The 60,948-nt window shown below is 42.4% G+C and overlaps 3 protein-coding genes across 9 annotated transcripts; 2 read left to right on the plus strand and 1 right to left on the minus strand.

The window, feature by feature from the left end:
* Nucleotides 1–10,738: 10,738 nt before the first annotated feature.
* On the plus strand, nt 10,739–35,429 carry HCFC1 (host cell factor C1). 5 transcript variants are annotated; one of them, XM_087886565.1, is made up of 26 exons: nt 10,739–12,001; nt 14,804–14,952; nt 15,037–15,197; nt 15,463–15,671; nt 15,854–15,938; nt 16,020–16,126; nt 16,223–16,402; nt 17,208–17,627; nt 18,580–18,740; nt 18,890–19,087; nt 19,813–20,043; nt 20,325–20,429; nt 22,060–22,279; nt 22,435–22,577; nt 22,661–22,799; nt 23,221–23,441; nt 25,171–26,944; nt 28,562–28,731; nt 29,503–30,040; nt 30,479–30,895; nt 31,388–31,506; nt 31,591–31,728; nt 31,875–32,060; nt 32,219–32,516; nt 33,255–33,318; nt 33,992–35,429. In XM_087886565.1, the coding sequence occupies exons 1-26, from the start codon at nt 11,788–11,790 to the stop codon at nt 34,029–34,031; spliced, it is 6,687 nt and encodes a 2,228-aa protein (XP_087742691.1). In that variant the 5' UTR covers nt 10,739–11,787; the 3' UTR covers nt 34,032–35,429. The 5 variants fall into 5 exon arrangements, with proteins under 5 accessions (XP_087742691.1, XP_034290117.3, XP_087742693.1 ...); XM_034434226.3 differs by having other exon boundaries at nt 19,816–20,043; XM_087886567.1 differs by having other exon boundaries at nt 11,030–11,220; nt 19,816–20,043.
* Nucleotides 33,436–52,754, minus strand: LOC117675515 (ras-related protein Rab-7a-like). Of its 3 annotated transcripts, none has more exons than XM_034434229.3 (6): nt 52,703–52,754; nt 44,662–44,727; nt 39,804–39,930; nt 36,592–36,810; nt 36,207–36,332; nt 33,436–35,884 (listed from the first exon to the last, which is right to left on the minus strand). In XM_034434229.3, exons 1-6 carry the CDS (start codon nt 52,705–52,707, stop codon nt 35,801–35,803), a joined length of 627 nt encoding a protein of 208 aa, XP_034290120.2. In that variant the 5' UTR covers nt 52,708–52,754; the 3' UTR covers nt 33,436–35,800. The 3 variants fall into 3 exon arrangements, with proteins under 3 accessions (XP_034290120.2, XP_034290121.2, XP_087742695.1); XM_034434230.3 differs by lacking the exon at nt 52,703–52,754 and adding an exon at nt 44,936–45,064; XM_087886569.1 differs by lacking the exons at nt 44,662–44,727; nt 52,703–52,754 and adding an exon at nt 44,770–44,793 and having other exon boundaries at nt 35,540–35,884.
* On the plus strand, nt 47,413–60,546 carry RENBP (renin binding protein). Its single transcript, XM_034434228.2, has 10 exons — nt 47,413–48,309; nt 49,208–49,283; nt 50,215–50,290; nt 52,225–52,397; nt 53,180–53,404; nt 53,493–53,574; nt 54,679–54,854; nt 54,960–55,091; nt 58,114–58,204; nt 59,979–60,546. The coding sequence occupies exons 1-10, from the start codon at nt 48,206–48,208 to the stop codon at nt 60,062–60,064; spliced, it is 1,221 nt and encodes a 406-aa protein (XP_034290119.2). The 5' UTR covers nt 47,413–48,205; the 3' UTR covers nt 60,065–60,546.
* The last annotated feature ends 402 nt before the right edge of the window (nt 60,547–60,948 follow it).

Consider the following 60,948-nt stretch of genomic DNA (forward strand, 5'->3'; position numbering starts at 1 on the left):
ATAAATTTGGAGCCTTGTATGGAGCAGTCGAGAGTTTGCACTTGGTTTTGACATTGGCTTTCCAATGACGAAGCCAAAATAGCCTCCGAAGTGTGACCGAAGAGGCGAGGGCCCGAGAGGCAAATTTCACCGAGTTCAAGGAAGCATCAGCAGAATATTCTGAGGCTGCGACAATCTTGTTAATATCTTGATGTAACTGGGTTTCCTCAGGGGGAAGCCATTCCTGCAATTGTCGCAGCCATATCAGTGATGCCCGGTTGAAAAATGAGATGGCCGTCGCAGTCCTGATCGCCCAGGCCACCGCCTGATGGGATTTACGAAATGCGAGCTCCACACTCCGTTCTTTGGATCTGAGACCATCTAAGGGGTCTGATGAGATGACCGACGAGGAAGCAAGATTGGCTACCAGAGGATCAACAGCCGAGAATTCAAGGAGTGCCTCCAGCTCCAGAGCCGTGCAATACAGCTTCTTATCCTGATTGCTGGGTGTGGTTAAAGACCCCGGTTGACCCCACGGGAATTGGAAAACATCCGAAAAGAGTTGTGGACACGGAATGAAGTCCTTTTCTTGTTTAGCCACCTTGAACAAGGTATCATGGGGGCCAGTTTCCGCCTGAGAAGAGGGAGCTTGGTCACTGGCCACTCCAAGATTAGTAGCCAAACGCACCTTGTGCAGGAGTGATTTGAAGAGGGCAGGCCTAAACAGTCCAGTAAACGCCGGGGAGTCAGGGAGCAAGCCCTTGTCCTCCGAAAACTCCAGGTCTTCCGTGTCAGCCTCAGCATGGTCAGAATCCTCTCAAGTGTCTGAATCCCCCCGCTGTGGTGAACGAGGTTGACGAGTGGACTGACAGGGGACCGCCTCCTGCACAGCCAATGGAGACTGCGTCTGGGTGGCCTGTTGTAAGCCCGCCGCCAGAATTGTAGACAAAGCCATCGAGAGGAGAGACTGGAAATTGAGCGGTACAGCTGGTGAAGGAGACTCCGCTGCCGGGAGCCCCGCAGCAGTTGGTGTGAAAGTGGCTTCTGGTGAAACCTGACGGGCATCTGAAGGGGTTCCAGGCCAACCTGTGATACATCAGGCATGGAACGAGAGACCATGAATGATGTGGTGGCCAGCAACTGGATGGAATGGGCAATGCCCTCTGCAGACGTGCCCGCCTGCACCACTTCTGCCATAGGAGCGGAGGTGCCCAGGTCCACTAAGGCCGAGGTTGCCTGCCGGGTCTTATTACACTGTTTCTCTAGGGCCGTGATGGCGAACCTATGGCACGGGTGCCACAGGTGGCACGCGGAACCATATTGGTGGGCACGCGAGTGTTGCCCTAGCTCAGCTCCAGCGTGCACCACCCAATTGATTTTCAGGCCTTCCAGTCCCACCGGAAGTCGGGAAACTGACTGTTTCTGGCCTCTGGAAGGCCTCCGGGGGGATGGGGAAGGCTGTTTTTGCCCTCCCCAGGCTCCTAGAAAGCCTCTGGAGCCTGGGGAGGGGAAAAAACCGGGCCTACTGGGCCCACCGGGCCATCGTGTGCCAAAAGCAGGGAGAAGTATGGAGGGGTCACGTGCACATGCACGGGAGGGTGGGGCGCATTGAATTATGTATGTGGGCACACACACACACGACCCCTCCCCGCGACCCCCACTTTTGGCACGCAACGGCAAAAAGGTTAGCCATCACTGCTCTAGGGCTTTGTGGCGCCTCAACGCATCTTTGTCAATTGTGGATGTTGTCTTCGCCTTATGGGACTTGTGAGTGGACAAAGCCGACCATATCCCAGCCGCCTTCTTGTGAGATTTTGCGGGCCTGGGCGGAGCGATCTCCTGCTCCAAATCAGATGAGAGAGGAGACTCAGCCATCCTAAAAACGTGGTCCTGCTGTGTCCAGGTAACCGCGTGAAACAATAGAAATCTTGACTGAAAGGCACCTAATGGCCGACAGCGGAGCCTCAAGTTTCACAGGGTTCAAAGGGTGGTAATAAATCACCGCTGTGTCCCCCCACAGACTGTTGCGGAAATCGTAGTCCGCTGGGGCCAACGGTGCCAGACTCCTGCAGGGCCCCAATACGCCACCTCCAGGAACCTGCTTACAAACACTGACTGGACAAGTAGCGCCAAATAGTTCAGGGCCGCAAAGTTGGTCGCCAAGGGGTCCTGAAATGTCAGTCCAATAATGGCGCCAAATATCAAAATGGCAGGTGCTATGTCGTCACTGTCAAAATGGTGGCGGCGGTCGTCACTGGTGACAAAACGGCCCTTGCGCTCCACACGGATGCCAAAAGGGGCTATCCAGACTTGGAATGACTGCCCCAAAACTGATCCTACCACCCAGCAGGTCCGCCGTCCGGTGAGGCTCACAATCGAGTCTGCTGACCTTCCACAGCGCCACGCTGTGAAGAGATTACAGAGTGTGCACGGGGCTGTGCAAACGCTCTGAAGCCACCGCTACCAGAGAGCCACAATAGAAAGGATGGTGGTGGGGTTTACGACAGCGAGCCGCCCAAACACACAGGCGGCTGAAAGTCAAGCCGAATCTGCCCCACAGGGTCGGAATTCGGCAGCTGTGCAGAGCGCAAAGCGCTGAGGCAAGGGACGGCCCAGAGCCCCAGACGCGTCACCAAGCCTTGCAGCTGACTAAAGAATCCCAACTTCAGCTCTCCACCGAAGGAAAATTCTAATCAAAAAGAACGAAACAACCTAATCGTTCTAACTGGAGAAAATTACTTGCACGAAAAGAAAAAGGACACCTCAGTCTTTCAGCAACTTCAGTGAAAGTCTGGGGAATCATGGGACAAGTGGGCGTGGCCAGAGCATGGAGAGAGAGCAAAAAGATTTAATATTTCACTCAGTTGCTGTCAAACATGAGGAAGAACCCAGCTATGGAGTGTAGCCGCAGTGCTCAGGAAAATGGTTCATGCAATCTTCTTGAGTCCATGTATTGTATACCTTTTCTCTAAGCTGAAGGGAGTATCCATTTATATGCCTGCAACCACTGTTTATTCAAAAAGGGGTGGCATAATCACCCAGGGAATTTCATGGGTCAGGAATATTGATTTTCTTGATCTTTGTCTGAAATTTATGGATGTCCCAATATTGCTCAGCTACAGCATCCAGCTTTTTCATTTTTATGTCGTAGCTCAATACCATTACATAATGCCCCATTCCTACATTTTACTGCATTAATTATCTGAAAGCAAATCCAGGTGTTACCTTAAATATGTTCTCAAATATATACTTATTGGTAATGACTTAAGAGCAGCGTCCCCAACCTTTTTGGCAGCACGAACCGGTGGTGGTGGGGAAGGGGGGGGATTGGTTTGTACGCTCAACCTACTCCAGTACATGTGCAAATGAAGCTTCATGCGCTTGCCCATCACTTGCATGGCCTGCTTCCCAACAGGCCACAGCCCTGTAGTGGTCCACAGCTCAGAAATTGGGAACCCCTGACTTAGAGGAAGGAGGTATTTTGTGATAGAAATCAATAGACAAATACCATTTTTGTCTAAAATATTATTCATTAAAAATGTAATTCATTTAAAAATTACCGGTATGTGAAATTCAGAGCAGAATGGATGAATTGCTAAGGAGCAAGTAGAAGCACCCACTTAAAGTGATGAGACATTAGCAACTAATTTTCCATTAAAAGGTGAATGAACCCTGATTATCAATAAGGTGGCAAATATCACAGCAAGATTGCCTTCAGATTATTAGTTCCTTTTTACTCAGCTTGGAAAATGACATTGGAAGCAAAATTATAAAATAATGATGCATCTAAAACAGCCCTGAATTCTTTGGGTTTCCCCAAAGCTAAAAAAAATTGCCCAAAAGCAATTAACATATTGATTTGCAGAGAGAGAATGCTGGGAGCATCCCTTCTCCTGACAGTGTGAACATCAATATAATGTCCCTCCCTAAATAAACTTGTTTACACCAGCGTAATTCAACACTATTTTCATCCTCTCATTGAAAGGAAGATACCAACAAATTCACTTCAAAGAGAGGCTTTGTCCCTGCCATTCCAGAGCAGTTGAAATCACAGATCATGTGTTCCTGTACTGCTAACGTTATGATGAAATTCATCACCTGTATTTCATTTCATTTCATTTGAAAATTTTTATATTATTTTACATTATTTACCAAGATATAAAAGAAAAACGTACTCTGATCTAAAACAATAACTTGGTATATTTTTATTTTTGCCTTTATCTTGGTAAAGTAATATTATGATTTAGTGATTATAACACTTAAATTCTTAGCACTTTAATACTTGCATTTTATTCCTAAATTTTAGTTTATCCTAATTTAATCAGAAGTTTTCATATAGTTCCATTTGAGGTCAGTAAACGCTATTACAAAAGTATATACTATTCTGGTTAGTGAACACAATAAAGATGTTCTGTTCTTTTTCATCAATTGTAATTTTTGAGACATGGATGTCTCTTCATAACCAACCTGCTTTCCCCTACCTACCCAACATAAACAACACTCAAGAGTTAGAGAATGATTGAACAAAGGTTCAAAACATTTGACAGTGGAGGGACAATGCAAGATAAAATTGGCAGAAGGAGGTATAGGAAAAGTAGAATAAGTCATGGACTTCTAAGAGAAGATCATCCTTGCACAATCAACCTTGATTTGAATGAATACTACTGAGGCTGTGTTTGCGTAACACACTTATTCATAATTCACTGAATGATTTACTGACTCACCCAAGTACCCAGGTTTGTACACCATACTGAAACATAGATGAATCATGCTATTGTAATTTGTTTCATGTATACCATGATCTATAAACTAGGCAAATATATAATAACCTTGTGTATTATTGCAAACCCACTCTGTGACAATAAATCACACTATCCTTAGGGGGATGTAAAAAGAGAGACCAAGCAATATATTACTATGGTGAGAAAGTTAACCATAGTATTGCATGTATCTATAGGAATCAATGTCTTCATAAGGACAACTACATAACATATAGAAACTTCCAAGATTAAATTATGACTATTACACATTTTCTAAATTGCAATCCAAAAATGTATATTTCAAATATGGTATTTACATGAATATTGCACATTTGTATGGAAAATTAAAAATGCGGGGGGAATCAAAGTGCTTTGAGGAGCCAATTTAAAGTTAAAAATGAATTAGTAAAAGAATTCCAAAGTATTTTGCAAAAAAAATGATTACATCAGAGGTGGTATTCAGCAGGTTCTGGCCAGTTCTGGAGAACCGGTAGTGGAAATTTTGAGTAGTTCAGAGAACCGGTAAATACCACCTCTGACTAGCCCCACCCCCATCTATTGAGTCCCAGCTGATCAGGAGGAAATGGGGATTTTGCAGTAACTTTCCCCTGGAGTCGGGAGGGAATGGAGATTTTACAATATCCTTCCCCTGCCACGCCCACCAAGCCACGCCCACAGAACCAGTAGTAAAAAAATTTGAATCCCACCACTGGATTACATGTTTTAATTTTTAAAACATTTCACTATTTATTATATATGAACCAGCCAATAGTTGGCGCTCTCTGGGAAATGTATAATAAAACACAGTAAAATGCAATTTAAATAAAAACATAAAATGAACTATAAACATCACATAAACTAGACAGCTATTATTCAAAAACTAAAACAATATCCAGATCCCATCAGCCAAAGAATGTCGGATGGTGGGGCCTAGAAAACGGGCTTTTTCCACAGTGGCCCCTGCTTTGTGGAACATCCTCCCTTTGAATGGCTCTGACAGTTTTTGTAAGCCCCTAAAAACCTGGCTATTCCTGAGCCTGGGGTGCTGAATGTGTCAAGGGCCCTGTTTCCCGGCTGCATTGCTAACTGGTCAAATATCTCAGGTGTTATGTATGTTTATTTTAAATGTTTTTGTTTATTTATTGTTTTCAGATTTTAGTGGCTTAATTGTATTTTTTTGAATTGCAAACTGCCTAGAGTCATTGATTGGCTGGCTATAGGAAATGAATTAATGAGAATTGAGATACATTCTCAATTCTGAAACAATTAAAAAGCTAGGAAGATTCAAAGGTTTTCACCTGGCACCAAAATGATGACCCCCATAATAAGGCAGTTCCTATTCCATAGCTAGGTCTGAAACGGAAAGGGATCTGGAAAATCAGCTTCATTCAAGAAAGCCTGGAATTGATTTGCCATAGCCTATTTAGGCTCCTTGAATTACCATTAGAACTTCCAGTTCTTCCAAACCTCCATTTCACCTTTCTAATGTCAATTAGTGCTTTGTCTTGTCTTTCCCCTACCAATATAACCTGTGATTTCAGACCTGCTGGAGCCCTACTTTACAGGACTGTAACCTTAATCTTTCCATTTCTATTCATGGCTTTTTCTAGCCTATACGTCTCAAACAAGGAATGGTTGCCATTTATTTTAATACTTCAATATCTGACTCCTATATATTAGAAAAAAAACCAATCACAATTATTGTCCCAGTAATGCTAAACTGTATATTAAATTATCTTCAGTGGATTTGTATTTTGCAAAGCAGATCTGTTGCCAGTTTCTAAAATCTTGTTGCTCATGGGATATAAATATTTTTTTTAAATGCTCTGGTTAAGGAAATAAAGCCTTGTACAGGGAAATTAATCTCAAAATATTCTCAGGTAAAGTACACACTTGAAAGTGATGTGACAAAAAATGATAATAAAATTTGGCAGACCACAAGGCAAAAGTACAATTACTTCATACCTAATAAACTATTTATACATATGTACCCTTTTTCAGTGGCATCATGGGTGTGTAAGAACTATTTTCTTCTGCAACATATCAGGGATCAAAAGCCCATGATATTTCAGCTGAAGAAAAAAAAATAGTTCCTCTGTTTTCACTAAAATATATCACATATCCATAGAAAAATCTCAGCAAAATTTCAGTGCAGCTAGAGCACTAAGGCCACCCAACTAAAATACCTTGGGGAATTGACAAAGTATCAAGTATATATAATTAAAATGCAATCACCCTAACTCCAGGCCTAGGAGCACAGTCAGGTCTTAAGGGACTTCCGGAAAATTGTTGATTGATTACTTTTATATGACACCCAACTCCCAGTGACTAGGATAGAAATTTTCTCCAAAGAGAAGAAGGCACACTTTCATAATCCCACAAGATGACAGCATTTAATTGAAGAGACCTGGAGCAGACACCTAGCCTGCCTGAGCATACCAGGTGGCCAAAAACAACTGGAGATAATCCCTCAAATTGCCATGAAGCGGTCTCTAGATAATGACTAACACTTTGAATAGCACCTAATTTTGGAACCAAAATCAGTTATATACTGTGGCATTTTTCCTATAAGAAATGGATAAGCAATACAACTCATGTTAAAGTAATGACACATAGCATAACTTGATGTGAAAACAGCAATGTATTGGCCTACACTACAGTAATGGATGAGTGCCTACAGCAATCTGCAATAGTTTCTCCCTGCAGTTTTCATGCTAGATGTCACATACTTAGCAGTCACCCATACCTTCAGATGGGTGCTTTTCAAATTTGAAGAGGAAACCCAAAAAAGCATAATATTTAAAAGGGGGAAAACAAATATTTCAGTATGGAGAAAAGAAGAAAGGCAAATTATCTGAGAAATTCTTGTGTTGGCATTATGTTTTTATTTAGACATTATACTGTGCATAAGCATAAACCATGATAAAATATTAGTGCAGGCATAAAGCAGGAAAAGAAAATATGGCCAACCAGGTTAAAGGGAATTGCATTAATCAAAACATGTTTAACAAAGCTGTATTGGGCCATCCGACTTGGTTTCCTAATCTTTTCAAAGGTACAATTTGCAATCTTCTGTCACAATCTCTTTATAAAACAGAAACACAAATAGAAAAAATGTGACAATAAAAGCAACCAAAGGTATAAAAAGCTTTTGCATGATGGTGGGGTTGAAATGAATCAATTTTGAAATCTTTATAATTTAGCCCAATCCTTGTTCCCATGTGCTTTTTCTGTTGTTTAAAATTATTTTTAAAAATATGTTATATTCTGAATCTTAGTGTTGATCTTTCATTTTGGACAATTATATGACTGCAGCTGACCACACCAGCATGACCACACAGCACCACTGAAGCTGCCAAAATTTTGCCAAATTTCAATCCCACAAGTGTCATGGGTCCCAGATTTTGGGTGCATTCTGTAAATTAGCCAATTTGAGGTACACTGATTAAAAAATTTGCCCAATGAAAATTTAAAAAAAAATCAAACAAGAGAGCTTTAGTAGTAGTATATACTAAAGAAAGATACTCTGTATGGATGGGGGGGGAGGGGAAATTGCAAATGAAAGAGAAAAAAAAAACACATACAAAGACTTATTATTATGGAAGAAAAACTCCTGAATTCAATTTACAAAGCAAAATAACTATTTATTTTGAACTCATAAGGTATGGGTCCCTATTTCTCTCCAGGTATTGTACCTTCTGATCATAAATATATATTGATTTGGTACTTATACCTTCAGCAAAAAAAAAAAAAAAATAGCAAAACTTCATGATCTTGCTTCATCTGTTTACAGTACATAAATCACTTATTTTCAATTTTAGAGATTTCGCACTATCTTCCCTTCCCGTGAATGCTAGGTAGGAATTTAACTTACCCTTGCGAAAAGCACAGGTCTGTTGCAATTTATTACCGATGTACAGAACAGAAAAACAAGTTGGGGAGATATAAATATATAAATATATAAAACCGAAAAAGCCCCTACCTTTGGGAAACTAAGTGTTGAATGATGAGAAACAATGGTGAAAAATAAAACAGGAGACTATTCAAAATACGGGTATTTTTCCTCGATCTACAAAGGCAGCAGTATGTCTAAATTACTGTTCCACGCCAAAATCCTACAGTACTATATAAGTGTCAATATGCAAAGCTTGCAACTCTGAATTGACTTGACTTAGACAAAAGCCCCATTGAACTTACTTCCGAGTAACCATGCAGAGGACTAGGCTGATACTTATGGGGCAAGTTTAACTGGTTTCAGCGCAACGTAACCCTCTGCAGGTAGACTCCAAAATGAATCCTTCGGGATTCACGGGGGTTTATTGTTAGGCCAACGTGTGCAGAGCCGAAGACAATTGCAAGTCAGGAAGCAAGCGATACAGGCAAAGAAAGACCGCTTTCTTATCGCGGGCGGCCAGACCCAACACATCCGGGTCTTCCCAGATGCAGCCGGGAAGGGCCTATCAGCGAGAGGTTTCTGCGCCTGCGCATTGAGACCGGCGAGTCCCAGAGAGACAGTTCTAGAGTAGTTGCTAAAATCATGTTATTTTAATGTCTGTATGTTCTAGAAATAGCATCTTTCTCCATTCAAGAGAAATTCGCCAGCGATAATTTAAATAAATCTCCTAACGGATCCGTGTTTTGGTAACTGAACATCTGTACCGCCAACTTGAGTAAACCAATCCTTGCAGCTCCTTCGATCAACGGTTTTGGTTATGCTGAAAAACCGGCATCACGACAGCCCGCTTGTTATTTATTCCCAATGCGTCATTGTCAGTTCCTGTCTTCAACATCCGGGTAATTGAGCCCGTTAGCGCCATCTTGATTCCCGATACATACAGCGTTCGCCATCTTGGTTGCTTTTTCGGTCACGCCACCCGCTAGAGATTTCAACTAGCGCCATTTTGGGGCTGTATAGCAATTCGCATATAGGGCAAGCGATTGTGCATTTCTATTATCCGGTGATTTAATAAAATTTGGTTTAATCGGGAAAATACACCAGGAACGTAACACGGAAGTCTTGATTTTAACGAAGCCGTTTTTTGCCGAGAGTTCGGCACATCCGGGTATTTATGAGGCAGCCATCTTGAATGCGTATATGTCCGCACCATCCGGGAATATAAGAATCGCCATATTGAATCTCTCATAACACAGGGCGGCGACATACGGGCATTGGAGAAGGACGCCATTTTAATGCTCGAAAGGGAGGGAAAAACATCCGGGAACTTAATGGGACATTTGTGTGGGTTTTTTTTTAAATTTTGGGATAGTAATAGCAAAGGGGAGGATCCAAAATGGCAGCTTCCAGTAAAGCATGAAACCTGAATTTTATCATCATTCCCAATATTATACAAAACTGCCTAATTCCGAATCGTGTTATTTAATTCCTTGAAATTCGGGATAAGTTTCAGGACCAGAAATATTTATAGAAATCAAGATCGCTTTTGCGGAAAATAAGATGCAGGTGCATTACTGAGTATGAGTGGGTCATGGGTACCGTCTTAACCGCTGGATGACACGCGAACATCCAATAAATATTATTCACGTGCATCCACGAAACGAACGCAGCGTCAATTTTTATCCCCAAAGATGGCGGCGCCCATAAGCGTTGCTATGCAGTGAAGCACTTGCTGAGAGGTGGAGGCCTATCGCACCTCCCCAAAGCACTCGTGGCCGGTACTAGCGGCGAGGCCGATTATTGGTGGAGCAGATTTTTTTAAAATGCAAGAGGGGCGGAGTTTTGTATTCAAAATGGCAACACACACATAACATTCGGAGAGTTTACACAGCTTACAGCCGGAAAAGACGCTGACAATCGTGTTGAGCTTCGAATAATAACAATAATAATAAAAAGTGCGGTGAAACTGGCCCAGAATTTCCCCTCCGTACGCATCGCAAAAGGAAAAGGGAGACTTGGCGGTCCCCCAACATGGCGGTGCCCAGCAGCCCTGCCCACCGAAAATGGCGGCGCCCTAGTGGGAGGGGTTCCGTACAGAGGCCTCGTTTTGGCTCCGCCTTCAGGCGCTGCCGAGGAAGAGAGACTCCTCACAGGCGCAAGATGGCGGCTCCCAGGGCGGCGTGAAGGCGCCTGGAGCCCGTACCTTGCCCATCGGTGCCGTACAGCGGGGCTGGATCGAGCTGCCCGTTGCGCTTGGAAGCCGGAGGGAGAGCGCCCTGGCTTAGAATTCCGGGCTGGGGAGTAGGCAGGATCAGCGGGGAAGACGCGCCGGGTGGGGGGACGAGGGGGAGGCGGCTTCTCCCTCTCTGCGGCCGCCATTTTCCGTCCGGGCAACACAAGATGGCGGCTCCCAGGGCCCGGCTCTGAGCGGGGGCCGGAGGGGGGCGGCAGAGGGGCCCTGTTACGAGGGGGGAGGAGTAACTGCCCCACGCGGGGTAATTCCCTCGCAGGGGGAATTGGTGTTGGTTTTGAAAAGGCAGGAGGCAATTGGGGTAATTTTGTATTAGCCCCTCTCTTATTGCAAGGGTGGGTGTCTGCTCCATAGAGATTTCTGTATTCCGGTCGGGAGGGGGGGGAGAATTACGGTCACCGAAACTCATTGTCGGAAAGGGAGCCTTAGGAGTTTTCCAGCAACGGGGTATGCCTCTAAGCTGTGACCGCCTCACGAAATAAAAAGGGCAGCTACTTGTCCCGCCAAGAGTTTTTTTGGGGGGAGGGGAGGGGAGGGGAGGATTTTAATTTTTTTTTACTTTTCTTTTTCACAACTACTCCGAATTAGTTTGTTTGCAGCAAAAGGAGGTGACTGTGACCCGGTGCCCGCGGTGAGGGGGTGTCTCGGTAGTTAGAAGAATCGTGGGCGTCTTGCCTCACTGTGGAGGACTGCTTTGCTCTTGTCCTCTGAAGAAAGTAAATCTGGTGTTGCTTCCACGAACAGCCTTACCTCGAAAGAGGTAGAGTGCATGTGGCTTGGGGGGATCTTTTTTGAACCACCGCTTGGGAAGCAGAAACTGATAAGGAAGCCCTTACAACTCTGCTGTTTTAGAGGACTGATTGCTAGAAAAGACACTTACGGAGAGTTAGGAGGTGCTTTCTATGGCCTCTCCTGTTGTCCCTAGTGGGGGCTCCCCAACAGGTGGTGGGGCCACTGCAGGGCTGCTGCAGCCCCGCTGGAAACGTGTGATTGGGTGGTCAGGCCCTGTGCCTCGGCCCCGACATGGACACAGAGCTGTGGCAATCAAAGAGCTGATTGTGGTCTTCGGAGGGGGCAATGAGGGCATCGTGGATGAGTTGCATGTCTATAATACAGGTAAGGGGGGGCCTGAACGGGCAAAAGTATTTAGGGTAGGACTAGGGCATTACCCCATTTGTGTCCATTGGGCAAAGATTGTCTATAATTGGTCCCAGAGTGATTTAGTTCTCCCATGAACATATGATCTCCCAATATCTCTTGTATAGGAAAAAAAAGTATCTGCAACTACTGTTGTATATTAGCAAGTTTCTATAAGACTCATTACATCTGTTTAACTGCTTTCATTTTTCTCAAAGTGATTGGTGTATGGAAACATAAGTGATAAGAGGAGAGAACTGTAAAGATGAAACAATGGTAAAGTCTTGTTTCTCTTGAATTTTCTTCAGCCTTCTCAATGTGATAACTGGCATGTGCCTTGAAACAGTTTCCATTAGATGGAGTCCAGCACCTTCACTTTGGAGACTTTTTCCGATTTACATGTTTGTGCTTGGCTTGTGTAGGAATTGATTTATCTTTGCAGAAAGGACATAAAAGCAATGTTTTTTTGTGGAATGCCCATCAGACTAGCAGCAGCGTACCTCAGGATTATTTTGTCAAAACCGTAGGAGTTCAAATCATCAGTCCCACAACAATGTGGGAGGTGGAGGAATGAATAGTTGGCAAAAAGAGAAAGATCTCTGCCAGCTTGATAGCGGGAAAAAAAATATATAGAGAACTATCCATCAATGAAGCCTGTGAACCAGTTTTGAACATAGCGCAGGGTGCTTTAAGGACACAAAGTTCTTGCGCTTCCATATTAACCTGGCGCTTTGTGAGTAGCTTTGCAACTTTGCTTGGCATTGTAATTTTATCTCCTCCTGGTGTTAATACATTATTTTCCGTCATGGATTCTCAAATGCACTCATGTGATGAGATGGCGGGGCAGTGCTAGAAGGAGCTTTTCTTCCCCAAAGACTTGGCGCCTAAAATTTAACTTTCGAATGCTACAGCTTTTAACTCTTTGTTGCCTGTTTTTCCCCTTTGGCTTGGATGCATAAGAATGCAATTGAACTGGGCTGATAGTAATGCTGTGGTAGGGAGCAAATGAAGTTTCACCGGCTAACTAATTGAGGGGGGTCAGTTTATCTTGAGTACCAAGCTACTCATCTCCTGTACTCTCAATTCTGATTTGAAATTGCCTAAAATAATTCAGCACCCTGGGTTTAGTTCTAGTGCCAATTAGAAAAGTTACGTTCTGCCCCTGCAGATATATGCCACCCTTAGCCTTTATATTTTTAATTAAAGATTAGAGGCTTCTAAAGTTGAGGCTTTACAAAGTTGAGGAGGGGAGGTCTAAATAGATGGTTTCAAGACTGATGGTGTTTATCTAGATTGCTTTGGATAGATTCCAGGAGACCACAGTTCTACAGTAGAGTTAGCACAGTTTTTCTAGAGAAAAAGTGTTAGTTGGTAAAGACGACTTGGTTTACCCATCTCATTCTGGCTTTCAGTCTTGGTAACATGCCACAGTAAGGTTAAGACATATACTCTGTCAGTAATGGAAATGGTAAAAGTAGCCTTGCCAATGTAAGGTTATAGAAGATAGCTACAAATGAAGATATTAGCTTTGAGGATTAAATGGAAGAATTCAGGTTTTCACATTGTTAATGAACTCATTAACCCTCGTATGTCATTGAGACCTAATCATATTTTTAAACTATAGAACTTTTAAAATAGACATAAGTGAGCAAAGGCATAATAAGTTCAGGCTCATTGTGTATTCTGAAAAAAAAATTCAAACTCAAAAAGTTTTAAGAAAGTCAAAACAGAAAAATTCTCTTTAACAAAAGTATTCAGATAATTTTAAATTTTTGTTTGAAATTGGCATTTCCTTTTCTTGCATGAGTAAAAGTTTCCCTCTTGGAAAATTCATTCTTGAATTCAATATCATACGGTATAGATTCTTTTGCTTTCTGCTTTTTGTATCTTTAGTGCTTTCATGCCACTGCTATGTTGCTGCAAATACAGCCCTTGAGTCAAACAATATGAAAGTATATTTTAGTAACTAATAAGCCAAGTACTTTCCCCCCAAAAAAAATCTGAAGTAGAAGTGCTAGATTGGGAGGCTTGTCAAAATCGAGTGCAATGTTGGCTAAACAGAAGGGACTATAACTAGTTAAGTCCAAGAATAAATATGTGGAATGAAGCAGTATGTTGGCTGGCAAGCACATGCAGAAGGGATTATGCCTTCCTCCTCCACTTTTAGTGTCAGCTACAGCATCTAGATATCCTATGGTTCGGAGTCCTCTTACTATGTAACTAGAGCTGGACAGAAGTGGGTGGGTCTCGGCTTCCTGATTGGCAGCTGCCTCATCTCTCATCTCCTGATAGGTTGCTTCCTCTTGCCTGCTCATTGTAAACAGTTCAGCACCCATGCCTCTTACTGCTATCTGCTGCATTAATCCAGACCGTTGTCCCAGAGCAGGAAGGAAGGTTTTCTTTTCTCTGACATCCTTTACTATCACAGGCTGCTTCCTTTATTTTATGCTCTCTCAGTTTAGATTATAGCTATCCTGAAAAACTACCATTTTTTTTTGAAGCATCCGGTGTAAAACGGAATTGTTAGTTGAGAGGACAAATAATATAATTGCAATGATGATGATGAAATGATGGCAATCTCATTTTCACCACAAAAAAATATCTTCTGAAGTGAGTGTGTAATTCCATTTTTTGTAGAGCTTTATTTGATAACATACCAGTTAAGAGAGAAAGAGTGCAATCCCAATTGTCCAGCCCTGAGTTGCTTCCACAATGTTGTCACATGAAGCTCTATTGTATTTTAATGTAAGCTGTCCTTCATATTTCTTTCTTTTTTTCCAGCTACAAACCAGTGGTTCATCCCAGCTGTGCGTGGAGACATTCCACCTGGTTGTGCTGCATATGGTTTTGTTTGTGATGGGACCCGTCTCCTGGTATTTGGTGGAATGGTTGAATATGGCAAGTACAGCAATGATCTGTATGAATTGCAGGTGAGTGCTTGCCAGCTTAGTTCTTTTATCTTAATTTGCATTGCTTGCTTAGGTTAATAATAATTTGATCCTTTATTATTGTAGGCCAGCCGTTGGGAATGGAAGAGACTCAAGGCCAAGATGCCCAAGAATGGGTCCACACCATGTCCACGCCTTGGCCACAGCTTCTCGTTGGTGGGCAACAAATGTTACCTTTTTGGGGGATTGGCCAATGACAGTGAAGATCCTAAGAATAACATTCCCAGGTACATTGATATGATGGTTTTCTGCAGTTTAGGTACAATGACTTTTTGCCAGTTTAGATCAGAAGAAACAGGTTTTGTATAATGTTATAATGAGTCATGTTCCCTTTTCTTGTACCTTTTCTCCAGTTTTTAAGAAAATATCCCAAGTGGTATCAAAAACAAACAGCAAAAAACAAGAGCTACAATTTCTCACCTGGCTTTCACATGTTGTCTCTCTCTCTCCCTCCCTCCCTCCCTCCCTCCCCCCCCTCTCTCTCTCTTACAGGTACCTAAATGACCTCTATACCTTGGAGCTGCGGCCAGGATCTGGTGTGGGGTCCTGGGACATTCCCATCACCTATGGTGTATTGCCTCCACCACGAGAATCCCATACTGCTGTGGTCTACACAGAAAAAGACAACAAAAAATCCAAACTGGTCATATACGGGGGCATGAGTGGTTGTCGTCTTGGTGATCTTTGGACACTTGATATCGGTAAAAGCAACAAAGTTGAGTGGGGATACAGTTTAAACAGGCTTTTAGATAGAGCAGGTCCTAGGACACAACAATTTTATTTCTATCGAAGCACTAGCCAGTTTGTATGTGTACTGTGTCTTGGAAGACTGAGAGCTGGACCTTTTGGAAACAATGACCTTTGGTATGGTTTCTTCCTCTAGATTCTTTGATGTGGAACAAGCCTAACCTGAGAGGGGTGGCTCCACTCCCTCGTAGTCTGCATTCAGCCACAACCATTGGGAACAAGTAAGTTCCGCTCCTATCCTGACATGTTTCAGACTGATTTCTCATTCAAATTTTAATTTTTGTTCGTTCTTTCTTTGGTAGAATGTATGTATTTGGTGGCTGGGTGCCTCTTGTTATGGATGATGTCAAAGTGGCTACACATGAAAAGGAATGGAAATGCACAAATACTCTGGCCTGCCTCAACTTAGGTATGTGAGGATATAAAGGCAGTGCCTCTTTTAACCTTAGTTCCTCTGTATTCTACTAACAAGCCTGACCTTTTGTGCATATATTTATCAATGCAGACTCCATGGCTTGGGAGCCCATTCTGATGGATACACTGGAAGAGAATACTCCACGGGCACGTGCAGGGCATTGTGCCGTGGCCATTAATACCCGCTTGTACATCTGGAGTGGCCGTGATGGCTACCGTAAAGCCTGGAACAACCAGGTTTGCTGCAAGGATCTCTGGTATCTTGAGACTGGTAAGAAGGCTAGGTAGAGGTACTGCAGTGGGGATACTATCTACCTATTTATATATTACTCAGGCTTCTATGACGTTGTAGTCTGTTAAGTCCCATGATATGCTCATGCTGTTTGTTTGGATTCTCCTAATTTTATTTATTACATTTTTTTATATTGCCTTTATTACTTTATAGTAATTCAAGTGCACTATGGATAATACCAGTGTTACATTGATTGTTATCATCCCATAAAAAGTAAGCAGGGTGTCTAAATTAAAATAGGATCCAACAGTAGAACTAAACTAGACCCTGTTGAGGTTGTATGAGTTTCATATCATGTTTCCATAAGTAACTTTTGAATTAAATATTTTGATAATGATTGTAGAAGATTCCATAAGTATCTCTTCCTTGGTTTTCTGATGGATTTTTTTTTGTCTATGAAACGGTATAACTGTAAGTTTCTCAGTCTCAAGCTTTTTAGAAAGCAGAAGGAAAAGTTATTTTTCCCGGTTTTAAAACATGTTTAGGCAAGGCATTTTGTGGAAGTTAAAGTGGTGGGCAGTTAGAACCTCAAATGGTACTTTATCATCCCATCAAAAGAAGTTTTAAAAAAAGATGTTTGGGGAGGAAATAGCAATGTTTTGGTGTCGTATTGTATGACAGTACCTTCGGGGTGGGGGGAAATCTAATCGGTATCCTTTCAAATATGTGTTTAAAATGGTATGGAAAACTTGTTTTCTCTGGAATGTGGGAGTTTGTGCTCTCATGACAATTAACAGTGGGGCAATTTTCCTAATACCATCTACTCTTGTTCTCTTGCCCACAGAAAAACCTCCACCCCCTTCACGGGTTCAGCTGGTTCGTGCCAATACCAACTCTTTGGAAGTGAGCTGGGGTTCTGTCCCAACTGCGGATACTTACTTACTCCAACTGCAGAAATACGACATCCCAGCTGCCTCCTCGCCAGCTACTAATCCTGTGCCCTCAGTGCCTGTCAATCCCCCCAAGAGCCCTGCCCCTGCTGCTGCCGCACCTGTCACTGCCGTGCAGCCTCTGGCACAAATGGGTATCACCCTGCTGCCACAGACCACAGCTGTCGCTGCGGCCACTGCTGCTGCTGCTGCTGCTGCTGCTGCTGCTCCTGCCCCACCAACCACAACAACCATCCAGGTGCTTCCTACTGTGCCTACAAGCCCAATGCCAGGGCCTCCTCCAGCAGCTGCCATTGCTACTCCTCGTCCACAAAGTAAGGGAAAAGTTTTTTTAATTTTCCAGTCAAAATTTACCCCTTTCAAAAGCTGGGCTAATTGTATACAGCCCTTGAAGTCTGAGCTTCCTTCTTAGCAGGAGCCCTGCTTAGTAAGAGCACCACCTTCAGTTTTCCAAAGTTGGGGGGTGGGGGAGGACATCTGTTACATGGCGGTTTTTTTCCTTAATGTTAGTCTTCTGAAATTCTTTTTCTTAAGAATTATCTTAAAAGAATTTATTTCTTTTTAGCAGGGAACAAAGTAAATAGAGTGGAGTTGCTCCACTGAACACAGTATACTTTCAGGTTCATATTATAACAAATATTCTCACAATCCTTTATTTTTCTACTTGTGCATTCCAAAAATTCAAAGCCACACAGCTGAGTGTTTTTTACATTTTTCCGTAAGAGGAAAAAGATGAACTATCCTTATGATGCATTGTGTAATCTGCAAATGTTTCAAAGGGAAAAGATTTTAAACTTAAAATAGGATGTTCCAGCAATTCCAGAAGTGTTTCATGCTTGTAGTGGTACTATTTGAATAGCTGTTTAGAATTTGGAGCATTTTGCTTACTACTGATGTTCTATCCTGCCAAGGGCGTGGATCAATAAAAAAAAATGTAGTTTCCAAATTAACTGCATTTTGTTAGGATAGCGTTTTTGGAACCCCATACCTGGAATAGGTAGAAATCTATATTTTTGATGCACACACATCAAAATTAATTTAAAAGTGTTGTTTTAGACATCATTTGCCATTTTGTGGCTCTGTCAAGTCATAATGTAATTCTTAAAGCAACTGCCACTTTGGAAGGCTGGAAAAAAGACAGACTACTTGAATAATTAATAAATGCTCTGTTTATATGAAGCCAACAGTACTTCTGAAACATTTTGATACACACAGCCCTAATGTGCATGTAATCTAAAATTTCACCTGCTTATTGTCTTTCTGCAGCTGTTCCAGCTGTGCTAAAGGTCACTGGCCCACAAGCTACCACAGGAGCACCACTGGTAACAGTGCGGTCAGCAGGACAAGCTGGGAAAGGCCCAGTGACCGTGACTTCTTTGCCAGCTGGGGTACGCATGGTGGTACCCACACAGAGCGCTCAAGGGACGGTAAGTGGCGGCAGGAATGATGGGGACCTGTGCTGAAAGAAGGAATTCATCACATCCCATCCTGTCTTGTCTGTCTATGTCATTAACACATTGCCATCGTTATTTCAATGGAATCCTAGTGATATTAACTCATTGACTTTTTTCCTTAGGTGATTGGTAGCAGCTCCCAGATGAGTGGCATGGCAGCTCTGGCAGCTGCTGCTGCAGCCACTCAGAAAATTCCACCGTCCTCAGCCCCCACCATGTTAAGCATGCCTGCTGGTACTACCATAGTTAAGACTGTTGCAGTGTCCCCAGGCACCACCACATTACCCACCACAGTTAAAGTTGCTTCTTCTCCAGTCATGGTGAGTATCGATGGCATATTTGTTTCTTTGCTTCATTAAAATTCTATGCCTCCCATCTCACTCTGAAAAGCGACTTGGGACATCTTACAAAATCATAAATACAGAAAATATTAACATGAAAGATATTAAATTCAAAGGCAAGAGGCAGAAAGGCAAAATCGGTTTGGGGGCAATCTCTTCTCATTCAATATACCAACCACCTCCAATGATGAGCATCCCCATGAAGTTCGGCTAAATCGGCAGAGTCCGGTTTCAAGCCCTTCCAGGGTACCAACACAGTGGGAACAGGCCTCATCTTAAGCAGGGCCTCACCCCGTTATTTCCAAGAACGGGGGCCACAGCAGAAAATGCTCTTCTTCCACACATTTTGAGCTGAAACTGACCAATAGAGATTGTACAATGCCCCTTCTGCCTGGTCAAGTGGGATGGGCTGATCCCATTGAGGCAAGGCAGTTCCTCAGTTAACCTGACCTGTACTATGAAACATTTCAAAGATGATAACCAAAACCTTGAATTGGGCTCAGAAGTAATATTCCCATAGTATGAATAGGTCATCAGTTTTTTGGAATTAGTACATGACAAAAGGGATAGGACAAACACTTCGGATCCTAGATTTACATTTGTTAGACCATGTTCTATCTGTAATAAAAAAGTGTGAGAATTCATATTGCCTCCACAGACACTTATAAGATGCTCTTTTTTAAATACTGGTCTTGTTTAACAAGCAGGTGAGCAACCCAGCCACCCGCATGCTGAAGACAGCAGCTGCTCAGGTGGGCACCTCAGTCTCTTCATCCACCACTAACACACCTACCAGGCCCATCATCACCGTGCACAAATCAGGCACGGTCACTGTAGCACAGCAGGCCCAGGTGATGACAACCGTAGTGGGTGGAGTAACGAAGACCATCACATTGGTGAAAAGCCCTATTTCCGTGCCTGGAGGAAGTGCATTGGTAAGCATAATTCTTTTGATAGGGGTTTAAGAGAGGATGCTGGAAATGGAGGGTTTTTTTCTGTCAACTTGTTCTTCATACAAGGGAGCATTTTGAGTGAGCCCTCGGCTTTTTTATGTAATGCTCAGCAGATGCTCTCATTTAACAGGCTACTCATAAATGATTGCTGGATATTTTACTGGTCAAGTCATTGCTGAGTGAATTAGAGGAAGGGGACCGTGTCCCTTTATATTAGAAGGAGTCTTAAAGCAGACTTTCTCTCTTTCTTTCTGGGGGAGCAGATTTCCAATTTGGGAAAAATGATGTCTGTTGTGCAGACCAAACCAGTCCAGACATCAGCTGTAACAGGCCAAGCATCAACCGGTCCTGTGACTCAGATAATCCAGGTAAGAACATATAATGGAGGAGCAATGCCAGATGTAACCCCAGTCCTAGGGTACTTCCCAGAGTACACCATTCTCACCCCAATTGCCTATATGCCTCTTCTTCTTTGCCTACCATTTTTTCCCCTCTAGTACAGGGGTTGACAACCCATGGCTCCAGAGCCACAAGCGGCTCTTTGGGCCCTCTGCCACGGCTCCCTGTCCCATCACTGGTTGGCCCAGCCCCTCATTTCTTTTTTGGACTCCAGCCCGAAACGGCAGGAAGTGAAGGCTGCCTTACGCACAAATGTGGCGTGAAGGCAGGTACCGGGCAGCTTTGCTCCTGCACTCACCTCCGCCCCCCCCTCCTCTCATAGCCCCCTGGTCGGCTGTGGATGAGCCAGGAGTATGCGCATGCGCGGAGAGACCCTCCTTAAGTGAGCCACTGCCTGCCCCGCAGGTGCCTTTCCTGAGCGTTGGCGCTCGCTTGAGGAGGGTCTCCCCATGCGTGCGCACACTCCCAGCTCAGCCACAGCTGGCCCCGGCATCCTAAGAGGAGCAGGAGGAAGAGGGTCGCCAGAGAGTGCAGAAACAAAGTTGCCATGTACCTGCCTTTGCGCCACATTTGCACATAAGGCAGCCTTCACTTGCCACTTCAGGCTGGAGTCCAAAAAAGAAATAAGAGGAGCAGGGTCAACCAGTGATGGGACAGGAATGGAAACCCCTCATCTGAAATGGCAATACGAATTCCCAAGGTAATTACTATTTATGTTGTATAACAGAGTAACATATTGCTTTGGCAATTCACATGACTTCCTAATATGCAACTATTACACATCCACATGAACTTTTCAATTACCTCAATAGAGTTAAAGTTACACCCTCAGGAAAGACACATGCGTGTTCTCTCTCTCTCTCCTTCCGCACTCGGCTAAAGAGCTGCTTGGGGTGGGCGATGACACAGCAAGGCGATGGCCGGAGTATTAGTGCAGGAGAGAAGCCGTGTCCTGTTAAGACCCTCCTAAGCGAACAGCCGCCCACCCGGCACACACCTTTGCTGCGCTTTGGCGCTCGCTTGAGGTTGGTCTCCCTGCGCATGCAAATGCTCCCGGCTCAGCCACAGCTGGCCAGGGAGTTATGAGAGGAGTGGGGAGAGGTTGGTCGCCCGAAGGGAGTGGGGAGAGAGAGACATAGAGACATAAAGAGAGGGGGGAGAGAGAGACAGACACATACGGAGTGATACATAGAGATGGGGTGAGAGAGGGAGAGAGACACGGGGGGGGGTGGAGGGGGAAGATAGGGAGAGGGACAAACAGATACAGAAAGAGGGGAGATAGAGGGGGGAGAGACATAGAAAATAGTTTTGTGGCTGAGTAGGCGTGGCTAGGTGGTCATGCGACTGGGTGGGAGTGAGTGACATTGAATTGGCCACGCCTACCCAGGTTTTCTTGCTCCTGGTGTGCGTTTTTTCTGTAGGAAACTGGTCCAAGTGGCTCTTTTGAGTGTTTAAGGTTGCCGACCCCTGCTCTAGTATATTTTCTGCTTGTGGAACGCAAGAATATTGAGACTTCCTGCATTGTGCTGATTCTTGGTGTTTTCTCTCTCTCTCTCTCTCTCTCTCAATCTCTCTCTCTCTCCCCCCCCCCCCTTTAAGACCAAAGGGCCTCTGCCTGCTGGCACAATTCTAAAACTAGTGACTTCAGCAGATGGCAAGCCCACCACAATCATCACCAGCTCTCAGGCAGGTGGCACAGGTACTAAGCCTACCATCCTGGGCATCAGCAGTGTGTCACCCAACACAACAAAGCCTGGTACCACCACTATTATCAAGACCATCCCCATGTCAGCTATTATTACGCAAGCAGGTGCCACAGGTAAGAAATGGAATTTGATTTACTGTAGCAGTTATCATCCTGTTTCAGTCTGTGGACAATTGGGTTGTTCAGCAACCAGTGAGATCACATCATGGTTGTTGGGGATGGGGAGAGAGAATGTGTGTGTGTATTCATATTCTACTTTTTATTTTCAGGTGTTACTAGTAGTCCTGGGATTAAGTCTCCCATCACCATTATCACCACAAAAGTGATGACCTCTGGCACTGGTACACCTGCCAAGATCATTACAGCAGTACCCAAATTAACCACAAGTCATGGACAGCAAAGTGTGACACAGGTGAACTAAATGACAGATTGGGAGACGCTAGAAGCCCCATTTTGACGTCAGCAGTTTAATATTAAAAATGTGTGTTTTCATAGGTAGTGCTTAAGGGAGCACCAGGACAACCAGGCACAATCTTGCGAACTGTCCCTATGGGTGGAGTACGACTTGTTACCCCTGTCACTGTGTCTGCAGTCAAGCCTACTGTTACCACTTTGGTAGTGAAAGGAACAACAGGTAAAGGCATTAAGCTGGAGGAAGAATTAATGGATTTAGTTTATGTGAGTGCATTTGCTTTCCATAGTGCATCAGTGGGTAGATTGGTTGTTGCATAAGTTTTTGGGCCTATGGACATATTCACACCTTGCAGGATCCCCTGTGTGGTGCAAAACCGGCCTGTTAACGATGTATTTTTACCAGTCTATAGATATATGGCCTAGAAACATGACCAGGAATTTCAGAACCCATGTTTCTAATGTACTAAGGTTACTGAAATTAACATGGATACCTTTTACAGAGTTTTCTCCATATATATATATCTTTATATATATATATATATATATATATATATATATATATATATATATGAATTATATTATATATTATAAATAATAATTTATAAATAAATTATATATATATTTTCTTTGTATCTTTTAAGGAGTTACAACCTTAGGCACTGTAACAGGCACGGTCTCAACAAGCCTAGCTGGAACTGGAGCACACAATACTAATGCTTCCTTGGCTACGCCTATTACCACCTTGGGGACCATTGCCACACTTTCCAGCCAGGTCATCAACCCAGCTGCCATCACTGTCTCAGCAGCACAGACAACCCTGACAGCAGCAGGAGGCCTCACCACTCCCACCATCACTATGCAGGTATGGTTTTGGCCTGGTCAAAAATTGCAAGCAATGTTTCCCAACAAAATGATGCACAGAGTGGTGCTCTGCATAGCCTATGATAAACTTGCAACATGAAATGTGGTGGTAGTTGTTGACACAGGTGGTTTCAAAGAATGATGTTTCTGTTTTATAAAAATTGATGTCTTATTGGTTATTAGCTGAGACTTTTCATGTAATAGGAGAGGGTCTGATTGTCGTTAGAGAAAAGATTATGTATTTAGAGGGTTCCTAGAGGAAGAAAACTGATAGCTATTAGAAACAAAATATGAAAACTAGATTCTTAGATGGAGCTGCAAATGATATGGGGTTGTAGTTCAGGGGTGTCAAACTTGTGGTGTCACGTGATGTATCAACACTTTTTTCCCCTTCGCTAAACCGGGGGGGGGGGGGGTGGCAGGGCCAGCACATGACGCATCTGAGCCGCAGGCCGCAAGTTTGACATCCCTGATGTAGTTGGAAGAGACTTTGTGTACGTGTACCCAAACAATTGGGTTTTCCCTCTCTGAGGCTTGTTATTGGCTTTTAACTGTTATCCAGGATTTGATGTTCCTGATAATTCTGTGGGCTGTTTGGAAAGAATAGGTAGCTGGTACCCTTCAGTTGCCTTGGATTTCAAATCCCATCATTTTAGCAGACATGGCCAATGACCATGGAATTGCAATTCTAGAGAGCCAGGCTACTTGTCTTTACAATACAATACCCTTTTTTAAAAAAAACAGTACAAAGTAGCAGTTCTGTTGTAATTCATAGATGTCATGAGAATTGTGGTTATGGGGGAAAAAACCCTAATAGTTACCTTAGGTATCAGCATGTATTGATTTGAAACAGGCAGCATGCATGTCATGAGCAGCTCTCTAAGTATAGCTAGCATTTGAAACAGGTGAGAGCTTTTGTCCTGGGATTAGACAACTTGCTGTGCCCACCTTTTTTTTATCTAATATGAGTCATGGTCTTCTTTACAAGATCTTTATCATCTATACAAGATCTCATCAAGATCTGTGTCTCCAATTACTTTATATCGAAGTACTTATTTTAATCTGCATCTTTAATCCTGTTGCAGACTTTTACAATCCTAGTATATAAAATTCTGCTGCTCAAGGCAGATGTGAAACTCTGCAGTTCTCTGCAGTACAATTTAAGTTTGCTTCCATGGTCTAGTCACATCCTTTACTATCTAATCAGTTCTGTAATATTCCTCATGCCCACTTTTTTTTTTTTTTTGCCCTACTTAGAGCTGTTTTCCATAAATGCATGTGTATATACATCACACTGTAGTCCCTTTCAGAGTAAGCAGTATTGTACAAAGTGCAGAAAAAGAATGAGAAGTGATGGGCGAAGGAATTTAAAATTTTTTTTTTAAAATCATATTGCAGAATTCTACATTAGACTGCATCAGAATTAAAGCAGTTGGGAGATATATTTTTAAATATTCCCAAGAGTATATTTCTTGCATGTATAGATGCATTGCGTGGATATTTTGCAGAGGGTTATTAAATTCTATTTCTCCATGATATGGCTGTAGCTTTTATAAGTGCAAGAACTATTTTCTTTACATACGATATTTTGTAATGCCTGCAGCCTGAAATATAATTAGCCAAACTGTTCTGCATAACAGCATGCTTGTAAATCTTATATGTGATTTAGATATGTCTCTTGACTAGAGGTCTCTCTCCTAACCTATGTGTATTTGTTTCACTCCTCCTAGCCTGTTTCTCAGCCTACTCAAGTCACCCTGATTACAACCCCCAGCGGTGTAGAGGCTCAGCCGGTGCATGATTTGCCTGTTTCTATCTTGGCCTCTCCCACCACAGAGCAGCCCACAGCCACAGTCACCATCGCTGAGCCGGGGCAAGGAGATTCACAGCCAGGCACTGTTACACTGGTGTGCTCCAATCCACCCTGTGAAACACATGATACTGGCACAACCAATACAGCTACGACCACAGTTGTTGGCACTTTGGGTGGGCCAGCTCAGTTACAGTTTGTGTGTGATGGGCAGGACGGTGGTGGCCTCCAGCCCAATGGTCGGGTGGTGCGGATATGCTCAAATCCTCCTTGTGAGATGCATGAGACTGGTACCACCAACACAGCAACCACTGTTCTGAGTGCTGGGCAGAAGATATGTTCCAATCCACCTTGTGAAACTCATGAGACGGGCACCACCAATACAGCCACCATCTCCAAAACAGAGAAGGCACCCTCAGAGCCACCATGCCATACTTTCCAAACCAATGCCACTGGCACCACTATGACAGTAAAGGCCATCGTAGGTACAGGTCAGCTAGTGTGTTCCAATCCTCCCCGTGAAATCCACGAGACCGGCACTACAAATACTGCTACCACCACCACCTCAAACATGGGCCAAGGGCAACCTGATGACGGACAGAAGGAATTGACTAACACTTCATGCCAAACAAAGCAGACAGGTAGCACCAGCACTACCATGACAACAAAAACAGATATTCCCACAGAGCATCCATCTGCAGTTCAAATTGTAAGCTTCATGCCAGCTGCTGGCTTGCCTAGTGTTGCTTCTGGCACTACCACAGAGCAAAGCAGTGAAAGACTACAAGCCCTGAAAAAAGGCCAGTGTGAATCCCATCATACTCATACCACCAATACTGCCACCACAGCTCGGTCCCTCATGGGCCAAGGGCAGCCAGATGGCGAATGGGTAGGATCTGCCAACCCTCCGTGCCAAACACAGCAAACCAATTCTACCAGCACCACCATGTCTGTCAAAGTTGATGTGCCAGTTCAGTCAAGTGCACCTTGCAAGACCCATAACACGGATACCAAGGATACAAATCTTCAAGTGTGTTCTAATCCATCTTGTGAAACTCATGAAACAGGTACCACAAATACAGCTACCGTAACGACATCAAACCTGGGTGCTACCCAGCAGGTGTGCTCGAATCCACCTTGTGAGATTCATGAAACGGGCACCACCAACACAGCTACCACAGCGACTTCCAACATAGCTGTGGGACAGCAAGTGTGCTCGAATCCACCTTGTGAGACTCATGAAACGGGCACCACCAACACCGCTACCACAGCGACTTCCAACATAGCTGTGGGACAGCAAGTGTGCTCAAATCCACCTTGTGAGACTCATGAGACTGGTACTACGAACACAGCCACCACCACCACATCAAACCTGGGAGCTGGACAAAATGAAGGTGCCCAGCACCAGCACCCCCCTGTTACACCACCCTGTGAAACGCAGCAAACCAACTCCACCAGCACCACAATGACACCCAGCATAGGGGGTGATGGCACTCAGTCTTCCAGCTCAGCATCAGCACAATGTGGGAACTCAGAACTGAGAAAAACTCCTGAGAGAGAATCACCAGGGATTGCTGAGTCTTTGCCTCAGAGCTCAACACCCAGAATATGCTCAAACCCTCCTTGTGAGACCCATGAAACAGGAACCACCCATACTGCCACCACAGTTACTTCTTCTATGGGTGCCAACCAAGGTAAAAGAACACGAAGGGTATTAGAAACATCTGTTCTGCTCTTATATAGGGATTTTCAGACTTCTCTGGTAACCTCAGGGATTCCTTGGTACTCTTAATAGTATAGGAGAATATTCTTTAAATTACCCCTGTTCCTTAACAAGTGTGCACTTGGAAATGAACTGAATAATGTAGGATACATGGTTCACGAAATGTTTGTGAGGCCTAATTTGTGATCAGGGCCTTGCATGGGCCTTGTGTAGATAGGAGAATTTTACAGAATCGTTTGCAGTGTATCTTGGTTTGTCTCCGACATACTTGTTCCTTAGCAAGCAGTGAAAGTGGAAATTCATAGTAGCATCATATATTGTATCTCAAAAATATATAAGCTTTACTAAGTTGTACTAGGGTTAATTTTTCTTCATCTGTCTTTAGAATTTTTATCCTTGTTTTAGAATCACTATAATCAAGCACTGCATGTATTCAGAAGTTCCGTTGCTCTATAATAGCTGCTTTGACATAATTCTTTGGAGGGATAGATAAAACTAAACCCAGTATCTCTGAAAAATATTGTCCTCACTGCTGTCAGTCATCCCATACAAAGTACAATTGCTGAAAAATGGGTTTATCTGGATAGCATTCTTTACTTCTCTCAGTGCCTATTCAAGCTATAGCCCAGAATCTTCTATAGCATGTATGTTCCTCGCTTAAAAGTTTGCGCATTTTTTCTTCAATTTTAAGAAGTGTGTGAGATTTGGCCCTAGAAAGATTCTGTCCTCTGATGAACAACTTGCTACCTAAGAATGAGATGGGCAACAGTAAGAATATGCCACAGAATTCTTCACAAAACAAAGAAGTGCCGTATTTTTCGCTCCATAAGACGCACCTAGGTTTAGAGGAGGAAACAAAGAAAAAAACATGATTCTGGAGCGCCATCTCACTGTGCATATGGAGTGCCGAATATGGAGCAGCAGTGTAGTGAGGGCAGGAGGCAGAGCCTGAGAGGACCACAGATAGGTGTCCTCATTTAACAGCTCTGCCTACTGACTCTGGCGGGGTTCAGCACTGTAAAAGGACCCTGCCGCTGCAGCCCAGCTGCAATATTCGCTCCATAAGACAGACAATTCCACCCACTTTTGGGGGAGGAAAGGTGTGTTTTACGGAGCGAAAAAAATACAGTATTTTATATTAAGTTTAAAACGAACATTCTGACTCGGAATGTCGGCTTAAACATTGTGCAGACAGGTTTCAAAAACATCCTTATTTCTGCTTACCTAACATTTTTAAGTTTGCTAAAGAACTACGGGGTTTTTGTTGTTGTTTTAGATATCCACTTGATCAGTTTTTCTCAGTCAGGTAGTAGATAATTCTGAAATTGATCTATCACACTCTTATTTTGTAACTCTAGGATGAGTTACAGTTAGTAAGTTGAGCTTCAAGTCCCTATTTCTATATTGAAGCGCTCATTATGGAATGAAGCAGCAAAGTTGGCAGATTCCAAAATATGGAGCATTTTGTTTTAAGTTTTGAACTTTTGAAATAACTGATGTTCCAAATCCTGAAAATCCAGTGGATTCTCATAACTAAAGACACTCTTGAATCTTTGTCTTCAGTGTGTAACCTGTTTTCTTTCTGCAGATCAGCCACCTGCTACCAATGGGCAACAAGGGGAACCTGAGATACCTGTGACTGAGAGTCCAGCTGCCAGCAGCCCCAGTGCTACTGCGGTGACCACAGTTTCCTCCACTCAAATCAGAGCTGTCACTACAGTCACCCAGTCCACACCAGCGCCAGGGCCTTCTGTACCGGTGAGAATCAGAGGAGGAACTGGATCTTGTGTCCTGTTTTCTTTGGTTCATTCCAGACAAGAATTGAGATTTCCTAGATGATTCTATTCCGTGCTTTGAGGGGATGGAGTTATCCCTGGCAACCTTTCCTGATTTTAAGTCTGCTGAATCTCTGGGAAAACAAAATGTTGGCAGTTTGCTACTCATTTAGCAGATGCAGAACTATCACATTAGTCTGAATATTTCTGCTTCAAATTTCATTTGTCCCTTGCGCCCCCCTCCCCCAATCCATTTTTCTAGCCTTGGATTTGTCTAAATGCCTGATGAGCAATGTTCGATCTTCTAGTTCCTAATTTTGGGCTCATTTTAGTCCAAATGCTTTATGTAGATTCATTACCGGATATAAATATTGCTGTTTCCACAAATATGCGTGCACATAAATATCTCCCAAATTCAGTTTAACTTAGCTCATTATAATAACTCTTACCGAAAATATATCTCTGAGAATCCTCAAAGGAGAAACAGCATTCTTTGGGAAAAAAAGAATAATGGTAAAGAAAAAAAGCAGAATGCTGTAGAAGGGGTATTAACCACAACAGTGAAATAATTTAAGGAGGAGTGATACTTGGTGGTTTCACAGTGGAGACGGCTAGTTTAACCGGGCCTTCAACCTGATCTAATGGAGATGCTCCTGGGTCCTAGTGTTTGTATAAAAAGTGTTTGTGATAGACTCAATGCTGCCTGGTCCAGAATTCACACATTACACCTTTCTATCCATCCTTCCTGTTGCAGAACATCTCCTCGCTCACTGATGTCCCTGCAGACGAGGCAGTTCCCCCTGTTGAGACTCCTGATGCCACCAGCACAGATTCCCTTCCTGCACCCTCTGAACCACTGCAGCCCTCCATAGAGATGCAGACAGCAGTTGCAACCCCTGAGCCTCAGGGGCAAGCACAGGTTGCCTCAACTGGCACGCCGCCAACCGAAGGTCCTCTGGGTGAAACTGCTCCCCATCCAGAACTTGCCCCTCCTACTGAAGAGGCACCACCCACACCAGCAGCCCCCACCCAAGAGTCTGTGGCTATGGTGGTGCTGCCCCAGGCCACTCCTGCAGCTCCGCCGTCCTCAGAGGTGGAGCATTTAGCATTGCCTCAGGAACTGATGGCGGAGAGCCAGGCGGGCACCACCACTCTGATGGTGACAGGGTTGACTCCTGAGGAACTAGCTGTAACAGCTGCTGCCGAGGCTGCTGCCCAAGCTGCTGCCACTGAAGAGGCACAAGCCCTGGCCATCCAGGCGGTCTTGCAAGCAGCCCAGCAGGTTGTAATGGGTGAGTACTTGTAACCCTCCATTTTCCTCTCTGGAATCTTCTCCACTTACCACATGAGCCGGCCAGGTCTGTCCTTGGTGAAAGATCTTGCTAACTTTCTTGGGTCTTCGGTAAACATTTAGCCCGTAAGAGTCTTTTGGCTTGCCTGGGCCACATTGAGTGAGGAGAAATTATCTTGGGCCAAATATAAAATATATAATATAAATTGTATATATAAATAATAATCTTTCTTTATATATAAAAAAGAAATGATTATATATACAATATTATATATGCAAAAGAAGACAAATATTATATATATCTATATTCTCTCCTTTCTCCATCCATCCATCCATCTATCTTATCTATTTTCTGTAGAGCCGCATTATTAGCTGTCCAGGGCCACATACAGGCTGGGGATTGGACATGCCTGATTTAGCTCTTTTCTTTCTTGAACAGGTCCTGGAGAAGCCATGGATACCTCAGAGGCAGCAGCCACACAGGCTGAACTAGGCCACCTGAGTTCAGAAGGCCCTGAAGGACAGGCCACCGCTATCCCCATCGTGCTTACTCAGCAAGACTTGGCAGCCCTGGTGCAGCAGCAGCAACAGCAGCTTCAGGAGGCTCAAGCAGCAGCAGCGGCAGCAGCAGCTGCCGTTCAGCAGCAACAGCAGCAGCAACAGCAACAACAGCAGCAGCAGCAGCAGCAGCAGCAGCAGACGACCCCTCAGCATCAACTATCTGCCCACTTGCCTACAGAAGCCCTGGCTCCTGCTGATAGCCTCAATGATCCTGCCAGTGAGAGTAATGGCCTTAATGAGTTGGCTAGTGCAGTGACCAGCACGGTTGGGCTGTTACCTCCCACTCCCACAGAGAGTAAGTAAGGCAAAGATGACTGCCATTTTATTTGGCAGTGGCCTTTAAAAGCTTGTTTCCATTTGTAAGCAGAGGTGCCACAGCTCAGTGATGAGAGTTGTGATACCTCCCTTGCTTGAGATGAGTGTCTGAGCAAAGCTGTATTGCAGGGCTGTCAGATTTCCGGCCCATAGGCTGGATGCGTCACGCATTGGCCATGCCAGCAAAGGGGGGGAAAGTCCTGGTAACGTCATGTGACGTTGTGAGTTTGACACCCTTGCTGTATTGGGTATTCCTAGTGGATAAGCACAATTGTTCGATTATGGGATAATTTTATGTTCCAGCCCTGTCAAGGCATCTGTTACCCTTAGGAATTCTGTCTAAGGTGGGCCTTTTAGTTAAATCAGGACTTGGTTCTGTTGCCTGTATTTCCTTTCCAGTTTTAGACATGGATCAACATCTTTGGGGATCAGGGATCTCATGGAAGTTATTGAAATTTTTTCCCTCATCCAGGTCTTGCTCCTTCAAATACTTTTGTGGCCCCACAGCCTGTGGTAGTAGCCAGCCCAGCGAAATTGCAGGCAGCAGCTGCCCTGACAGAAGTTGCTAATGGAATTGAACCAGCTCCAGTGGTAAGAAAAAAATATTGGTAGGAATTTAAGGAATGAATTTACAAGTTTTCCAAAGTTCACCTTGAATTATCCATTCTTCACTAGAAACCAGAGCCTCCCACACAGCCTCCAAAAGTGGTTATGAAGAAGGAAAATCAATGGTTTGATGTGGGTATTGTCAAGGCAACCAACATGGTGGTGACACACTACTTCCTGCCGCCTGATGATGCACCTGCTACAGATGTGAGTGGCAAGAATATACTTAATATCACCTTAACTTCACCTTAAAAGATCCAAAATTTTGCTGCCACGTATCTTCCTATCCATTCCCATAATGGATAGGAAGATAATTGTGATGTCTTATTCCCACTCTCTTCTGTCCTCTGCAGGATGATTCAGGAACTACTCCTGATTATTCTCAATTCAAGAAGCAGGAGCTGCAGCCTGGTACTGCTTATAAGTTCCGAGTGGCAGGAATTAATGCCTGCGGACGAGGCCCTTTTAGTGAAATCTCAGCGTTCAAGACCTGTCTGCCTGGTTTTCCTGGAGCACCTTGTGCCATTAAAATCAGTAAAGTGAGAGCTTTTTCTGTTTTTAAAGTCCTGTTAATTCATCTCCCTATTTGGGTGGGGGTAATTGAATAATGTTTGTTGCATTTGTTGTCTCCCACTCTTGCTGCAATACTTTTTGGCTGTTGTGGTTTTCAAGCTTTTTTTGCGTGTTTCTAACACAGAGTCCGGACGGGGCCCACTTGACTTGGGAACCACCTTCAGTCACCTCTGGAAAAATCACAGAATACTCGGTGTACCTGGCCATCCAGAGTCCTCAGGCGGGTGAACCTAAGAGTGCAGCACCTGCCCAACTGGCCTTCATGCGGGTTTACTGTGGGCCCAGTCCTTCGTGCCTGGTCCAGTCAGCTAGTCTCTCTAATGCCCATATAGACTACACCACAAAGCCTGCCATTATTTTCCGCATTGCTGCCCGCAACGAGAAGGGCTATGGTCCTGCCACACAAGTTCGGTGGCTTCAAGGTGAGTGGCGGCTGTGATGGGACATTGGAGGGAGGAATGTAGCTTCAGGCCACATATGACTGGGAAGACAGGTTTTTTAAACTAAACCTGTCAACAAGATGAGGAACTGCTACCAGGTCTCAGATTCTTGTAAATATCTGCACACCATTCACTTTCCCATCTTGAGCCTTGGTTTGCAAATGAAGAAAACCTGCCATGTTGCCTCTTAGTTGCAGCCTGAATCTTTGTTGATATTTCTTAGGAGGAGGAGGGGGTAGAAGTAGGAAGGTCTCAGAGTTCTAGAATATTATTTTATTGAATTTAATAAGAATTGATGAATTGGTCAGATATTTCTGCCAATTCCTAGTCTGGGATGTATCATGTTTGGATTTTCTAATATGTCTAATAATCTTGCCATCTAGAGTGAAAATGTTTTTTCAGCTGGGACTGAAAATACATTTTCACTGTAGATGGCGAGATCTAGATGGCACTTGGGAGGATAGGTTTACTGAGTTCTGTGGTAGAGACATGCTCAGCAAGCCAAATTCTAATAGTACGACTAAAGGACTGAATATCAGAATAAAATTTCCCATTTTTTTTCACATGTCAGCATTCAATTGTATTTTATTCGTAGTTTTATCCCTATTGGATATCATGATTTAGAAATAACCAAGTTCACATTCCTGTAATGATTCAATTTGATTCAGGCCATGTTTTATCTTTGCCTTCAGTGTGTTTAATGTACTTTTTTCTTTACAGAATCCAGTAAAGATGGATCTATGACAAAACCAACCAACAAGCGGCCGCTTTCATCTTCTGATTTGTGAGTATTGATTATTTCAGTCTTCATGTTTCCTTTGTAGAGTTGTGGTGGGTTACGGAGGGAAATCTACATATATGCCCACTCATTTTGGGAGAAAAAATGCCTTATAAATTTTCGTTTGTGTTCATCGGAATATCTTGGGTCAGCCCTAGATTGAATAAAGGGTTAAATTACTAGTTGTCTATGCAGAGTGGAAGAGGGACCTCCAGCTAGAATAGAATTTATCCTATAAGCAGCCTAGCAAATCAAGGATGCTGCAGCAAATTCTCTACAGGAATAATGCTAAAGTTACAACTGTGGAGCTCAGCTGTTTGAAGCCGAGAGGCAGTTTGGTGTAGTATTTAAGATGTACTAGCTTAGAAACCAGAAGACTGAGTTCTGGATCACCTTTATGCATGAAAGCTGGCTGGATGACTTTGGGCTAGTCAGTCACACAGCCCAGACCATCTCACAAGATGGTTATTATGGGTAAAATAGGAAGAGGAAGGAGCATTAGGTATATTAGCCACTTTGAGTTGTAAATAAAAAAGGTGGGATGAAGATTAAGAAGTTGGTTCCTTGCTAGTACTGATGGAAAATGAAAATTTGAATGTTGTCAGTACTCTGGGCAAGAGCATCGCATTCATGGCCAAGCAGGAAGTTGGACCTTAAGTATTTGTTTTTCATCTTCCAGGAAAAGTGCTCCAAAGAAGCCCAAAGCAGATGGGCAGTGAAGGGAGTCACCAGCCGTCCCCTCTTCCTGCCTGCTCCACAGCCTCTGCCTGAACTCCCCCAGCCAGCCAGTCACCCCGTGTATGGAGGAAGATGGAATTGCCGAAAGCACATTTCATACACCATGGGATGAACTGTTGGGGTGGGGGGTGGGGTAGGGAGAAGAGACGCTGAGGCTCATGTGAGGGAGCCCAAAGCAGGGCCATCACTGTGCCATATCCCACCTAGGAAGGGGGAAGAAGGAATGGAATTCCTCCCTCACCCTCTGCTTACTGCCCCAATAACATGGACATTGATGTTTGGGGTGGGCTTGAGGGAAAACTTGTTATGGGGGGAGGGGGGCTGTTGGGTTTTTTTACAAGTTGCAGTTACAGGAATGAAGTTCTTTTGTATTCCCCTGAATCCTGTGTGTTGGGGGTAGGAGACTTGATCTCCCTGCCTCCAGTTCTTGCCTCTGTACAGACCCTCTTCCTCAGTTTAGTTTTTAGTGTCTGCGTTTGGTAATGGAGAGAAGTCCCTGCTAGTGGGGATTGAGAAGATGTGACATGGTTGGCCACAGATGCAGCTACTTTGAACATTGGAGGGAAGGGGCTCATGCTACAGCAGCTGTTCTAATGCTCAGCGCAGGGTGTTTGTGGCTTGAATCCACCCTCTTTTTTTCCCTGTACATGGAACAGCCCCTCCTTAGCAGCACAAGCCAGGTTTGTTTTCTCTCTTTGCTCTTCCTGCCTCCAGGCCACAAGGTGGCATGCTGTAGGCAGATGTCTTGCCATTCCTCTCCATTGTTTTGTATAAAACTTTTTTTAGGAAAAAAATGATTTGGGAGGGAGAATGTAGCTGATCCACCAGAGGCTTTTGGGTCAGAGCAAGGCTGGAGGGCGATATTCTTGATGGTTGACATACAAGTCTCCACTGTATGGGGTAGGAGTTTAGGTTTCTCTATAGAGAAAAATATGCCCCCTCCCCTCTTTCCCCCACTGGTTGTCTTGGGACATTCCACATAGGGGAGGGTGGGGAAAGCAACAGCTTACTCTGTAGAGTTGGGGGAGCTCTATGGAATACAGAAGAAATGCCTCCCCCCATGCGCACTGTTTGCTGTGTTGAGATTGGTAGACAAACTAGCCCTCAGAAAATACCCCCATGAGCAAACCTCTCCCTTGCTCTGTGCCCTGGTCTTTTGTATTATAGTATATTTCGCTGTGTCCCACTTTCCTGTTCAGTCCTTAAGATTCCTTCTGTCCTTCCTATATTTGACCCAATTTATTTTCCATCGAGACAGGAACAGCCCTCATAGGAGTTTACCCTGGCTATCCACCCTGACCTCCCCTTCCCCCCCTAGTGCTGCGTATCTGTCGTTTTTGTGCTATTTTGAACAATTAAAGACTTTTTTTTGGAAACAAGACTTGCTGTTTGGAAAAAGAGCTTTCCCTCATCATCTCCCTTCAACGTGTTTGTGGTCAAGTTTTCAATATATAGCCCTTTTCTCTATGAAAGGACTAGATAATGCCCGTTTTCTGTCACCAGAAAGTATCAGGTTGAGATTTATTTCCATGTTTGGATGAAGACTCTCCAACATCCAATCTAAGTCCTTCAATTATAAGGCGCTCTTTTCCAGAAGGCCACAAATCTTATCTTGGGATCCAACTATCAAAGTGGCAGGCTGCAGGGTTGGCAGACTTGTTACTGCACTATGGGGTAACTTCCTGTTCTTGTTCGTTGCATCATGTCAAAGATCTGCAGTGAAAAATCTTCCCATCTGCATTTGGGCTCATCAGCAGCCACACCGATGTGTCCCTTCTGGTGGCCTCGTCTCTAGGTGAACAGAGTTGAGCTGTGGCTCTTCAGGTACCCTGCGCTGAAATGAAACAAGGTGATGAGCACAAGTGAGAAAAGAGGTCTGATACATAGCGCTGCCTTGATGTAGGAATTGCTTCTTGTCACAAAGAATGTAGTCTTAAAAGCATAGGTAATACCTGTTGTGGCTGGAGGCAACATATTATTTAATAGTATTAATATTTTTTTCAGCCTAAGGCATTCTAACTGCCTTTAGCTGTTTCACGTATTGATTTTGCTAGCATATTTTGATGGCACACAGTTGGGTTATCCAGGAGTTATAAAAAGGAATAGCCATGCTTTAAAGCTTTTAAAATTGGAAATGGAGGGAATGCATTCCTTACGTTCTTCAGTACAGCCCGTATGGCCCATTCAAACACCTCCTGCACGTTGGCAGCTGTCTTGGCACTGGTTTCAAAGTAGGTAGCATCATGAAGCCTGCTCCACATTTCAGCTTCCTCTGAAGAAACCTGCTTAAAGACAGGATACCTTCATACTTTGCCCTCTTCCCAGTCCTGTCTGCAACCCTAAACTAAAAATAGAACCTACAAATGTAAAACCTCTTCCGTAGGTTCTGTATCTGCATCCTCTGCCATCAAAACCTATCCAGATTCTTCATTCAAGGCTCTGTTCCTCATCTTTAAAATACCCCTTCGTTCTTAAGTTGGGCGCTACATGAGCTTTTGCACAGTAGCTGCAATCTATCCTCTCACTGTGTTTGATATATACCTCACGGTTCTCCAGGTCAGTCTTGTTTCCAATGATGGCAATGGGAAAAGTGGGTTCTTCCTCTGGCTCAATCTGCAGCAAGAGCTGCTTGTGCCACTTCTCAAGGGCTTGAAAAGAATAGAGAGATGCGACATCAAAGACGAGCAGGCAGCAGTCGGATCCCCGATAAAGGGCCGTCCCCAGGGCATGGAACCTTTCTGTACCAGCTGTATCCCAGATCTTGAGGCAGGGAGAAAGAGAGAGAAGATCCGATTGCTCAAGTACTGAGGAATTTAAGTGGGCAAGATGAGAAAATGCATCATTACAGGATGAGCTAAATTTTCTTTGCCATGAACGTTTTAGTGCAGAATGAAAAGTTTTTTTTTGAAAGGCCCCATATACTTAAGACTGGTCAAGCTAGACCAGGGCTGTCAAACTTGCAGCCCCCAGGCTGGATGCATTGCGCTGGCCATGCCTACACCCAGTTTAGTGAAGGGGGGAAAAGTTGCGATACGCCACATGACAATGCCGTGACGACACAAGTTTGACAACCTTAAGATAGACCTCAAGACAATTAGCTGATATATTTACTTTAGGAATGTTACACCTTTTTTGAGTGCTCTAGCTTTCTTTATATTTTTAAAAATGAATGAAAGGTTAGCTTGTGATTCCAAGTTTTGATATTTAGTGATAAATTCTGGCATGTGGCAGTTGTTAATGTTAGCTCAGATAATGGTTACAACACATGTAATGAAAGTTTTGCTTGAACTGCTTCCTTTGCTTCAACAGCTATAAAGCCCTTAGTGTAAACTATAAGCACTTTTAAGTAGACCCATCTTCCAGAGATGGTGTATCATAACTTCCATGTGCCACAGCCAGTATAGCCAGCTAAGCTAGTTTAGATACTAAAGCTGAAGTTTCCAAGAATTGGGCTATTGCTTATTTGAGATTGCTATACTGTATAGCTGTAGAAATAAGAAAATGAAGGAAGCAAGTATGTTTACTATTATTTCTACAGGTGAAACTCAAAAAATTAGAATATCGTGCAAAAGTTCATTTATTTCAGTAATGCAACTTAAAAGGTGAAACTAATATATGAGATAGACTCACTACATGCAAAGCGAGATAGTTCAAGCCTTGATTTGTCATAATTTTGATGATTATGGCTTACAGCTCATGAAAATCCCAAATTCACAATCTCAGAAAATTAGAATATTACATGAAATCAATAAAACAAGGATTGTACATTGAACAATATCGGAGCTCTGAAAAGTATAAGCATACATATGTACTCAGTACTTGGTTTGGGCCCCTTTTGCATCAATTACTGCCTCAATGTGGCGTGGCATGGATGCTATCAGCCTGTGGCACTGCTGAGGTGTTATGGAAGGCCAGGATGCTTCAATAGCGGCGTTCAGCTCTTCTGCATTGTTCGGTCTCATGTCTCTCATCTTTCTCTTGGCAATGCCCCATAGATTCTCTATGGGGTTCAGGTCAGGCGAGTTTGCTGGCCAATCAAGCACAGTAATCCCATGGTCATTGAACCAGGTTTTAGTACTTTTGGCAGTGTGGGCAGGTGCCAAGTCCTGCTGGAAAATGAAGTCAGCATCCCCATAAAGCTCGTCTGCGGAAGGAAGCATGAAGTGCTCCAAAATCTCCTGGTAGACGGCTGCGTTGACCCTGGACTTAATGAAGTACAGTGGACCAACACCAGCAGATGACATGGCTCCCCAAATCAACACAGACTCTGGGAACTTCACGCTGGACTTTATGCATCGTGCCTCTCCATTCTTCCTCCACTCTGAGTCCTTGGTTTCCAAATGAGATGCAAAAGTTGCTCTCATCAGAAAAGAGGACTTTGGACCACTGAGCAACAGACCAGTTCTTTTTGTCTTTAGCCCAGGTAAGATGCTTCTGACATTGTTTATCGTTCAGGAGCGGCTTGACAAGAGGAATATGACATTTGAAGCCCATGTCCAGGATTCGTCTGTGTGTGGTGGCTCTTGATGCCTCAGTCCATTCCTTGTGAAAGTCCCCAACACTTTTGAATGGCCTTTTCCTGACAATCCTCTCCAGGCTGCGGTCATCCCTGCTGCTTGTGCACCTTTTTCTTCCACACTTTTCCCTTCCACATAACTTTCTATTAATGTGCTTTGATTCAGCACTTTCGGAACATCCAACTTCTTTTGCAATTACCTTTTGAGGCTTTCCCTCCTTATGGAGGGTGTCAATGATGGTTTTCTGCACAATTGTCAGGTCAGCAGTCTTTCCCATGATTGTGATTCCTACTGAACCAGACTGAGAGACCATTTAAAGGCTCAGGAACCCTTTGCAGGTGTTATGGCTTAATTAGCTGATTAGAGTGGGACACTTTGAAACTAGAATATTGAACCTTTTCACAATATTCTAATTTTCTGAGATTGTGAATTTGGGGTTTTCATGAGCTGTAAGCCATAATCATCAAAATTATGACAAATCAAGGCTTGACCTATCTCGCTTTGCATGTAATGAGTCTATCTCATATATTAGTTTCACCTTTTAAGTTGCATTACTGAAATAAATGAACTTTTGCACCATATTCTAATTTTTTGAGTTTCACCTGTATATCTACAGTACATCTAGCAGCTGAAGAATATTTCTAATGGCAAAATAATGCTATAGCGAGGACGCTTTTGTATATTAGAGGTATCTGATAAAATATGGATGTCTGTTCTGATAATATACATGCCTGTTCTGATGGAGATCACAGAGTCATACATGTACAGCACATTTTCTTTTTGTCTTACAAGTTGAGACAAGTGGAATGTTTCCACAAAAAATATTTAATGTGGAGCTTCTCAGTTCACAAAACAACAAAAAAGTTGAGCTTTGTTTTAACTTTTAAATATTCTGCCATCCACAGTTCAACGGTCACCACTGTGAGCACACTGAATACCTGATTAATTACTGGACTGTTGTGGGTTCCTTCCCCCTTCCCCCAAAACTATGGGAGTTTTTTACTTGCATTTCTTCTTACCCTTTATCATTTTTTGATATTCAGTCTGGCTTGCTGATACCATTTTGTTTGCGTGTGAGGGGTTATATACAAGATTCTCTTTTGACTATATAGTGTTTCATACAAAAGATAGGCTTGGTAACACCAAAGTTGGCTTATTCAATGATGGGAAGAGAACATTTACATTGATTAAGGCGTGTCAAAGGGTAGTCAGTAATCTGCCTTGTATCAGGCCTACCTGCACGATCAGGGTGCGGCCATCAATGTGTACTTCTTTGCTGAGGAAGTCCGCTCCAATGGTGGCTCTGAAACGGCTACTGAAGCGGTTGTTAACATACTGGTTCATCAGGGCAGACTTGCCCACCCTGTGGAGAAGGCAACACTGGCATCAGATCCTGAAAGCAGACCAGTTACCCATCCTCCCATTAATCAATAGATGACTGGTTGGTATCAAGGAAGAACATTATTTCCCAAGCTGTGTTGCATGAAGATTCAAGAGTACTACGATCACAGGAATTGTGGCCCATTGAGTTAGGCCCAGTGGGGAGAAAGGCTGACTATCCTGCTGAAGTTACTGACACTCCCAGTTAACCAATGAGCCACATTAAGCCAATTATTCTCAACCAACCTTCCTCAGAAAACTGTTGGGATAAAATTGAGAGATACATGCATTTTGGATGCCAAGTGCCATATATTTAATGATATAAATATAAACATATAGTAAATATATAGAAACTCGAGCCTCCCCAAGCTACTTCTCATGAGTTCTCATAATCCTAGCTAGCATGACTTCATAATTCCAAAGTTTGAGGCTATGATTTGGGGAAGGCTTGCAGAGAGAATGTCTGATAAAACGTAGGCAAGAATATGTTAAATTAGGTTGTCAAAAATAACATTTCTTTACAAAGTGTTTTAGATCAGGGCTCCCCAACCCCCGGTCCAAGCACCAAAACCAGTCCATGGCATGCCAGCAACCGGACTGTGCAAACAAGTGAAGCCCCATCCGCAGGATGCAGGCAGCATGCAAAATCATGCCTCCTCCGGTCCGTGGAAAAACCTTTTTCCACAGAACTGGTCCCCGCTGCCCAAAAGATTAGGGACCGCTGTTTTAGATAGAATACAGCTCTTATCTGAAAAAAGAATTTTTTTTTTAGTTTATTAAGATGTCTATAATATTGCAACAGCCAAATTATAATAGCAGAATCAGATGCAGAAGAAACAATTCTATTCAGAAAGCTTAGTTCAAAAGCAGATTTTGTGAAATTATGAATAATTTAAAACGTACACCTGAAAAAAAAACTCATTAAAAAAAATTTACTACTGCTTCCTCTGAGGATGAAGCATTAAAAATAATTTTAACTATGTTTCTTCCTGTCCCATCAAAACAAAAAGATCTTATAATACATCTATGTTTTCTTGTTACATTGTGAAACCTTCATGATGAACAGTACCAAATACATACCAATACATTTAGCAATATTGTAAACTTTCTGCTAAAAGAGGGATATGATCCAGTCAAATTCAGATTTTCTGGAGCCCTATTTATTTCAATAGGAGAAGCAATTGCATCTTAGTGCAAGAAATGCACTAAAGGCATTTTATCTTAAAAATCAACTAATTTTTAAATGCCACTTTAAGCACTTATAAGGAACACCAATTAGGATTTCAAGGAATTTTAGCATCCAAGAGAGTTATTTGTTTCTATGATCAGTAAAATTTTAAACTTAATTCTTCTCTGAAGTAAGTTTAGTTAAAATCAGTCTCTTAAATCGCAGATAAGTAGTTAGAATCTTGCACTTTCAGTATACTATTATACTCTAGTTCTATAGTAGAGGGACATAATTATGTATAAGCATGTTCCACTTTAGCTTTCTCAAACAGTGGTAGGATTTCCAGTATGGACTGTTGATAATTCAGAATATTATAGTCCCACCACACACACATACACCAAATTTGAGGGTTTTTATTGTAATGATGAATTTTGCATATTCACATCTCTTCCGCTGGGATATCATAACTCTCCAAAGCATCACCTTAGCTATTTGAGCTGGTCTTTAGATTCTTGGCGTTCTTCAAAATAACTTTCTGCTATTGCTAGAAACAAGCATGTAAATTTACTCAACCCTCTCAAAATAAAATCTTCCAAACACTAGGCAGCTTAAACACAGCACACACTGGTTTGTACAAAGAGCAGCATGTACCTACATAAGCTGAGCTCAAAGATTCAAGGAAGAATGCCAATTTAATTCCTAAGAAAAATCAAAAATTTCTTTGAAAGATGTCTGATCATTGATTATAAGAGAAGGAAGTAGCCTTTCAAATCCTAAATGGGAGAAGATAAAATGGTGCATGGGGCTAAAATTTATACAGCAAAATTAATAGGTCTGTAGAACTGCAAGACAAATTTTTGCCTAATTTTGTAACAGATATGAGGAGATTCATGGAATCTTTTAGAACATTTGGTACTGCTGCAGAGTTGTAGACTAGTATTCCTGAAAATTCTTCCCTTTCACTGTCATATTTGTTATGAAAAACTGAAACCTCTCTGCTTTCATCAATAGGATGCCCTCTATATACTCTTAATTATATTCTCATCATTTCTGGTGGGTTACCATGTCGTATGGGGCTGATAAGAATTGCCAAGTATAATATTTTCAACTCATGCAATTACTTCCTCCATTTAGATAGAGATTCAGTTGGGATACAATTCCACATCTCCAATAGCACATAGGGCAAACTCTGTGCAAAAGAATTAATGAATTCAACTTTGAGTCCTGATGTCATGCTGTGTTCATTAATTCTGTTGATGAACAAAGTACTAGATGATAATTTCAGCCTCCCAGGACACTCATTAGAAATCTCACAAGCATTCTAAGAAAAAGAAATCTTGAACAGCACAATTGAGCAAGAGATTGCTAAACTCACATCAAAAGATTTTTCCCAAAGTTTCAACAAATGCAAAGGTTTTTAACCCAATACAGCAGTTAATTGATGAGATACTTACAATTTGTCTCACCTTGTATCTGCATAATCCAACTTCCCACTTTCTTCCTCATTCCAGTTTAAATCCTACAGCAGTCTAACCTCTCTATGCAAGTGAGCTGTGGCTCACAAAAGTGTATGCCTTTTAATAAAATATGTTACTTGGAAAGGATGAATCCTCATGAGCACTGCAGGTGAGGTCATTTTAGTTGCTCCTCTTCTACTCCAGAAAGGACTCAAAGGGCGAATGATGCCAGGTTGGGTTGCTTTGCTCTTCTCTTTTCCTCCTGTGCGGTGCCTGTCCAGTGGCCCATTAATCTTCCTATCTTCCTCCTTTTTTTCCTCATTTATTTCCCTCCATTTTATTTTTTTATAAATAACTCTAGGTGACAAACACACCTAAGTAATCCTTCCTATTTTTCCCACAACAACAAACCTATGAGGTAAGTTTGGCTAAGAGAGAATGACAGGTCTAAAGTCACCCAGCTAGCTTTCATGCCTAAAGCAGGACTAAAATGCACAGTCCCTAGGTTTTTAGACTGGTGCCTTAACCACTAGACCAGGGGTGTCAAACTTGCATCATCACATGACATATTGCAACTTTTTGCCCCTTCGCTAAACCGGGCGTGGGCGTGGCCAGCGTGTGACACATCCAGCCGCAGGCTACGATTTTGACACCCCTGCACTAGACCAAACTGGCTCTCAATTTAGTCATAACATGAAGCATTTGTATCCTCTGGGATGAAGGGTTGAATACAACGTGGGATCACAGAAATTTAGTTGTAGATGATGTCATCAACCATCTAAAAGAGTCAGCCTTAACCCCTGCCATCAGCCCTTCCATCAGCAACCCATCTTTTCTTCATATGCCACCCAATCTCCTACGTTTGTTCTATTTCTGTGGGTCTTGCCATTTTCCTCCTCTGTCCACTCAAAACGCTTCTTTCTGGAGCAGGTTTGAGTTTGGGGGCTGTGCACCAACCTAATCCATGGACAGACAGAATTATCAGGTGCACCTGTTTTGCACAAACTGATGAAAGTCTATTTTAACCTGCCTCAGCTAGGACTGGGAATGAGAGGAAGACAATGTTATCAGTGGTGAAATCCATTTTTTTTTACTACCGGTTCTGTGAACATGGCAGGGGAAGGATACTGCAAAATCTCCATTCCCTCCTCACTCCAGGGGAAGGATATTGCAAAATCCCCATTCCCTCCCCACTCCTGGGTGAAGGATATTGCAAAATCTCCATTCCCACCCCACTCGGGGGCCAGTCACAGGTGGTATCTGCCAGTTCTCCAAACCACTCAAAATTTCTGCTACTGGTTCTCTGAACTGCTCAAAATTTCCACTACCGGTTCTCCAGAACCTGTCAGAACCTGCTGGACTTCACCCCTGAATGTTATGAGCATATACAGGTAGCCCTCAACTTATTACCACAATGGAGCCCCACATTTTTGTTGCTAAGTGAAAACATTTGTTCAGTGAATTTTGTCCCGTTTTAGGCCTTTACATGCCACCATTAAGTGCAGTCATTAAGTTAGTAACAAGTTTGTTAAATGAATCTGGCTTCCCCATTGACTTTCCTTGTAAGAAGGTCACAAAAAGTGAACACATGACCCCAGGACATTGCAACTGTCATAGTCAATTGCCAAAAGTGTCTGAATTTTGCTCTGGGGATGCCGCCACGGTTGCAAATGTGAAAAAACGGTCATAAGTCACTTTTTTCCAGTGCTGTTGTAACTTTGAACGGTCACTAAAAGGTACTGTTGTAAGTCGAGGACTACCTGTAAAAGATAAAGTCTGCCAGATAGGTTCAGGCTGTGCTTAAGAGTACAGGGAGGAAGAGCCCTCAGTCTTCAGATCCACTTCAGTAGGATAGGGAGGTGACCTCAGCGTCCCTCTTCCCTCTCCAGCTTCCAGAGCTGCGGCTTCCCTGAGAAGGCAGCAGGTGCCTTTACTTCAGCCTACACACCCACTCAGCAAACACAGGCTGGGCGTCCGGTTCCTGCGCGCTCTCCGGACTTTTGTCTTTCCAAGGGGGAGGGGGGTATGATGTCCGCGCGCCCTTCCCCCCCCCCCCCAAAAAAAAAGCTTCGTGCTGTCGGTGGCTTACCCTGAATTCCCAATAAGCAGGATTTTGAGGTGTGAACGTCTGAACATGGGGCGTCTCCGCCAGAACCTGAAAAAAGAGAAGTTGGGGGCTCAGGCGTTGCCACCTCACCTGGTCCGGGAGGTGGGGAGGGGGCTTCCCCCGGAATCCGGTCGCCCGTCTTTCGACGGCAGCGAGAAAGCGGTAGCCTAGAGGAAAACTTGAGGCGTCTTATTTTTAAAGCTCAATTTCTGTCGGCCCCCCCTTCCCTTCCCTTCCCCCATGGTGGCTCTCTTACTCCGAGAGCACCCGTCTGCCTTTTCGTTCCAGAATCTCCGAGGGAGGGAAAGTACTGCCAAAGGAGGTCGTTCCTCACAGTTTCCTCCCAGGAGCAAGAGAAGGTGCTTGCGAGCGCGCGCAACCAACCACGCCTGCCGCTGCTGGGATTCAGGGCTGAGCAGCGGCTCCCTGACGAAATCCCCGGGGTTTGTCCTTCGGCGGGAAAAGGGTTTCTCCCAGCAGCCGATAGCCTGGAAGGAGCAATTGGCCAAAGGGGGAATCCGCTTGGATCGTCTTGTCTGCTAGAGAGGCTGCATTCAAAACCTATTTCCAGGCCTCAGTATCAGGACTTACTCCAGGAGCTCTGAGAGGGGGAAGAACGTTTAAATAGCTCCTGAGCAAGTGCAGACTACAGGTAGTCCTCGACTTACAACAGTGCATTTAGTGACCATTTAAAGTTACAACAGCACTGGGGGAAAAAAGTGACTTATGGCCATTTTTCACACGTATGACCATTGTAGCATCCCCATGATCATGTGATTTTGATGCTTGACAACTGGTTCATATTTATGACGCTTGCAGTGTCCTGGTGATCACCTTTTGTGACCATCTGGCAAGCAGAGTCAATGGGAAAGCCAGATTTGCTTAACAACAGTGTTGCTAACTTAGCAATTGCACTGATTCACTTAACAAATGGGGCAAGAAAAGTTGTAAAATGGGGCAAAACTCAAACAAATTTCTCATTTAGCGACAGAAATGTTGGGCTCAATTGTGGTTGTAAGTCAAGGACTACCTGTACTTTCTTTTGTCACTTGGCAGAACCAATCTGTGTTCTAAATAGTGTGCCATTGAGCCAACTGAGACATTAAAGAGGAATGGTGGCCTCCTGGTCACTTGTTTGAAAATCCCTTTCTTGGAAAACTGAACACCACTCCTAAATCAGGATGCAGTGAAGGATGGTAAGAAGCTGTTTGATCTGAAGGAAGGTCCACAGTGCTACCATGTTGTCTCCTACTATGCATAAAGCCAAGGGCAGCAAAGCCTTGTGTTACCTTGACTCCCCCTTAGGCCTAATGGAAGAAGTTGCCTTGGGCCACTCATTTGGATTATCAAGAAAAAGCAATGAACCATGATTGAGTTTACCAGTGCATATTAATTTCCAGGAATGGGCTAAGGATAGGGAGATGAATACACAGTACAGGTAGCCATCACCTTACAACAGTTCATTTAGTGACCATTCAAAATGACAATGGCACTGAAAAAAAGGATTTACGAGCATTTTTATGACTTATTGTAGCATCCCCATGGTTGTGCGATCAAAATTCAGACGCTTAGCAAATGACTCATATTTACAACAGTTGTCACGGGGTCACCTTTTGCAACCTTCTGACAAGCAGTCAATGGGAAAACCAGATTCACTTAACAACTGTGTTACTAACTTAACAACTGCAGAGATTCACTTAACTGTTGCAAGGTAAGTTGTAAAATGGGGCAAAATTCACTTAACTGTCTTGCTTAGCAACAGAAATTTTGGGCTTAATTATAGTCATAAGTTGAGGACTACCTGTATGCAATTCTTCCTTAGCAGCCTTTTTTTTCTGAACGAGGGTGTTTGGTATGCTGCTGTGAAGGCTGTTCCAAAGGAAAGCTTCAATATGAGATGCCTTTAACAGATTCCCTTCACAGCTCATAGCTTGCCCTGCCCTTCCCAATCTGCCCCACCCCCTTGATCTTAGTAATAATAATAGTTTACCTTACAGTATTGTTATAAGCACAATAACAGAATCATGCTTGTAAAAAGTTAGAATGTTAAAACAGAAGCCTTTTCTTTCTACTACAGAAATGGCCAAGTACAGTATACATTTGAAATATATGGGACTTTCCTAAACGAATATAACTCTCCTCTGACATTATAGTACATTGCAACTGGGTAATGTAAGAATGAACAAGGGATCCAAACTCTGCCCCAAAGAACTTTGATTATATTTAGATAAAAGATAATGGATGATTTTACTCCCATTGATTTCCATAAGTTTTATAAATTAAAATGCCTTTTAAATGTTATACTGTGTATTAAATAGTGAGTAAATAAAAGGGAGGTTGCTTGCATTGTATAGAACTAGGCATGGGAAATTTATTTTCTATCCTGACTCAGAAATGTATGCATGTCTTTCCAAGAAGCAAGAATATGAGATGTTCCAGCTCTCCATACCACAAAAGCATAACAAAATTCAACCCATAAATGCATCTATCATGCGTTGTGGTGCATGTGCAAACTATATTTAACTTCCGGTACAGAAGTGCTTTTCGCGTTGGGGTGGTGGTGTTTTTTTTTGCTTTAGTGTGCCTAATGCGAATAAAAATAGATTTCTGCATTTTTAATGTGAGGAGGAATTCTGCCTGCCCAGACACTATTGGCTTAGTCGGGGATGATTCCCCCATCTATTTACTTGGGAGTGGTAGGCTCACTTTAAATCTATGATATGTTTTTTTCAGATGAATACGATACATTGTTTTTCCGCACAGCTCAAGCCCACAGCGGAACACAGCTGAGTAAAGATTCAGGAAGGCAAAAAATGAGAAGGGAGGGAAGCAGGGAGATCTCTGCGCAGATACCCTAAATCTGCTTCTGTTTCTCGACCATCTTTGTTTTCACCAGTTTAATTTTAGACTGGGGAAAAAAAATCGCTGCCGGTTGTCACCATTACTCAATCATTCGAAGTGGAAAACGCTTTGTTGATTTACACACAAGGAATCGCGGCGGCGAGTCAGTGGAATAAATCTTCATTGCCCGCCCTTGGCTTAAATAAATCGCTGCTTCTCTGATTAGTCTCTATGCCCAGAGTTAGAAAATCAGTTGCTCTGTACGGATTCCCGAAGTGCTTTAAAATGCTCTACACAAAGAATCGACTAACAGTTCTGTAGATTTTAGAAGGGAAAGTTTTATAGACATCAGCGGGCCTGGGAATTAAAAGTGCAAGATAGCAATTATCTTGTTTTTTTGTTATTATTCTGCCAGGCTCGAGAGCAATTTACAGCAATTTTAGGGTTAAAAAAGATTCTAGGAAAAAGAAACCAAACCAACTCGTCCTCCACTCCTTTGGACTAGGATCAGGTGACTCAAGCAATCATATGATCAGCGACTCACTAATTGGTTGCAAAACTTTTGCTAGATTTAAAAATATAACTTGGGACACATACAAGAATGTGCTGATACCTCGATTTGCTTCACTAGCGGCAACAACAGATCTCTGGATTTGTCAGAGCTAAATTAGACCAAGCAGCAGAAATGGATTGGCAGAAAACGCTGCACAACTGGCAGGAACGGATCTCTCAAGAGCTGGACTCGGTGGTGGATTTTTGGCTACGGCACTCCCATGATAAGGAATATGGGTGAGCTTCGATCTGTAAAAGGCAGCTCTTCGGTTTCGTGTGCAGTGCAAGCCAAGGCGATGCGGTTGGTTTATAATAAATACAGGGCGTGATCGTGTGAGTTCACAGACGAGTTGAGTAAATGGTAGTCCAGATGACCGGGCGTGATGCGAATATAACCTACTATTAAATTATTTTTAAAAACATATTTGAAAGGAATAGTAACCGTATGCTTGCTACTGTTGCTATTTTTAAGTAAACACTGTTAAAATGGAAGGGATGAAGAAAGAGACCTTTTCAAAATAAGGAGAGGATCCTGTTCCTATATGGCCCAGCCACTGTAGGCTTGTAGCTCTTAGTTCTTAGCAATTCCCGATGATTACTTGGGAATAATAGGCATTAATATCCAGCATACTCTGGATTCATGATGCATCATATATACGATCTGGCTGTTGTTGGATTCACACATCATGCTAAACTTAATTTATATTTTCCCTGTGATTAGTGATTTTTTAATGAACATCACTAAAGATGGTTTCTTCAGCAAAACATGGAGAAGCAAACTGTGACATAAGTTCAAAGCCTTTATTGTTATTGTACATCATGTATACAACAATAATATGTGGCTCAGCTCTTTCTCCTTTTCAGTAGTATCCAGAATTTACTAAGATAATTTATTTCTCCTGCTACTTGAAGAAGCCAGCTACAGGTGCCTTCCGTTTGAAAATTTATTGCTAATTACCCTGTTCACGCAGTTTCTGGCAATTGCTGTTTAGTTCCTCCTTTCTTTCTCAGAGATATTTAAATTGCTGGCTAGGAATTCTGGGAGTTGTAGTATAATACTTCTAGAAACCAAGCTAAGGAAACCTTCAGTCTCTTTCTGGTTTTCTAACTGCTGCTGCCTCTTTTATTTTTCCAGAGGGTTTTTTACATGTCTGGACCAGACTGGAAAAGTTTATGATGATCTGAAATATGTATGGTTGCAAGGTCGACAGGTAACTTTCAGATTTTCTGTTCTTATCCCCATTGAAAGTTGGGAAAGTAAACTGAAGCAACTGATCAGTCAGACAAGCTTTCTTAGTATAAATCAAGAAAATGTGGGCCTTAGGAATTCGTTGAATCTTGGCTTCATGATTCATTTGGAAGGGATGGATAAAAAAGATAAAAAGATTCAAGTACATATGAAAAATAGATTAAGCCAAAAAGACAGAGCATTTGCTGCTACTTCTAATTGTGTTTGGCTCTTACAACCAAAGCTATAGAAATATCACATTATTTCAACCTGGAGCAGCCATAATTTTGAGTTTAAAAGCTTATTGTAAATTACACATGATTTGCATAAACTTAGGTTGATGACTGTTGTGGGCTTTTGGATGGCATGGGTAAGCCTAAGATTTTGATTAAACAGATGCACACAAAGCAGGGTAAGATATTTAGCAGATTGTGGGAATAATGATACTCAAGAAAATGTTTTTTAATGTCTTGAGCTTTCACATATTTCTTTAGAACAGAAGAAAAGAACTAGGAGCCCTCCAGATATTGTTGAACAACACTTTCCAATAACCCCTGCCAATAAGAAATTGTAATTAGCAATGTGTAGAGGGTCACAGGTCCCCCATCTCTACTTTGGAAGTTAAATACAGGGCTGGTTAGTGAATAACTATAAACAAGCACATCCCAGCATCATTCTTAGCACTAAGCAGAGGGCAGACATTAACCCTGGAAGGGAAAAATGTTATAGAGTAGATGAGAGAGTAGAGAGCAATCCTGTAAACTTTGTTCATGTTGAGCTGCAGGGCCAGCTGTTTCCTTGTTCATCCAAAGGATTGGCTCTTGGCAAGAAAAAGATTTACCACATTTGGCTAGATGGTGGGTCATACCCATACCAGAAAACTCAGTTGGATTTCTGCAATCTTTTCCTCCAAGGTATGGATGTATAGCCGGTTGTATCGAAAAGTACCAAGATTCCAGCGTCCAGAACTACTACAGGCAGCAAAAGCAGGTAAATTTCCTTGCTATGCTTGTGTTTATATTATCAGAATAAGAGCCTAGGGCTTTAAATGAACACACAGCCAACTTCCATTGACCCACTAATTTTAGTATGTATTAATGAAAATAAAGTGAAAAGGCAACATTTTCCAAAGCAAAGTGCCACCCTCAAGATTAACTCTTACTGATAATAATGCTTACGGATTACTGTAAAGCGTTTTTTTAAAATAAAAAATTTGGGATTGCAACTGAGTGCTTTATTTGGAAGTGTGTTCACAAACCAGGAAAAAAGGAGTACTTAGATTAGGGGTGTCAAACCGTGGCCCGCGGCCAGATGCGTCACACGCTGGCCACGTCCATGCCTGGTTTAGTGAAGGGGGAAAAAAATTCATGATATGTCACATGACGACATGACATTGAGTTTGACACCCCAATTTAGATGGTTCAGCATATCCCAAAAGTTTTAAGGGGATATAATGATATGAGAAAATCCCTCATTTGCTTCTGAAGCTAATTATGACATTTATTTTGAGAAAGTGCCCACAACATGCTTTGAAAATTAAAGATGTTTTCACTGATCTTAAACAAATCGAGAAGCCTTGATGTTCAGGGTAAGTTTTCAAAATTTATGAGGGGTTGAATGGCTAGGTAAGTTAGGAAGGAGGAGATAATCTTGAAAGATCTAATGCTTTGGAATAGCAATGGATGTGAGGGACAAATATACAAAATGTGGGATTTATGGATTATCTGAAGAAGACACTGAGCTATGGTCATCACCAGTAATCTGAACATTACTCAGTAGTGTAAAATAGCTGCTAGAAAGACAAATCCAATCCAATTAAAAGAGTGTATCAATGATGCATCGAAGTCATTATTCCTTTCTTCTTGGCACTGGTGAAACCTGATCTAGAATGCTGTATATAATTTTGGGTATCTGTATTTCCAGTTAGGTATTCACAAGTTAGAAAAGATTCTGAGGAAAACAACAAAAATGATACATGGATTTGAGGATCATGCCCTATAAGGACAGGCTAAAGGACCTAGGGATGTTCAGTCTGTAGAAAAGATAAATGAGGGAAGATATTATAGGCACATAAAGGGAAACTGTAGGGAAGATGATCAAGAATTGTTTTCCATGGGCAGTGACACTAGGACCAGAAATACTGAATATAAATTGAAACTAAATTTCATTTAAATGTAAAGGAAAAAAAAACTTCCTGACAGTAGGTTATGGGTTCATCATCTTTGAGGGTTTTAAAGAAGAGGTAGGACAGCCACCTCTTGAGGATGGTGTACTTGGTTTTCCTGCACATTGCAGAAGGTTGAAATAAATTATCCATGTGCTCTCTTTCAACTCTACATTCTGGGATTTTGTGAAATATCATACATTGGATAGTAATAACATTTACATTCATTAAGTAATCCAAGGAACAACCTTGAAGGTAAACCTTTATAGTTGAACTGTTTTGAGTAGACAAACTGTAGACTGTGGTCTAGTAATTAAGGCACCAGACTAAAAAGCAGGAGACCCTGAGCTCAAGTCCCATCTTAGCCATGAAAGCCAGCTGGGTGACTTTGGACTAGTCAATCTATCTCAGTCCAACCGACCTCCACAAGGCTGTTGTTGGGGGGAAATAGGAGGGAGGTGTGTTTGTGGCCTTGAGTTGTTTGCAAAAGTAATAAAGGTGCTATAAAAATAATTAAACAAAGTAAATTGCAGAGTTGTAATATAGTACAGGAGACTTTTGTTAAGCCTGATATTTTTCACCATAAAGCTATTTCTGGATTCCAGCTCACTCACTTGACTTTCCTGCCATGCTAGCTTTCTGTGAAGAGTTTAATAAGAAATGCATTTATAAAAAGAGGAAGGGATGGGTTGAGCTCATGTTCTGGGCACAAGCTAAAAGAAATAGGAGTGAGATATCCAGTTCCATTTCTTTTCTCAAGGAGGAGAATTCCTGCTGAGACATGCACGAGTGGCTCCACCTTCCCAGAAATGTGCCTTTGTCCTGACCCGTGATGGCCGGCCTGTGAAAATCCAGCGTACCATTTTTAGCGAGTGTTTTTATGTTCTTGCATTGGATGAACTTGGTCGAGCTACAGGGGAATCTCATTATCAGGTCAGACTGTGAGAGCTGAATATCAAAGTTCCCGTTACTTTCTTAAAACTATTTCCCATTTGGCACCCTCCAGTGCTCTTGGCCTAATTTTAGCGATCACGTCTCTGGTTGGGACTGGTGAAAATTGGCTCCATTATAATCTAATATATCTGGAGGGAGCCAGCTTGGGAAAGGCTGCTGGAGACCAACATGGGTCTTCAAACCTGTTTATTCTCCTTCCCTCTGATTAGCGCCCTTTCCTGAAACCAGGCACAACTTCTAATGCATATAGTTAAAGTGGTATAAATTGGGTAGGCCCGCTTTACCTCATGATGCTGCAGTTAGAGACGGTCTTCCTGTCTCTATGGATACGTGGGTTCTACAGATAGAATCTGGGAAAGAATATCCACAATGATCTCTATGGGAAATGGCCTGTCAGAAGACTGAAATGATGTCTTGCAGGAATAATGCTTGGTTTTATAAGTAGTGGTTTGTAAGAAGAGCTACAGGATTTAATTTCTCCTATAGTTGAATAGCTGGGCAGATGCCAATGTTATCCCACTCCATCCCAATATAAACAAAAAACTCCTGAAAGTGAATAAAATGTGGTAAGCCTGTGTATGCTGTTCTGAGCCCAGACAGACTCAAACCACATGTTGCTCAGCAACCTCTATGCTATGAGGTTTGATCCCATGCCTGTAGAATTAAGCTCTTGTTTACTCTGGGGATAGACAGGAACTCAGGAATAGAAAATCTATACTTGAAAGATAAAACTGTGGTTATAATGGTATTCCTATTGGCAGAGGGAGGCCCTTTCAATGATGGAAGCCATCGTGCACTGGGTGAGAGAGGATCCCTCTGAGTTGGGTCGTCCACAGCTGGCCGGTGCTGTCCCACATGACTCTATGGCCGTCCCCATGATGCTCCTCAACTTGGTAGATCAGCTGTCAGAAGGAGATGTGGAGGTTGCAAATCGCTTCAAGGAATTGGACAACTGGTCTGCTCAAAGAATAATGAGTCACCTTCAGGTAAAGAAATGGGTGTAGTCAGCTTCCCTCTCCATAAACATGTTTGCCTCACCTCTGATACGTTACCAGCCATCTTATTTTCTTGTAGAGGAATGGTGGTGCAGTTTTGGAGAATGTTTCTGAAGATGGCAAGGAATTGCCAGGGTGTTTGGGAAGACAGCAGAATCCTGGTAAAAAATGAGGATGCTTTTGCATTCTCTAATTTGAAATATATAGAATGTATATACCATGTTTCCCCGTAAAATAAGACCCTGTCTTATATTTTTTTGAACCCTGAAATAAGCACTTGGGTTTATTGCCATGCGCTCAAAAGCCAATTGGGCTTATTATCAGCGGATGTCTTATTTTCGAGGAAACAGGGTATGATCTTATTAAACACACACAGAGATTCTTATAGTAGTTTACTTTATTGTCATTGCATCTCGTACAACGAAATTAAATGCCATCTTCAGTGTACATTATAACTATAAAAATAAAACACACACATCCTTCACATTCTATACAATTGAATTGAAAAACCAATATTGCATTAATATTGCACTACTATATGCAGAAATATTGCATATAATAGACAAGGATCAGAGGATAGCAGTAGTGATAGATGTTACTAAGTGACAACAACATCAGGAAGGAGTATAAGAAGCTGGAGAAATACCAGGTCTGAAGGAAGAATCAGAGAGGATGTGGAAAATAAAAGCCACAGTGGTCCCAGCTGTGGTAGAAGTACATTGGGCTGTAACTCCTAAACTGATGGAGTGGCTCCAACAGTTCCCAGGATTGACATCAGAGCTCTCTCTCCATAAAAATGCAGTACTGTTAAAACTCTTGTCCTGACGTTTAACTTGAAATGGGCAAAATGGTGCATCATAGGACAACACATTTTGACAACACTGGCTGCTGCTGTCACGTGATCTTCGTTTTCAACTTTCCTTGAACATTTCCTAGCCAGTCTTGCAATCCCTCCCACATCCAGCAGCCGTCACTTATCTCCCTTCTGGGAAGGGAAAGGAAGAAGGAAAGGAAATTTCTGATCAGATTCCCCCAAGAAAATTCAATGAGGAAGCTGGCAGGAAGTTGGAAGTTGCCCCTACTCCCACTGCTTTTTTGCCTACTCTTGGTCTTTCTGTTTTTCTGTTTCAGTAAGGAGATATCTCTGAAACGAATGACCTAATGGGGCACAGTTTGTCTAGTACTAATTTATGAACTGACTGTAATTAGGAGTTAGATGTTCTGAATGATTTGGTTTGTTCCTTCCTGTTCATTTTCATCTTGAGGTCATGCAATTGAAGCAGGCTGGTTCTTGCTCCGTTGTGCCATGCGCCAGCTTAACTCAGGCCTCCAGTCTCAAGCAGTGGACAAATTCATGAAACAGCCATTCCGTTCAGGCTGGGATCCTGAGCATGGTGGACTCTTTGCCTTCCAAGATGTTGATGGTTTCTGCCCCACTCAGGTATAGACCATAAAGTCTTATTTTCACCACAAAGCTAAAAATCTCACCCCACCCTCAAACATTAGGGACTCTTTTTTTCTATTTTCCTTTCATTCTTTTCTGCAGCTAGAGTGGAGAATGAAACTTTGGTGGCCACACACAGAGGCCATGGTTGCATTCCTGATGGGTTTTGCTGAAACTCAAGACCAAGAGCTTCTGGAGCTGTTTCACCAAGTGGCCAATTACACCTTTGCTAAGGTACCTTTTGAGGACTGAAAGCTGGGAATCATGGAATCAGTTTAGCCTCGGGAAATAGATGTATTTCAGTTAGTTAGGAAAGAGATGGGGAAATAGAGATAGAGGTAGAAAATGCTCTGCAATTTCACTTCATGAAAACACTTCATGAATCCTTGGAAAATTGCTATTAATGTTTCATAAGCAATGTTAGCCTTGATGGACTGAATATAGTTTTGTATGAGCATAGATTGTTTGCTTAGTATCTGGAAGAACGTCAACACCAGTGGTAGGTTCCGCCCGGTTCCACCGAGTCGGTAGCGATGACGATATGACATCACCGAACCAGTTCTGCCCCCCCATCCCTCCACACCCTCCCCCCCACCCCCCCCGCGTTATTCTTACTTTTTATTTGGGCCCACCCCCAATCTATTGCTGCCTCCTGAATCCCAGCTGATGGCTAGAGGGAAAAAAACTGTTTAAACTCTTGCCACGGGGCTTCAAAGGGCTGCCCTACAGCTGATCAGTAAAGAAAACAAAAGAGTAGACCAGTGCCTGCAAAAATACATGAGTAGATCAGTGCCTGCAAAAATACATGAGTAGATCAGTGCCTGCAAAAATAAATGGGTAGATCAGTGCCTGCAAAAATACATGAGTATATCAGTGCCTGCAAAAATACATGAGTAGATCAGTGCCTGCAAAAATAAATGGGTAGACCAGTGCCTGCAAAAATAAATGGGTAGATCGGTACAGCTCTGCAAGCAGTGAAAAGCCTGGTAAATCCAGGCTCCAACTGGCGCAGAGTGCGGCCGCACGGGTGGTTATGGGAGCAACATGGCGCTCCCGTGTGACACCTCTCCTGTGCGAGCTGCACTGGCTCCCGGTGGTCTTCCGGGTGCACTTCAAGGTTTTGGTTACCACCTTTAGAGCGCTCCATGGCTTAGGACCTGGTTATTTATGGGACCGCCTACTACCACAAACAGCCTCCCACCAGCCGGTAAGCTCTCATAGAGAGGGGCTCCTCCAGGTGCAGTCAGCCAAGCAGTGTCGACTGGTGGCCCCCAGGGGGAGGGCCTTCTCTGTGGGGGCACCCACTATCTGGAACAAGCTCCCCCCAGAGATACGGAGGATCCCGGATTTGCGCACTTTCCGCCGTGCTCTTAAGACCCTCCTATTCCAGCAAGCCAGCCTGACCTAATTTTCTCCCCTTTCTTTTAAATTTTTAAACTGAAATTTTAATTTGTTTTAAATTATTGGGATTTTAATTGTCTCTAAATTATTTAATTTGGTTTTAAATTGTTTCTGACTTTTGTATTTATGTATTTTATTCTGTGCCTGTTCACCGCCCTGAGTCCTTTGGGAGTAGGACGGTATATAAATTTAATAAAACATAAACATAAACAAATCCTAAATAATTGTCACATGACCATCAAGCCACGCCCATAAAATAAGCCACGCCCACAGAACCGGTAGTAAAAAAAAATAGAACCCACCCCTGGTCAACACCCTAATGTATTTGATAAGAATGAGATGTTATTTATGTTTTTAGCTTTATAGACAGTCTATTTTTCCTTCAAAGCTCTTTGGCAACACACAAAGCATTTTCTTCTCGCATTTTTCCCTACAACAACTCCCTCTTTCAGGCTGACTGAGCTGAAAGAGAGTAATGGCCCATTGTTAACTCAGTGAGGTTCTATCACTAGTGAGGATTTGAACTCCTGTGCTAGTCTAGCATTTTCACTATCACAGTTTTCATAATCAAAATAAAAATTGTGTACTTTGGCTTTTTCTACAAATGTAGCTTGTTTTTCACCCCCATTATTTTTGTTACTAGAAGCCTTAAATGTGTTTTGTATAGACTTTGAAGTTATTAGGAATCCTCCAGATTGTACTAGACAATTTCTATCATCATTTCTTCTGTTATCTTTAGCCTTCAGATACAGACAATGCTGTTTCATGCTTTCTCACATCCTTCCTGCTCATAGCACAAAGAACCATGAAGGGTTAGTATTCATAAATTCTGGAAGGATTCCTAAATAGATACTGGGAACATCAGCAGGATGCTGGTTCATTATCCTGTTGCTGTTTGTAACAGAACAAATCCTTTTGCAACACAGCAATATTATTACTTGATCACAAATAGAGTAGAGTAGAATTCTTTATTGGCCAAGTGTGATTGGACACACAAGGAATTTGCCTCTGATGCATAAACTCTCACTGTACATACAGGCAACATGTGATAAATCATGATCATAATCATCATAAAATACATTAATCATAAATCATAAGATACAACACTTAGATGTCTAGTATCTACTGGGTGTGCATGTTTGTTTATTACTCTCATTAGGCTTGCACTGTTAAAGACAACAAACATTTCTGTATATGCAAAATAATAAAAATTATAATATAGAGTGCAGGAGTTGGGGAACAATCATTTTTGAAAGTGTGGCTCCTATTTGTGTGCCCTTGTAATATATCCAGAATTGACAGCATATATGAAATAATTGTATGTTATCTTCACAGTGTTCATACATAATATACTGGTAGTCCTTGACTTATGACTTCAATTGAGTCCAAAATTTCTTTTACTATGCAAGATGGTTGTTAAATGAATTCCGCTCCCCCTTTTATAACCTTCCTTGCCACAGTTAAGTGAATCCTGCAGTTGTTAAGTTAGTAATATGGTTGTTGAGTGAATCTGGTTTCCCCATTGACTTTGCTTGACAGAAGATCACAAAAGGCATATGACCCCAGGACACTGCAAGCATCATAAATAAATTGCCAAGCATCCAGATTTTGATTATGTGAGTGTGGGGATGCGGCAATGGTGTAAGTGTGAAAAATAGTAACTTTTTTCGTGCAATTGTAACTTCATAGGTTCATTTAAAAAATGGTTTCAAGTCAAGGACTACTTGTATTAGATGTCCACTGAACTTTAGTTCCCCTTTATCCTAGTCCAGCATACTGTTCCCCACTTCTGTCCTGCTCTTTGGTTGTTCCATCTTACGTAGCATAATCGCTATCTTGTTTGTTTATTCCTTAGTTTCGTGATCCAGGACTAGCGGGAGAATGGTTTGGGTATCTGAGCCAGGAAGGGAAGGTGGCTCTCACAATCAAAGGAGGGCCATTTAAAGGTAAAACAAACAAATAAATAAAAATAATAAGGCCGGGGAGGTTTTAGCCTAAAGGTAGCTATGTAAATGGGAAATCAGCAGAAATAAAATAACTTGTGAGCTCAACTATAGAACCATAAAAATAAAATTAAATGTGAGCTCCACCATAGAATGCAAAAAGTAATTAAGCAAGAGTACTTCTTATTTCCCTGCAATATATGTAAGACATAGTCCAAATGCATATAAGTTGAGGGGGGAAGGGCTAAGACTTGAACTGATAATGTTACCTAGTAGAATAATGAAGTGTTTGTAAGCAAATAACCATGCTTGGAGAACACCAAGAACTCCACAATTCATCTCTGAGGTACAGATATTATCTTCAGTCATAATTCATTTCCTTATCCCTGTTTGCACTTCCTTCATGAAAGTGTCCTGCTGTTGTACATTGTCCATCAACAAGACACAATCTTAGTCTGACAGATCTCTTCCTGGGATTCCATTCACCCCTTCCTCCCTGGTGAATGTTACACCAAGGGCAGTTAGTTAAAGAACCATCACTTGGTCTTGAATGCGAAGGTACCATTTTGCTTTCCACATTTCATCTTTAAACAGGACGTTGGAGCAAAATAGTGTCGGAAAACATGCTCTTAGTAAAAACCTAGCATTGATGTTAATCATAAATACAGACAATAGTGAAATGAGTAATTAAAGAAGAGGACTATTAAACCAAGTTATAGGAAGCCAGTAGGAAAACTAGCAATCATTATCAGTAGAGATACAGAAAATGCAAGCATTAGATGAATAACTAAGCAAACTCCAAAAACAGTTCAATGTCCCTAGTGCTCCTCCTTAGTTTCCCTGCTATGTTTATTATCTTTCAAGGTTTTTTCTCGAAGTCTGTTCCTGTACCTTTTTCTACTTGGTGATTTGCAGAAAATATTATACCCTGTTTCCCCCAAAATAAGACATCTTCTGATAATAAGCCCAATGGGGCTTTTGAGCACATGGCAATAAGGCCAAGCGCTTATTTCAGGGTTCAAAAAAATATAAGACAGGGTCTTATTTTTGGGAAAACACGGTATTAATGAGGAAAAAGAAAGTTGTAGCTGCTCCTCCGGAAGGAAAAGGAAGATACCTATAAGAATAGAGCAGTTGGCATCTGCCTCTCACACATGGATGCACGGGGAAAACCTTTCCATACTTTTTTCTCTCTGTGGCCCCTGTTGAACTTTTTATTTTTGAAATCCACATTTAACAACTTTATGGTACCATAAATATTCATGTCATCCATTACAATTCTACAAATTATATAGGATTAATTAATTTAGGAGAGAGTAGACAACATTTTAAAATAAACAAGTTTATATACAATTTTAGGGCTTAGAAAGCATAGAGGATGGCATTGGAGATCAAAGGAAAAGCTGCTACCAAGGCAATGGTCATAAAAGAGGGGTTTGAGTCTGAGCCAAAAAAATAACTCAGACAAACCTAGCTCACTTGAAGATGAAGTGAGGGAGTGGGGAAGCACATTCAGACTTGCAAGATTCTGTTACTATGGCTGTTACAATATGACCTAAATATGGCATTATTTCTTGGTCTGGTCTGCCTTTTTTGTTCTGACAGATTTATAGTTTTATTGATTTTATGGTTCCCATAAGAGGAAAGCATTTTGTTGATTTTGGCAGTACTGTAGTGGTGAAAGGAGCTCTGGAGAACATACAAAAACCAGACAGGGGACCAGGTATATGAGGTTAAACCCTTTAGTGATAAACCCTTTTCTTTTTTCTCTTTGCAGGTTGTTTCCATGTCCCTCGTGCTCTCTATATGTGTGAAGAAATTCTGAAATCCTTGCTGGAAACAAAATCCACCATTCAGAAATAAAATGTTCTTTTGATTTTTGTAAAAGGCTGCATTTTCTGCCCTCAGGCGAGTTTAATTATAAAAATGATCTTTTCTGATCATTTTGAAACTCACCCCTCAAAGCCACCCATGTCTCATTTTAGAAGCCAAACATCTATTTTTACTTGTGATTTTTTGCTTTTAGATATTTTAGAAAAAGGAAGTCCCTATCATTTCTCACTTCAGATTCAAACTGGTCAGTTATTTTTTTATCTGTAATCTGACTAAACTTGGCAACACCATTATGAATAAATCAGAGTGTACAGAGCCACATTTATACACTACTTAAAAGAGCAGATAAATGGTTAAATGTAACAATTATTTGCATTTTCTATTGGGGTGGGGAAATATTTTTAATCTCTGCTTTCTCTCTCCCTGATCATGATTTACTTGCTGGTCATTGCCAAACGTGCCATTTCATTTAGATCTGTGCAATAAAGACACAAAATGTTGTCAAAAACAAATATCCCACTTCTATTTTAGTGTGCTTAGTGTGGCATAAATACCTCAACTTACAATTGGGACTAGAACTTTCATCACTAAGCATCGTGGTTAAGTGAGTTATGCCTGATTTTATGTCTCTTTTTGCCATGGTCATTAATTAAATCATGTAGTAGTCATTAAGCAAAGTCAGCTTCTCCCATTGACTTTTCTTTTTCGAAGCTTCCTGGGAAAGTTGCAAATGCAATCGTGATTCTGGGATGCTTTGATCACATGATACTACAACAGTCATAAGTGTACGGAGTGGTTGTAAATCACTTTTTTTCAGCACTGTCATAATTTTGAGTAGTTGTTAAATGAATGGTTGTAAGTTGAAGATTAGCTCTACATAGTGCTTCTTCCTTAAGTTAACCATACTACTAGGT

The sequence above is a fragment of the Pantherophis guttatus genome, chromosome 2, assembly GCF_059756535.1.
Source record: "Pantherophis guttatus breed Tessera chromosome 2, ASM5975653v1, whole genome shotgun sequence".
Taxonomy (NCBI): Eukaryota; Metazoa; Chordata; class Lepidosauria; order Squamata; family Colubridae; genus Pantherophis; species Pantherophis guttatus.

Coding starts and splice junctions, on each gene's coding strand:
- HCFC1 (XM_087886565.1), top strand. CDS start 11,788: ATGGCCTCTCCTGTTGTCCCTAGTGGGGGCTCCCCAACAGGTGGTGGG. Junction 16,127..16,222: donor TCTGGCCTGCCTCAACTTAG/GTATGTGAGGAT, acceptor TTATCAATGCAG/ACTCCATGGCTTGGGAGCCC. Junction 33,319..33,991: donor CCGCTTTCATCTTCTGATTT/GTGAGTATTGAT, acceptor TTCATCTTCCAG/GAAAAGTGCTCCAAAGAAGC.
- RENBP (XM_034434228.2), top strand. CDS start 48,206: ATGGATTGGCAGAAAACGCTGCACAACTGGCAGGAACGGATCTCTCAA. Junction 53,405..53,492: donor GAATAATGAGTCACCTTCAG/GTAAAGAAATGG, acceptor ATTTTCTTGTAG/AGGAATGGTGGTGCAGTTTT. Junction 53,575..54,678: donor GGGAAGACAGCAGAATCCTG/GTAAAAAATGAG, acceptor TTTCATCTTGAG/GTCATGCAATTGAAGCAGGC.
- LOC117675515 (XM_034434229.3), bottom strand. Junction 36,811..39,803: donor GCCGCACCCTGATCGTGCAG/GTAGGCCTGATA, acceptor CCCTGCCTCAAG/ATCTGGGATACAGCTGGTAC. Junction 36,333..36,591: donor CTGACCTGGAGAACCGTGAG/GTATATATCAAA, acceptor GTCTTTAAGCAG/GTTTCTTCAGAGGAAGCTGA.